Below are 66,244 nucleotides of genomic sequence, written 5' to 3' on the forward strand. Positions count from 1 at the left end.
CGGCCAGGGTCTGCCATTATGAACAGCGACCCTGGAGCAATTAGGAGTAAGTGCCTTGCTCAAGAGCACGTCGGCAGATTGTTCACCTCGTCGGCTAGGGGGATTCGAACCAGCGACCTTTTCTGTTACTGGCCCAATGCTCTTACCGCTAGGCTACCCAACACCGTATTAGCCTGGGTGCCAGTCAGTTTTTTTTCTTCCCAGCAAATACATTTGTCTGGCTTGACAATGGAGCAATGGGGTTGGTGTAACAGGTTTCCCTGTGCTTTATCTAACAATATAGATTCCTTCCTCACACGGCTTCAGGGAGTAAGGTAACGAAGCTAACTCTGTTCCATTGGCAAGATGACACACAGATGTGGGACTCAGGCTAGCGAACCGAACGAAGCCCTGTCCTTTGGACACCCCCAGGTGAAGGAAAGATAGCTTCAGTCCCAAAGCAGAGCGCTTTTGGGATAACGTTTCCCCCCTAGGTACAGATCTAGAATCAGCTTTCCCTCCCCCAAAATCCTAACCTTAACCATTAGTGGGGAAAATGCTAAACTGACCAGAGATCAGCGTTTAGGGGCCAACTTTAGGGGCCAGCGTTTAGGGGCCAGCGTTTAGGGGCCAGCGTTTAGGGGCCAACTTTAGGGGCCAACTTCACCCTACAAAAAAATCAAAGCGGTCAGAGATACAGCTGTATTATGTATTTACGTATAGAATTCTAATTCTATAATTCTAATTATTATAGTAAAAAACCATAGTAACACAAACAAATGTATAAAATACTGTTGATATACTATAATAAAAGGTGTTTGTTGATTTAATATTGCAGACAGAGTAATACAAACAACCTCGTCTGAAGACCCGTTAAAGACAATGGCTCTGTCCCAAATGGCAACCCTATTCCCTATATAGTGCACAACTTTTGACCACAGTAGAGCACTAGAGGGGTGCACTTTATAGGGAATAGGGTGCTATTTCGGACACCGACAATTAGTTGTCCGTCATTGCCACGTATATTTTGATTTTATTATCATTAAAGAACAAATGTTTTTTACACAACGATATTTCTAAAGTGAGATACAAAGAGTATTGAACAGTCACCATTATAGAAAGAGTTGTATTATAAGGTTATAGAATAAGGCCAGCGCAAAGCAACCCTGTTCTTTGCCACGCTCCCTTTGGACAAGTCTCATGTAACAATGTCACAAAAAAAGGTTTCCGGTAACTTTCCCAACATTCCCAGGTTTTCCAGAATTCCTGGTTGGAGATTCCCGTAATCAAGAGCCAAAAAAACAGGAAATCCAGGAATCCTCTAACCGGGATCTCTGGGAAAAACTGGGACATTTGGGAAAGTTACCGGGAAATGTCCAACCCTAGTCAGAATCCTCCTGGCTACATACTGTATGCTGCTGTATGTGATCAGCTATAGCTTATAACCTGTTATAAGAGCTTATAACCTCTCTATACTTACCAGACAGCAGTAAAAAAAAAAACAGTTCTCATTTTCCGGCTTCCAACTGGTAAATAAACAACATCCAACAACCTCCCAACTAGCCTGGTACCAGTCTGTTCGTGCTATCATTCCAACTGTCATTCCAACTTGTCATGCCAAACAAAAGGCAAGGAGTGGAATGATTGCACAAATAGACTGGTGCCCAGGCCACCTCCCAACCACTTCCTTAGGTAGTCACCCTGCACACCACTGTTGGACAGCACACAGTAGGTTGCTCATGTATAGAACATAACATAATATATAATTTACCTTATATTTTATTCATAATATAATAATGTAGTGTAATGTAATGTAATATAATATTTATAATATCATAATATAGCCAAGGCTTGCGGGGTGAATCGACCCAGGATTAAAACTCTCTCAGAGGAAGTGAGGTTCTTTGCTGAGACAAACAGATCCACGGTTTTATCCCAAAATGGCACCCTATTCCCTACGTAGTGCACTACATTGACCAGAGCCTTATGGGTCCTAGTCAAAAGTAGTGCACTATATAGAGAATAGGGTGCCACTTGGGATGAACCCATCTTTTCATATGCAGTTAAGGAACAATAAGCTTCACCCAGCCAGTCCCAGCCCACGGCATGGTCAGACCAGCTGCAGGAGCTAGTCTCTGCCTAGGACTGCCTCTACACCACACCATCTCTCTCTCCCTCTCCCTCTCTCTCCCTCTCCCTCTCTCTCCCTCTCCCTCTCTCTCCCTCTCTCTCCCCTCTCTCTCCCTTCTCCCTCTCCTCTCCCTCCTTCTCGTTGAATGTCTCTTTCTCTGGAGTACTAGTTTAAGTGCCAAGAAGTGATAGGCTTCACCACTGTGCAAACTGCATTAGATCATCGTTTACAAACATAGAAAAAAAAAACTATAAAAACAACCCAGAATATTATGAAAAGTAACTTTCTCTTGGTCTGTTTTCTCTTTAGTTATACAGGTCTCCTTCAGATGTTATAGTGCATCTGTTTCTGGTTGTGGACAGGATTATAGGAGTAGCAGTAAACATACAGTATATCCACACATTTGTGCGTACATTTATACAAATATACAAATGCATGTAGACATACATACATACATTAGTACTTGTACATGTTATATGCATCACTTGAACATACTTGTGTTTGTGTTAATAATATCTTTGTTTTTAAAAATCCAACCCTACATTCAGTAGAGTGCGATCCCCTCCATAAGGGGTGACCCCCCGCAGACACTGCAACACATTGGCACCATCATCATCATCACTCAGTAGAGTGCGATCCCCTCCATAAGGGGTGACCCCCCCCCCCCCAGACACTGCAACACATTGGCACCATCATCATCATCACTCAGTAGAGTGCGATCCCCTCCATAAGGGGTGACCCCCCCCAGACACTGCAACACATTGGCACCATCATCATCATCACTCAGTAGAGTGCGATCCCCTCCATAAGGGGTGACCCCCCCCCCCAGACACTGCAACACATTGGCACCATCATCATCATCACTCAGTAGAGTGCGATCCCCTCCATAAGGGGTGACCCCCCCCAGACACTGCAACACATTGGCACCATCATCATCATCATCACGAGGTTGTTGATGAGGTCGTCGTCCAAGAGGATCCACCATCTGTTTCCTGTCTTTGTATGAAGCTCTGTGTTCTGTTCTGTTCTACAGCGTAGCACGTCTCAGTCTACTTCTAAGACAGGCTGTTCCAAAGGCAAGACTACAAGCTTCCCAAACTACTGAGGAGAGGAGACGGGGCTTCTTCCTCTTCCTTTCTGCCCTCTGAGAGACCAACAGAGCTCTACAAGCCAAGCAGACTTCCATTTGGCCTCTGACCTGTCTCTGCCCACGCACAGTCCGTCCACCATCCCAGCTATCCGCTGTCAAAGCACAGCCAGCCTCTGAAGAGAAGAGATAAAAACATTCACATCCAAGATGGCCGCTCAAGTCCCGCCCCCCCCCCTTCCTCCCCCCCACACGCCTTCATGTAGATTCCAGCGTGTCGAGCTGGAACACGTTGTGATTGGTTGGCGTGGTGAAAAACAGCTGTTCATTGGTGGAGGAGCGGTTGTCACACGGGCTACTGAGCCCCAACGTTCTCTCAAAGTCCAAGAGCTGACCCCATGAAGTTGAAGTTGGGTGAGATGTTGGACTTCTTCTGTTTCACGAAGTCGTACGCGTCGTTGAGCGACAGGTTGAGCTTCTGCATCAGGTAGGCCACGGTTACCGTTACGGAGCGACTGATCCCTGCCAGGCAGTGCACCAGGATACCACACTGTTTGGAGCGAGCTTCGTCTGGAGGGGGGAGAGAGAAGATAAAGATACGGATTAGTTTGATGTGTTTGAGACGCAACACAGTTTAGAGTTTTGAATACTGACTTTTTTTTTTTGGGGGGGCGTGAAATGTGTGTGTTCGGAAAGATTTCAAAGAGAACAGCGATACCAACTCCACCTCTCTGGTTTCTGGTGTTTATAATAATAATAATAATAATAATATGCCATTTAGCAGACGCTTTTATCCAAAGCGACTAACGGTCATGTGCGCATACATTTTTACGTATGGGTGGTCCCGGGGATCGAACCCACTACCCTGGCGTTACAAGCGCCATGCTCTACCAGCTGAGCTACAGAGAACAGCGATACAACTCCACCTCTCTGGTTTCTGGTGTTTAACAGATATATAGTGTATCAACAGTAACAGATATATAGTGTATCTACAGTTAACAGATTTGTAGTGTATCTACAGTTAACAGATATATATAGTGTATCTACAGTTGACAGATTTGTAGTGTCTCTACAATGTGAAGTGCTGCATACCTTCATAACGTGATCTGAACAAACAACCATCTGACTGTTCAGAGTGAATGACCTATTTCCATAACTGACAAAATAATAGTTTTTAATCAGAGCAGAGTTTTCTTCATCAAACAATACATTCCATACATACAGAAACGTGCATCGAGAGATAGACGTGCGTTCCAAATGGTACCCTATTCCCTTTATATTGCACTACTTCACCAGGTCCCATTGGGGGGAGGGGGGGGGGGGAAGAGAGAGAGAGAGAGAGAGAGAGAGAGAGAGAGAGAGAGAGAGAGAGAGAGAGAGAGAGAGAGAGAGAGAGAGAGAGAGAGAGAGAGAGAGAGAGAGAGAGAGAGAGAGAGAGAGAGAGAGAGAGAGAGAGAGAGAGAGAGAGAGAGAGAGAGAGAGAGAGAGAGAGAGAGAGAGAGAGAGAGAGAGAGAGAGAGAGAGAGAGAGAGAGAGAGAGAGAGAGAGAGAGAGAGAGAGAGAGAGAGAGAGAGAGAGAGAGAGAGAGAAGAGAGAGAGAGAGAGAGAGAGAGAGAGAGAGACTGACTGACTGACTGACTGACTGACTGACTGACTGACTGACTATGGTAAAGTAGTGTACTATAAGGGGAATAGGGTGCCATTGGGATGGACACATAGATAGAAATGATCCATTATTAACAACCAAGGTGTTCCTGGATTTTATCTGGTGCAACGCTATCAAGCCATTAGAGCTTCCAAGGCTACCGTAAAGTGCTTCTCTGTCTCTCTCTCTCTCTCTCTGTGTCTCTGTCTCTCTCTTTCTCTCTCTCTCTCTCTCCTCCTCCTCCTCTCTCTCTTGATGGATGGATAGAGTATGTTTCTACTGTAGCTGTGTCTCTGACTGGGAGATTGGGGTCAGATGAACACAGACAATGGCTGTTTTAAGGAAGCCAATGTTTTGGGGGATTGTAACTTCAAGGAAATAAAGGTTGAGATGTCTGTGGCTGAAACTATCCTCCTGCATCTCGCCTGAGGTTGAGTTTAAATCAACTGTGTGAGCAGTTTCACTGGGTTGCAACATTCTGGTAACTTTCCCAGGTTTTCCAGAAATCTCTGTCGGAGGATTCCTGGATTTCCTGCTTATCCCCTCCTGATTCCAGGGATCTTCCAACCAGGATTTCTGGAGAGCTCACAGACCGGGACCGCAGAGTTCCAAACTGCCTCTGGAAGCAACGTCAGTACAAGAACTGTTCGTCGGGAGCTTCATGAAATGGGTTTCCATGGCCGAGCAGCCGCACACAAGCCTAAGATCACCATGCGCAATGCCAAGCGTCAGCTGGAGTGGTGTAAAGGTCGCCGCCATTGTACTCTGGAGCAGTGGAAATGCATTCCTGGAGTGATGAATCACACTTCACCATCTGGCAGTTCGACGGACTAATCTGGGTTTGGTGGATGCCAGGAGAACGCTACCTGCCCCAATGCATAGTGCCAACTGTAATGATCTGGGCCTGTTCTTCATGGTTCGGGCTAGGCCCCTTAGTTCCAGTGAAGGGAAATCTTAATGCTACAGCATACAATGACATTCAAGACGATTCTATGCTTCCAACTTAGTGGCAACAGTTTTGGGAAGGCCCTTTCCTGTTTCAGCATGACAATGCCCCCGTGTACAAAGCGAGGTCCATACAGAAATGGTTTGTCGAGATCGGTGTGGAAGAACTTGACTGGCCTGCACAGAGCCCTGACCTCAACCCCCATCGAACACCTTTGGGATGAATTGGAACGCCGACTGCGAGCCAGGCCTAATCGCCCAACATCAGTGCCCGACCTCACTAATGCTCTTGTGGCTGAATTGGAAGCAAGTCCCCCGCAGCAATGTTCCAACATCTAGTGGAAAGCCTTCCCAGAAGAGTGGAGGCTGTTATAGCAGCAAAGGGGGGGACCAACTCCATATTAACGCCCATGATTTTGGAATGAGATGTTGGACATACCTTTGGTCATGTAGTGTATTTCCCTAAAAGTTGAGCAGCAAACCCTGCTACCACCATTCCGGAGATCGACAAAGACCCTTAAATACTTCCTGAGTCTGACTCGATCCTTTCACGTCGTAGTGTATTTCTTAACTATGGCACTTTCAAAACAAACAAGGCATTGGACATTCCAGAGCCAAACAAAAACTCCACATTCCCATGAAGCTGAAGAGGGAAAGCCCTGGGTATTCCTCCTTGGGGATTGGAGGAGGAACGTCTAGTAGACTGATTACTGAAACACTGAAACTAACATCAAATAGTCTGATGTGAAACACTGAAACTAACGTCAAATAGTCTGATCTGAAATACTGAAACTATCGTCAAATAGTCTGATATACAATACTGAAACTATTGTCAAATTGTCTGGTCTGAAATACAGAAACTATCGTCAAATAGTCTGATCTGAAATACTGACACTGAAAATAAATAGTCTGAGCTATAATACTGAAACTAACCTGAAATAGTCTAATCTCAAATACTGAAATTAAAAACAAATCGTCTGATGTTAAATACTGAAATAGTCTGATGTTAAATACTGAAATGTACTATGAAATTGCACAAACAACTCTAAGCAAAGCTCTGTTATTATCCCTTGTGTATAGTGGTGAATCAACTGTCGTGACTCAACAGTAGTCCTACACTGTGCAGTGTGATTCTCAACTTGTCAAGAACATCTTTCTTGGTTTTCTATTTGATTCTGCGAATCCAAGGTGAAAACGAGTCTATATTGGTAGACATTGTGCTGTGCACTCTGAGTAAGTGAAGGGAAACTCTCTGAAAAGAGTGCTAATACAGGGTGTGCATCCCAAATGGCACCCTGTTCCCTATATAGTGCACTACTTTTGATCAGGGCCCAATAGGGAATAGGGTGCCATTTGGGACTCAACCCAGGCGTGACCTTGAATGGGGAAGGGTATTAATAAATCTGTCTTGTGTTGTGGTGGAAGCTTCCAAAGGCTTTTCTCTCCTGCTTTATATCACTGTGACTTCATTTCTTTCACTTTGAGTTTCACCCGTTATACGAGTTTACAATAGACGTGATTGGTTTGTTTAACCCAGTTGTTCTTCTGTAGCTCAGCTGGTAGAGCACGGCGCTCGTAACGCCAAGGTAGTGGGTTCGATCCCCGGGACCACCCATACACAAAAATGTATGCACGCATGACAGTAAGTCGTTTTGGATAAAAGCGTCTGCTAAGTGGCATATTATTATTATTCTTAATGAAGAGACAACTGTCATCACAAAAAAACGAGAAAAAAAAAACGTGGAATTTGAGAACATATCAACTTTTCAGCTGGATTTGGATTTGTCTTCTGGGACGACAGATTTACATTTAAACATTTTATGTCATTTAGCAGATGCTCTTATCCAGAGCGACTTACAGTTAGTGAGTGTATACATTGTTTTTTTTCTTCTTTTTCATACTGCCCCCCCCACCCCCCCGTGGGAATCGAACCCACAACCCTGGCGTTGCAAACGCCACGCTCTACCAACTGAGCTACATCCCTGCCGGCCATTCCCTCCCCTAACCTGGACGACGCTGGGCCAATTGTGCGCCGCCCCATGGGTCAGATAAAGATTAACTATCCAGCTAAATCTGGTGCAATGACATGTTGTACATGGAGCCTGACAAATAACAAGGAGACCCATAATGGTCCTGCTTTAAATGACGTGCAGCTTAAAAAGCGTTCATAAACACTACATAAATGTGTTACAAATCATCTAGAACCGTATGTCATGCTTTATAAAGGGTTCATAAATGTGGCATAACTGTGTGACATAACCCACTATGTCAAATATGACAAACCTGTGCTTTATAAAGGGTGGCATAAGCACCGCTTGATAAAGACCTTATAAATCATAAATTGAGGCTTCACAAAGCATTTATAACCCTGTCATGCATCTTGGTAGAGAATTGCAACGCCAGGATATTGGGTTCAATTCCCGGGACCAACCATAAGTCGCTTTGGATAAAAGTGTCTGTTTAATGTTATATATTATATTTCACTAAAACATTTCTAGGCTGGCCCAACCTCTCTCCCTCCTGGGTGTATAGTCAATATTGGACCTGACCTCAACTTCCCCCAGAATGCTGTGCTGCAGGATGACACACTCTAAAGTGGAGTCATGCACAGCAGGGCCTTTTAAAACCGTTAGCAGGGCCTTTTAAAACCGTTAGCAGGGCCTTTTAAAACCGTTAGCAGGGCCTTTTAAAACCGTTAGCAGGGCCTTTTAAAACCGTTAGCAGGGCCTTTTAAAACCGTTAGCAGGGCCTTTTAAAACCGTTAGCAGGGCCTTTTAAAACCGTTAGCAGGGCCTTTTAAAACCGTTAGCAGGGCCTTTTAAAACCGTTAGCAGGGCCTTTTAAAACCGTTAGCAGGGCCTTTTAAAACCGTTAGCAGGGCCTTTTAAAACCGTTAGCAGGGCCTTTTAAAACCGTTAGCAGGGCCTTTTAAAACCGTTAGCAGGGCCTTTTAAAACCGTTAGCAGGGCCTTTTAAAACCGTTAGCAGGGCCTTTTAAAACCGTTAGCAGGGCCTTTTAAAACCGTTAGCAGGGCCTTTTAAAACCGTTAGCAGGGCCTTTTAAAACCGTTAGCAGGGCCTTTTAAAACCGTTAGCAGGGCCTTTTAAAACCGTTAGCAGGGCCTTTTAAAACCGTTAGCAGGGCCTTTTAAAACCGTTAGCAGGGCCTTTTAAAACCGTTAGCAGGGCCTTTTAAAACCGTTAGCAGGGCCTTTTAAAACCGTTAGCAGGGCCTTTTAAAACCGTTAGCAGGGCCTTTTAAAACCGTTAGCAGGGCCTTTTAAAACCGTTAGCAGGGCCTTTTAAAACCGTTAGCAGGGCCTTTTAAAACCGTTAGCAGGGCCTTTTAAAACCGTTAGCAGGGCCTTTTAAAACCGTTAGCAGGGCCTTTTAAAACCGTTAGCAGGGCCTTTTAAAACCGTTAGCAGGGCCTTTTAAAACCGTTAGCAGGGCCTTTTAAAACCGTTAGCAGGGCCTTTTAAAACCGTTAGCAGGGCCTTTTAAAACCGTTAGCAGGGCCTTTTAAAACCGTTAGCAGGGCCTTTTAAAACCGTTAGCAGGGCCTTTTAAAACCGTTAGCAGGGCCTTTTAAAACCGTTAGCAGGGCCTTTTAAAACCGTTAGCAGGGCCTTTTAAAACCGTTAGCAGGGCCTTTTAAAACCGTTAGCAGGGCCTTTTAAAACCGTTAGCAGGGCCTTTTAAAACCATTAGCAGAGCCTTTTAAAACCGTTAGCAGGGCCTTTTAAAACCGTTAGCAGGGCCTTTTAAAACCGTTAGCAGGGCCTTTTAAAACCGTTAGCAGGGCCTTTTAAAACCGTTAGTAGGGCCTTTTAAAACCGTTAGCAGGGCCTTTTAAAACCGTTAGCAGGGCCTTTTAAAACCGTTAGCAGGGCCTTTTAAAACCATTAGTAGAGCCTTTTAAAACCGTTAGCAGGGCCTTTTAAAACCGTTAGCAGGGCCTTTTAAAACCGTTAGCAGGGCCTTTTAAAACCGTTAGCAGGGCCTTTTAAAACCGTTAGCAGGGCCTTTTAAAACCGTTAGTAGGGCCTTTTAAAACCGTTAGCAGGGCCTTTTAAAACCGTTAGCAGGGCCTTTTAAAACCGTTAGTAGGGCCTTTTAAAACCGTTAGCAGGGCCTTTTAAAACCGTTAGCAGGGCCTTTTAAAACCGTTAGTAGGGCCTTTTAAAACCGTTAGCAGGGCCTTTTAAAACCGTTAGCAGGGCCTTTTAAAACCGTTAGCAGGGCCTTTTAAAACCGTTAGCAGGGCCTTTTAAAACCGTTAGCAGGGCCTTTTAAAACCGTTAGCAGGGCCTTTTAAAATCGTTAGCAGGGCCTTTTAAAACCGTTAGTAGGGCCTTTTAAAATCAGTTTGTATTTTTTGCCTACTTCTGTATGGATTTTTTCATTTCCGTTTTTCTTTTTCCAGGTTACAGATTTCCCACATTTGTTCTGTTTTCCCCCAGTTTGTAATAGATAAACAGCACAATGTGATTTTCTGTGTTCACCACAATGCTTAAACCACATCAGGGGAAAACTTAGATTTTTGAGTGTAGGTGCCTTTTAATTCAGTGGGCAGGCCCTGCACTGTCGTTTTGGTTAGCGGGTTTACTGTAGTGCAGTAAGCTCACGTGATGTGATTCGGCCAACGAGTGGAGTGAAAGGCCAGCAACACTCCGCATTATTCAGAACCCCGTGAAATGACACCATATATACATTCTACAGACCCTTCTGAGTATTCCCTACAATACTTTTACTGCGGCACCTAGAATAATTATTGCTCTATAACCCAATATGTTACATATACAGTGATTTGTGTTGAGGGCATTTATTTGACCTTAGAACATGTTTTAAAACCCACATTTAATGCAAATGTCACTTAAATATGAACAAATATGAATCAATGTTAATTTTGAGACAACTATTTTTCATATATCATGAATGGTTATTGACACTTTTCTATTATTACATGGGGGACTTTTTAATCTTTTAAATTTCTGAAATTCCGTGACCCGGAAGTACTTTTTTAGCGTTGCTGACGAGGCGCTGATCATGTGTTCGGAAATCAAATGCCCACTTGTGCTGCCACTGGACAGCGAAAAGCAAGTAAGTTAACCTTTATTTATTGTCATTTAAATTAGTTTGTAGTACTTAAGTGATGAGATTATATACTGTAGCTACCTCAATCGTTATTTCAAATAATTTCTCAATTTAGCTAGCTAGCAGGCTCAGCTAAATACAAATCCCCTTAGACATGACTGTAAGTCGCTTTGGATAAAAGCGTCTGCTAAATGGCATATTATATTATATTATTATATAAAGCCATGTCTCATAGTCACGTCATGAGAGTTTCCCCATCTTCCCATTTAGAGTTCCTGGCGCTGCACAGAAATGCCCTTATCCAGATGGTGTGACAAAGGCATTTCCTAACATACCTGCTAACTCTCTTTGTTGTTACTTTTAAAGGTTGGAACCAACATGCTGTAACCTCCAGCAGGCAGAGAGGTGAAGAACCATTCGTCCTCCAGCAGGCAGAGAGGTGAAGAACCATTCGTCCTCCAGTTCAGGGACAAGCTGCACTATTCACAGCCCTGTGTAGTGTTCAATGTAATTGCATTGCTGGACTTTTTTGAAAACTTCATGTATTTTGTATTGTTTTAAAAATGTACAAATAAAAGGAAATGTATGGTTTAAACATGTATTTTAATGTTCATTTGTTTAAGCTCTTAGTGATAATTCCCTAAGTGTTAATATCATTAAGCCTTTATGTATGTATTCATGCAGTAAGTACAGCGTCATATGATACAAGACATTCATGTATATGTTATGAATTACAATTTAAATTGTTTTAGTTTAAATAATTTAGCAGACGCTATTATCCAGAGTGACTTACAGTGAGTGCATACATTTTTCATACTTTTTTTCATAATGGTCCCCCTGTGGGAATCGAACCCACAACCCTGGCGTTGCACGCTCCATGCTCTACCAACTGAGCTACACGGGACACCGTGTGTTATAAATGACCAGAGGGGTCTGACTAAATTAAGTACAGCATGATGCGATATAGAGTCTTTATGGATGTGTTATGAATGACCGAAGGTGTCTCACTTCAAACTAAGTGTTACAGGACACTACATGAAGTGTCACTAATCAGGTTATTAACGTTCTGCTGATTTATGACGGTTCTCTCGTGATCCACAGGTTACTGTAGGGTGAGAGACGTATTTAAATGGACTGATGGGCCTGAAAAGCTTGTGTGTGTGTCAGAACTAAGATGATTTGGAGGAGTCCATCCTGAGACTACCTCACCAGGTATTCCTCTTCTGTTCCCATGGAGACCAGGGCTTGATTACAACCTGTCACAATGGTGCCAACATTTTGTGGTTGATCTTTCAGAGGGGGAGTGGGTGAATGTGTCAAAGACCTGACTGGGCCCCGCACCGCTCGGGTATGGCTTGTTATATTGTTGTGTTAAAGACCTGACTGGGCCCAGCACCGCTCGGGTATGGCTTGTTATATTGTTCTGTTAAAGACCTGACTGGGCCCAGCACCGCTCGGGTATGGCTCGTTATATTGTTGTGTTAAAGACCTGACTGGGCCCCGCACCGCTCGGGTATGGCTTGTTATATTGTTCTGTTAAAGACCTGACTGGGCCCAGCACCGCTCGGGTATGGCTGGTTATATTGTTGTGTTAAAGACCTGACAGGGCCCCGGCACCGCTCGGGTATGGCTCGTTGTTGTTGTGTTAAAGACCGGACTGGGCCCAGCACCGCTCGGGTATGGCTTGTTATATTGTTGTGTTAAAGACCTGACTGGGCCCGGCACCGCTCGGGTATGGCTCGTTATATTGTTCTGTTAAAGACCTGACTGGGCCCAGCACCGCTCGGGTATGGCTTGTTATATTGTTCTGTTAAAGACCTGACTGGGCCCCGGCACCGCTCGGGTATGGCTTGTTATATTGTTCTGTTAAAGACCTGACTGGGCCCAGCACCGCTCGGGTATGGCTGGTTATATTGTTGTGTTAAAGACCTGACTGGGCCCAGCACCGCTCGGGTATGGCTCGTTGTTGTTGTGTTAAAGACCTGACTGGGCCCAGCACCGCTCGGGTATGGCTTGTTATATTGTTGTGTTAAAGACCTGACTGGGCCCCGGCACCGCTCGGGTATGGCTTGTTATATTGTTGTGTTAAAGACCTGACTGGGCCCCGCACCGCTCGGGTATGGCTCGTTATATTGTTGTGTTAAAGACCTGACTGGGCCCAGCACCGCTCGGGTATGGCTTGTTATATTGTTGTGTTAAAGACCTGACTGGGCCCAGCACCGCTCGGTATGGCTCGTTGTTGTTGTTGTGTTAAAGACCTGACTGGGCCCAGCACCGCTCGGGTATGGCTTGTTATATTGTTCTGTTAAAGACCTGACTGGGCCCAGCACCGCTCGGGTATGGCTTGTTATATTGTTGTGTTAAAGACCTGACTGGGCCCAGCACCGCTCGGGTATGGCTTGTTATATTGTTCTGTTAAAGACCTGACTGGGCCCCGCACCGCTCGGGTATGGCTCGTTATATTGTTCTGTTAAAGACCTGACTGGGCCCAGCACCGCTCGGGTATGGCTCGTTATATTGTTGTGTTAAAGACCTGACTGGGCCCAGCACCGCTCGGGTATGGCTCGTTATATTGTTGTGTTAAAGACCTGACTGGGCCCAGCACCGCTCGGTATGGCTCGTTGTTGTTGTTGTGTTAAAGACCTGACTGGGCCCAGCACCGCTCGGGTATGGCTTGTTATATTGTTCTGTTAAAGACCTGACTGGGCCCAGCACCGCTCGGGTATGGCTTGTTATATTGTTGTGTTAAAGACCTGACTGGGCCCAGCACCGCTCGGGTATGGCTTGTTATATTGTTGTGTTAAAGACCTGACTGGGCCCAGCACCGCTCGGGTATGGCTGGTTATATTGTTCTGTTAAAGACCTGACTGGGCCCAGCACCGCTTGGGTATGGCTTGTTATATTGTTCTGTTAAAGACCTGACTGGGCCCAGCACCGCTTGGGTATGGCTGGTTATATTGTTGTGTTAAAGACCTGACTGGGCCCAGCACCGCTCGGGTATGGCTGGTTATATTGTTCTGTTAAAGACCTGACTGGGCCCAGCACCGCTCGGGTATGGCTCGTTGTTGTTGTTGTTGTTGTTGTTGTTGTTGTTGTGTGCATGTAATGTGTTCTGAGGAACATGTAACTTGGTTCCAGAAGAAAGACCATTTCAATTTCTCAAGGTAAGTGTTTCTTGGTGTAACGTCGTCACCAGGCTATTGCAAACACAGCACATATAAGCCTGGGATATCAACCATTCAGAGATCGTCTTAGAGGGAGTGACCCATATAATTCTACAGGAGTGACCTTACTGAGTAAAGTATGTGTCATCGTCACTACTTAACACAGTCAAAAAGTCATCATTATTTCTAAACTCTGCCCATTACCACAATTTATCTTCTTAAAATGTGATTTTAAACCTAACCCTAACTAATGAAGGCCAAGTTTGATGCGTCGGTCCACCAGACCTCCCGCGCATTTGGACGGAAGTGTCTGGGAACGAGATTAGGTGTAACGTGACTAGCATGACTTCACTTCAGAGCGTGTGCCATTCTTCAGCACAAAATGTCACCCTTTTATAAAGCACGTTTATATCCTATTTGACATAGTGGGTTACGTCACACAGTTATGCCACATTTATGAACCCTTTATAAAGCATGACACATGGTTATAGATGCTTTGTAACACATTTATGTAGTGCTTTATGAAGCCTTTATAAGCTGCACGTCGTTTAAAGTGGGACCGAATAATACAAGTCATTCAGATAACTATAAGGCTAATTTGGGGAATAATGTCTGTCAAGTAATGTGTGAGATCAGAGCTTTGATGAAGTGATACTCTGTACCTTCAGCCTTCTGGAGGCGTTTAACTTCTGACTGAAGGCTGGCAACCGTGTAACACAACCACATTACAGTAATGGAATGAGGTGATGTAATAGACAGTAGATGAAGAAGCTGGCATCAACCGACAACCTTTAACCTCTGGGTGCAGCGGAGGGTAACCTGAATCATTTAAAAACTAGGTATATCCTTCATTCATCAGTCTTCACAATGGTTCTCAAGATGACCTGCTTCATTCACAGATTCCCTTCTGTGGTGTAACGAGTGTGCTAGAAACCTTAGGCCAACTTTTGATGAGTTATTTAAAGGCCCACTCTGTGATTTGATAATAATATAATCCCTGCAATGACTCGGATCAAGTCATGACTCTTTCATGGTGTGAAATGAGACGTGTAGCAGGAAATACCACAAACCGCTCAGAAGACATAAATCAACTCAGAGTTCAATATTGTTCCTTGGAGGGTGAAGCAACGTTTTGTTCCTTGGAGGATAAAGCAACGTTTTGTTGCGTCTGAGGTGGGGCTTGTTAGCTTAAGTTGCTGACTTATAAATCTATATTTGAGTAATAAGACCTGTTAATGTACTTATAAATCTATATGTTTTAAGCAATAAGACCTGTTAATGTACTTATAAATCTATATGTTTTAAGCAATAAGACCTGTTAATGTACTTATAAATCTATATGTTTTAAGCAATAAGACCTGTTAATGTACTTATAAATCTATATGTTTTAAGCAATGAGATCTGTTAATGTATTATAAATCTATATGTTTTAAGCAATAAGATTTGGCATTGTAGTAATAAACCTATACGATATGTTTTAGGCAATAACACCTGTTATTGTACTTGTTATTGTACGGGCGGCAGGTAGCCTAGCGAAAGGTTTCTGGTTCGAATCCCCGAGCTGACTAGGTGAAAAATCTGTCGATGTGCCTTTGAGCAAGGCACTTAACCCTAGTCGCTCTGAATAAGAGCGTCTGATAAACGACTAAGATTTACATTTTTATTTTGTAATTTATAAATCTACATGTTTTAAGCATAAATATGAGTTATTGTACTTATAAATCTAATCAAATCAAATAAGCAATAAGACCGCTTGTTTGACTCATCCTTCAATAGATATGAGGCACAATCAAATTGGATTAATCTATTTATGCCTAATTTAGTGTTATATTAATAGTTATATAACCTGAATGTTGGTGAAATGTCTAGACTTGACAGTTCATGCAGTTTTAGTATTCTGATCACAGAGTTCGGATCATAGAGTTCGGATCACAGAGTTCTGATCACAGAGTTCTGATCACAGAGTTCTGATCACGGAATTCTGAACGCGTCATGCGTCTACACCTACATGTAAATGTGTCTACCGTGTCCACAGTGTGTCCGGATTCCCTTTTCCCGCGCTATATTCAGATGCCAGTATGCATTCTACAAACGGTGGAATAGGCTAAATCTGATAACAACACCACAACTAATGGCAGTAGCTAACTACTGTTGCTAACTAGCCAGGTAAACTCTGTAGCTAGCCAGCAAGCAACGTTAAAGGGATTGCAAACAGGTTAGCATAACTCTAGCCAAACAGAAAATAGTTTTTCTAAATATGAGCTAGCTGGCTAGCATTTATGAGGCCAGCAAACACGTTCCTCACACGCTAGTAACGTATTTCCTCCAACGGTATAATGAGAAGGTGCCTCTCGCTCCCAAAACACACGTTTTCTGGAGACTTGCGGGAGGATTGCTGATGAACGACGCCCGCTGTATGCCCTTTTGGTAGCCTGATTTGCATCCAGACTGAGGAGAAATCTGCACACAATCCCTGACCACCTCCTGAAGTGGTCAGACAGATCCGAACACAATCAGACCACAAAGTGACTTTTGTGCGTCTAGACCCGTCTTTTCAATGCGATCTTTATATTCTGATAGCAGAAGTCGCATGTAAGTGTCAAGTGTAGACCACAGTTCTCTGATGAATCAGCTATGAGATAGGTTCATAAGATGTTGCGAAAACGAACATCACAAAACAAGACTTCAAAAGACTGTAAACTCACATCTGATCTGTAAAAGACTGTACACTCCAACTGATCTGTAAAAGACTGCAAACTCCAAATGATCTGTAAAAGACTGTACACTCCAACTGATCTGTAAAAGACTGTACACTCCAACTGATCTGTAAAAGACTGTACACTCCAAATGATCTGTAAAAGACTGTACACTCCAACTGATCTGTAAAAGACTGCAAACTCCAAATGATCTGTAAAAGACTGTACACTCCAACTGATCTGTAAAAGACTGTACACTCCAACTGATCTGTAAAAGACTGTACACTCCAAATGATCTGTAAAAGACTAAACTCCAACTGATCTGTTAAAGCATCCAAATGAGGCCACTTATACTCACCAATGAAAGAAATGGCCTCTGGGAAAAACTGTGAGAGATTTTGGCTCCAGTGATCGGAGATGGGGATCTGTTTGTACTTGAAGTCTCCGTCATGTTCAAACATGTTGGGCAGGTTGGGTGTGACGTTGAGGATGTACTTGATGTTGTACTTCCCCAGGACGTCCAGGTTGGCTGAGTCTTTGGCACATCCCAGGTAAAGGTAGGGTAAGATCTGGACCGGGAAGGCAGGCTGGTTGTTGGGGAGAGGGCTGCCCTCGGAGTCGGTGGCGCTGCCCGGTTCCCTGTCCGATGACTCCCCATCAGAACAGTCCGAGCTGATCCTCAGCCCACCCAGACCCAGGACGGAGGCAGGCGGGGAGCTGCTGGGGCAGGAACAGTCCAGGTTGGTCTCACAGTGCTCAGGGTACTCCGTCTGGAACTTGTTGAAGCCACCTGGAAACAACAACAGAGACTAATTAGAATATAATAGAATATATTAGGGTAAAATATAATACAACTATTGTCCTGGAAATTACAACAATACAGAGATGGATCAGAATCCCAATATAAGAATAGAATAGAATAGAATAGAGTAGAATAGAGTAGAGTAGAATAGAGTAGAATATAGTAGAGTAGAATAGACTAGACTAGAATATAGTAGAGTACAATATAGTAGAATAGATTAGAGTAGAATAGAGTAGAATAGAGTAGCATAGAAAATAGTAGAATAGAGCAGAATAGAGTAGAGTTGAATATAGTAGGATAGAATAGAGTAGAATAAAGTAGAATAGTGTAGAATACAATAGAGTAGAACAGAGTAGAGTAGAATAAAGTAGAATAGAATGGGGTAGAATATAATATAGTAGAATTGAGTAGTAGAATAGAATATAGTAAAATAGAGTAGAGTAGAGTAGAATATAGTAGAGTAAAAAAAGAATATAATAGAATAGAGTAGAATTGAAAATAGTAGAATAGAATAGAGTAGAGTAGAATAGAGCAGAGTAGAGTATAATACAATATAGTAGAATAGAGTAGAATATAATATAATAAAATACAATAAAATAGAGTAGAATATAGTAGAATACAATAAAATAGAGTAGAATAGAGTAGAATACAATAAAATAGAGTAGAATAGAGTAGAGTATAATACAATAGAGTAGAATAGAGTAGAATAGAAAACAGTAGAAACAAATAGAACCCCTGGAAACACAGCAATACAGAGATGGGTCAGAATTACAATATGAGAATGATTGTGCGGCATGTTGTCATTTCACCTATTCAAAAAAAGTACAATACAGAGAAATGAAATTGTGAGCATTAGAATATAACTTTATTGTCCAATGTGAATTGGAAAGTCATCTCTGTGTGATGAAAGGTTGTGTAAACTTTTCATTTAATCTACTCAATTAGTACTGAGATTTATGAAAATACTGTACACAAAAAGGTTGTGTGTGTGTGTGTACACAGCATGTACATATTCAAAGTGGTGAAATAAAAAAGTACATTGTGCCAACGCAAACAACCAGATACTATGTATATGTGTCAGACAGGAAAAGGATATGGACCTACTTCCTACACGATGGTAAAATAAATGTATACTGATATATTATCACATTACATCCTATAACACAATAATAAACCCATTTCATACACTGATGTTTTTGGTAATGTGATTACTGTATATCCCATGTTTCCAGTCCTTCAATAAAATGCTGGAGAAAAAATGTTTTGCCCGTGCTACAGACAGCTGCAAGGTCTGCTAATATAGGATTAGCAAAGGCCCAGTGCACTACCTTTGGTGATTTTATTTATTTATATACAAATAAAAAATACAAACAATTTATTCTTATTTTTCAGGGGGTGCGGCAGAACCCTCAGAACCCTCAGAACCCTCAGAACCCTCATCAGAACCCTCAGAACCCTCATCAGAACCCTCATCAGAACCCTCAGAACCCCTACTTCCTGCGGCTATGTGTACAGTATCCTACCACTGATCTGATCTAAGGGGACATCTAAGTGACAGGGCCATAGAGTGTCATGTGTGGACTTTTTGTGAATGACAGGTGACAGTGAGCCTCAGACATGTAGGCCTATGGAATACTTCCCTCAACTATTACCATTTTCATAATGACAAGATAAGACAACAGTGGTCTATGGTCAGGATTGTAATGATTCTGTAATGTTGTGAACAGGTTGTAGGTCATATCTCTATAGCCTAGTGTAACAAGGTTGGTTATGTTTCCACTTGCCACTGCAGAAATATGTATTCGATGTTTATGTATTCCTATTGGTTGGTTGAATTTACATATCAATAAGGTGTTACGCCATTGGTTATGTTTGCAGATAGGGGGGAGATCGTGAACGTCAGTTCTTCTCAGTCTGATATTTCTATGCAAGTGGTAGGTCACGTTCTATTGTCATGTTTACAACGTGTACGAGTTCACTGTGTACATGTCCTGATGTGTATATATGTGTACAGTACCTGTTAGATATTGGCAGAATCCTGGGACGTGCTTTTGTATGCTATTGCTGTAAGAGTGAGTTAGCTAGCATGCTCTAATTGTAATGGTCACATTAGCTCCCTGCTAATTCAGTTATTTCTATACTAACAGACGAAAACATGAATCTACAGCCATCAACATACTGTTGTCCTGCACATCTAATGTGCTTCCTTCCTCGTGTCTATCGTCAGGTACATAGATTTGTTGTATTTTGTACTATCTTTGTCATTATGATGTTTGATTACAAAATACTTAGTCTGATATTGACATGCAAGCGACAAATCTCTGGCTGGACAGTCCTTTCTTTAAAAACACAACGCAAGAGAGTTACGAAGTACGAGCACATCTGTTACACTAGCAGCTAGTCTCAGAAGCACGGTGTAGAAGTGGTTCCTGAATATCAGACAGTGAACCTGAAACATGTTTGGAATATTTTCCTCAACTACTATTATTTCCCTACACACATGAGATAAGACATGAATGGGCCTATAGTCAGGATGGAAATAGATCTATAGTCAGGATGGTAATAGATCTATAGTCAGGATGGTAATAGATCTATAGTCAGGATGGTAATAGATCTGTGGTCAGGATGGTACTAGATCTATAGTCAGGATGGTAATAGATCTATAGTCAGGATGGTAATAGATCTATAGTCAGGATGGTAATAGATCTATAGTCAGGATGGTAATAGATCTGTGGTCAGGATGGTACTAGATCTATAGTCAGGATGGTAATAGATCTATAGTCAGGATGGTAATAGATCTATAGTCAGGATGGTAATAGATCTGTGGTCAGGATGGTACTAGATCTATAGTCAGGATGGTAATAGATCTATAGTCAGGATGGTAATAGATCTATAGTCAGGATGGTAATAGATCTATAGTCAGGATGGTACTAGATCTATAGTCAGGATGGTAATAGATCTATAGTCAGGATGGTAATAGATCTGTGGTCAGGATGGTAATAGATCTATAGTCAGGATGGTAATAGATCTATAGTCAGGATGGTAATAGATCTATAGTCAGGATGGTAATAGATCTATAGTCAGGATGGTAATAGATCTATGGTCAGGATGGTACTAGATCTATAGTCAGGATGGTAATAGATCTGTGGTCAGGATGGTACTAGATCTATAGTCAGGATGGTAATAGATCTGTGGTCAGGATGGTAATCGATCTGTGGTCAGGATGGTAATAGATCTATAGTCAGGATGGTAATAGATCTATGGTCAGGATGGTACTAGATCTATAGTCAGGATGGTAATAGATCTATAGTCAGGATGGTAATAGATCTGTGGTCAGGATGGTAATAGATCTATAGTCAGGATGGTAATAGATCTATAGTCAGGATGGTAATAGATCTGTGGTCAGGATGGTACTAGATCTATAGTCAGGATGGTAATAGATCTATAGTCAGGATGGTAATAGATCTATAGTCAGGATGGTAATAGATCTGTGGTCAGGATGGTACTAGATCTGTGGTCAGGATGGTAATAGATCTGTGGTCAGGATGGTAATAGATCTATAGTCAGGATGGTAATAGATCTATAGTCAGGATGGTAATAGATCTATAGTCAGGATGGTAATAGATCTGTGGTCAGGATGGTACTAGATCTGTGGTCAGGATGGTACTAGATCTGTGGTCAGGATGGTAATAGATCTGTGGTCAGGATGGTAATAGATCTATAGTCAGGATGGTAATAGATCTGTGGTCAGGATGGTAATAGATCTGTGGTCAGGATGGTAATAGATCTATAGTCAGGATGGTACTAGATCTATAGTCAGGATGGTACTAGATCTATAGTCAGGATGGTAATAGATCTGTGGTCAGGATGGACAGCCTCTATAGTATACTCTCAGCAGTTCAATGTACAGTAGGCTACAAGTGTTTTATTGTTCATTCATGAAAGTACACATTAATAATATAATTATAATTATAATTATACATTACATGAGACAGTAATGAATAGTGGAAGGTCTTTAGCACGGGTCTGATTCTGCTGTCATAAATAGGTTGTATTATCTCACTCTACAGTCTAGTCTCAGCAACACACAGCATAGAAGTAGTTCCTGAATGACGGTGAGCCCGAAACATGTTTAGGAATAGTTCACTCAACTATTATTATTTTCCTACACACATAAAATAAGACACGAATGGGCCTATGGCGAGAATGGTGTTGATTGTGTGGTATAAAGGAAAGGTTTGTATATAGCCTAGACTAGTGTCAGACAGCACACAGTGAAGAAATAGTTCCTGTTCTGTTCATTCATGAAATGCACGTCTTTTCCTGAAGAAGCACTTGACAACATGGCGGAGCCATGTTAGAGCATTAATTGAAAACATCTTTGCCTCGTTCAACATTCTTTCAAAGTTAAAACTCAAATAATTAATATAACATATTTTACTCTAATAGATTAACAATCGAAAACGGGGTTGAAACTTGGTGATTCTTACTACTGTCACGGTGTGGGAAATAAGCGACTATTTGACAATAGAATAAGTTATTTTCAACACTGCTTATTTTATAAAGGCAGTCGTGAAGCGGAAGGGGAATAAAAATCGAGAGAAATATTATTGGTTTTATTAATTTGAATCACTTGAGGAAAATATAGACCTTTATTTCTTTATTTTACACATTATTATATAGGAACCGTGGCTGCCTTCCGTTGACTTTTCATTTAGACAAAAATTATTTTACAACTTTAATATGATACAGAACACAATCAAATAGGCACTCCATAGTCGATAATACCATTGTGGTGAGAGGGAAACGAATGGATCCATACCGCTGCCTTGACTTAGCTACAATGTAACTTTGCGCTATGGTCCATTTGTAACTGTTTCATTAGACAAGTGGTCTACCTAGTCTCTGAACTCGGACATGTAGGAATAAAATAGAAATTGTGCTATAGTCCAAATGTTTTTGCTGTTGTATTAGACAAGTAGCCTAGTCTCTAGACGTAAAAAAAAAAAAAAAAAAGGTACCAGGAACATAAAATAATAGAATCGAAGAAGTTCATTCTCACCTTCCAGGTAGAAAGCCTTACAACCTTCATCTCGGAGCTTTTGCAGAAGCAAGCCGAGAACAGAGCTCGCCACCCCGGTCTCCTGCCAGTCCGTAGTGGCCTCGTCGTAGAGAAGAACCATGTCCGTCTTGCACCGCTTCACGAATTTCTCCTTATCCTCGTTGTTGGGGATGATGGACCGGATCGGTAGATTCCCCTTCTTAAGTCTCCGCAGCATCAAACCGGGTATCGCCAGGTTGATGGCCGACTCGATGTGCGACGATTCGTAGAGCTCGTGCGATCGGCAGTCCAACAGTAGTAGCGAGCTCACCCCGAGCCCGGACTCCAGTTCTTCTTGAAGCCATTCCACACTTTTACTCGACATAATCTCTGTCACGTCCCGGGAACCGTTCCAAAGATGAATTTTCATTAGGGAAATGTGGAGGTGGCTCTTTGCAGTAACATGAGGGGGGAGATAAAAAATCACGGCGCTAAACTTCTACTGCTGTGGATAGGGACAGAACCGAATCCGCTCTGATCACTTTCGTCCACCGATATAGCAGCACCTCTGCTCGCCAAGGCTGGTTGACCGAGTGAACACACCACCAGGCTTGAACACATTAAGGATATTTTTCTTTCAGTCCGTAGGCTAGAAATTATGCTGGGTTCATTCAGATGCGGTCGACGTCCATTTGATACTGCGGTCTTATAGCTGCCCTTTACTGAAAATGACCTATATCGCGTTATTATATAAATCTGATGAAAATGTGGATTCCGGTTGGATCGTAGCTATAGCACATTATTTTAACGTTTGCCATTCGACCGCCTCCCGTGTGTCATTTCCAGTAACCGCTGTGACAAGCAGGCAGAACTAAAAGGGGTTTGCAGACAGTAGGCATGTCACTGTAGGAGGAGCTGGGGCAACAGTTAAAGACGCAGCATACAGCATTGGAGAGGAGAGGCTGTTGCTTTCAGACATCATGTCCCTCTCTCTCACCAACTTGGACAGCAACAAATGTCCTAAAATATTACACTGATGATTCATTCAACCCTGTCGGATTCTTAGGGGTCATTCAACCCTGTCTGATTAATAAGGGGGGGGGGGGGGACCGGGACCGGGACCGGGACCGGGACCGGAGAAGAAGCACCGTCTATTGGGACCTCCAAATGCATAGATTGCGTAATCGCGTTTAGACACCTTTTTGGGCAACCTCTGGCACACAGGCCATATCCCATTTATCATCCACAATGGAATAGGAGGATAGCCATTGGACCATAACAATACAAATAGTCCGAACCATACCCATTCTCAACGTCCACATAGATGCTTTTCAATATAGAGATATTAGAAACTAAGGACAGTGCGTAATGCTCTATCGGTGGATACAGAAGAGTCAGATGCAGCCGGTTCCTCTTTAACATATCTGCCCCCCTCTCTGTCTCACCCTCCCTCCCTCCCTCCATCCTCTCTCTCTCACCCTCCCAACCTGAGAAGAACATTCATTATGAATGGACCGCCCCACGATTGAAAAAAAATATCTCATGGTTGATAAAACCCGATGATAAAATCTGACTGAAATTAACCTGTAGTTGACCACAAGCAAACGAATTGTCATCTGCGCCACATTAAGGGACTCTATTATATTCCCACTCTATTCTATTCCATTATATTCTATTCCGTTATATTCTATTTCATTTCATGGTATTCTATTCTAAATAGAATACCATAGAAGTTATATAATTGACAAGTACAGTCAGTGGTTTTACTGGCCTACTCCTTTGGACAGCTAAGTAGTATATTTGTACAGTTGGAACCTACATCCACTAATGGAGAGAGAAATTTAGCTTTACACACATACACACACACACACACACACACACACACACAGCTGCAGGACAGAAGGTGTAGAGAGCCACTGACAGCAGACAATGGCGCTTTATCCCTCAGCCCCAATGACTTACAGTTACTCCAGACTCTCTGACAGTGAGCTCTTGTGTTTCCATCCCTCTCATCACAAACCCCCCATGAACAATAAGTTACAGACCTACCCACTGAGCGCTAACGCTACTAGCTACTGTTAGCCTCTCAACAATAAGTTACAGACTAGCCCCCTGAGCGCTAACGCTACAAGCTACTGTTAGCCTCTCAACAATAAGTTACAGACCTACCCACTGAGTGCTAACGCTACAAGCTACTGTTAGCCTCTCAACAATAAATGACAGACCTGCCCACTGAGTGCTAACGCTACAAGCTACTGTTAGCCTCTCAACAATAAGTTACAGACTAGCCCACTGAGTGCTAACGCTACAAGCTACTGTTAGCCTCTCAACCATAAGTTACAGACTAGCCCACTGAGTGCTAACGCTACAAGCTACTGTTAGCCTCTCAACCATAAGTTACAGACTAGCCCACTGAGTGCTAACGCTACAAGCTACTGTTAGCCTCTCAACCATAAGTTACAGACTAGCCCCCTGAGTGCTAACGCTACAAGCTACTGTTAGCCTCTCAACAATAACTTACAGACTAGCCCACTGAGTGCTAATGCTTCTAATCTAGCTACTGTTAGCCTCTCAACAATAAGTTACAGACCTACCCACTGAGCGCTAACGCTACTAGCTACTGTTAGCCTCTCAACAATAAATGACAGACCTGCCCACTGAGTGCTAACGCTACAAGCTACTGTTAGCCTCTCAACAATAAGTTACAGACTAGCCCACTGAGTGCTAACGCTACAAGCTACTGTTAGCCTCTCAACCATAAGTTACAGACTAGCCCACTGAGTGCTAACGCTACAAGCTACTGTTAGCCTCTCAACAATAACTTACAGACTAGCCCACTGAGTGCTAATGCTTCTAATCTAGCTACTGTTAGCCTCTCAACAATAAATTACAGACTAGCCCACTGAGCGCTAATGTTGAACCTGGTTGTTCTGTCACTGTAACCTCATACAACCATCCATTCACAGATATATACAACCATGAACGTACAGTATTAACTATTCCAAATAAAAACTACATTTAGCAGACATAGATACTGTACAACCATGAATATATGAACTACTAATTCCAATTTAAAACTTTCTTTCACAGACACAACCATGTGTATGTAACCGGTGTGAAATGGCTAGTAGGGGCGAGGAGAGGGACGGAAGCAACACTGTTACATTGATGCTGTTGACCCCGATCACTGGTTGCTGCGGAAAAGGAGGAGGTCAAAAGGGGGGTGAGTGTAACCGGTGTGAAATGGCTAGCTAGTTAGCGGTGCGCGCTAGTAGCGTTTCAATCGGTGACGTCACTCGCTCTGAGACCTTGAAGTAGTTGTTTCCCTTGCTCTGCAAGGGCCGCGGCTTTTGTGGAGCGACGGGTAACGGTGCTTCGAGGGTGACTGTTGTCGATGTGTGCAGAGGGTCCCTTGGTTCGAGCCCAGGTAGGGGCGAGGAGAGGGACGGAAGCAACACTGTTACCCCGAGTGGCGCAGTGGTCTAAGGCACTGCATCGCAGTGCTAGCTGTGCCACTAGAGATCCTGGTTCGAATCCAGGCTCTGTCGTAGCCGGCCGAGACCGGGAGACCCATGGGGCGGCGCGCAATTGGCCCAGCGTCGTCCAGGGTAGGGGAGGGAATGGCCGGCAGGGATGTAGCTCAGTTGATAGAGCATGGCGTTTGCAACGCCAGGGTTGTGGGTTCGATTCCCACAGGGGGTATGAAAAAAAAATAATGTATGCACTAACTAACTAACTGTAAGTCGCTCTGGATAAGAGCGTGTGCTAAATGACGTAAATGTAAAGTATACTACAACTGAAAACTATCTTTCACAGACACATCCATGAATATGACCTACTGTACTAGTTTAAGAGACACAGATACAACAAGCCCCTATAGTCCATTAGGCAGGCTGTCTCTCATGGTAATGTAATCTGTGGAGGTGAGAGATTGAGAGCTAAATGCACACCGCTGGGATGAAGTGCTGTTTCGTAATTCAGCCAATGACATCAAGTGCTGATGGTAGTTTTAACAGAGCAGCACACTCCAGTCCTGATCCTTCCCCCTCTTTAGTGTTCCAAATGGCACCCTAATTCCCTATATAGTGCACTAGGTAATAGCATGCCATTTGGGACGCATTTCCTCTGCTGGGAGTTAGACTGGCTAGCCCATAGAACACCAACATTCCCAACTCTTAAAGTACTGAACGGCTGTTGCATGGAAAACCTATTAATTTGAGTTCTCTCTCGCTCAGTCTGTCTGCCTGCCTGTCTGTCAGCCTGTCGGTCTGTCTGCCTGTCTGTCAGCCTGTCGGTCTGTCTGCCTGCCTCTCTGTCTGTCTGCCTGTCTGTCTGCCTGCCTGTCTGTCAGCCTGTCTGCCTGTCGGTCTGTATGACTGTCTCTCTCTCCACTTTCGTTCCCGATGTCTTTTAAAAAGAGAACAATCTTTTCATTCTTCATGATGATTGGCCATACATTCACACCATAGACTGTATATAAAAACGATTAAAATCAAATCAAACTTTATATGTGCCGAATACAACAGGTAGACATTTTACATTTTACATTTTATCCATTTAGCAGACGCTCTTATCCAGTGCGACTTACATTATATTTTTTTAACTGGTCCCCCGTGGGAATCGAACCCACAACCCTGGCGTTGCAAACGCCATGCTCTACCAACTGAGCTACATCCCTGCTGGCCATTCCCTCCCCTTAGACCACTGCGCCACTCGGGAGTACAGACCTCACGGTGAAATGCTTACTTACAAGCCCTTAACCAACAATGCAGTTCCAGAAAGAGTTAAGAAAATATTTACTAAATAAACAAAAGTAAAACCTGGGGGGGGGGGGGTGTAAATGTAAATAGTCTGGGTGGCCATTTTATTAATTGTTCAGCAGTCTTATGGCTTGGAGGTAGAAGCTGTTAAGGAGCCTTTTGGTCCAAGACTTGGCACTCCGGTACCGCTTGCCGTGCAGTAGCAGAGAGAACAGTCTATAACTACGGTGGCTGGAGTCTTTGACAATTTTTAGGGCCTTCCTCTGACACCGCCTGGTATAGAGGTCCTGGATGGCAGGAAGCTTGGCCCCAGTGATGTACTGGGCCGTACGCACTACCCTCTGTAGCACCTTACAGTCAGATGCCGAGCAGTTGCCATACCAGGCGGTATAGTAGGATTCAATCTTAATCCTGTATTGACGCTTTGCCTGTTTGATGGTTCGTCTGAGGGCGTAGCGGGATTTCTTATAAGCGTCGGATTAGCAACCCCATTGTGAAGAATCAGATTCAGATCTCAGTACCTCTGGAAGTGAATATGATGACACACCTTGATAAGGTTAAATAGTACACAGATAACTGTAGTATTGTCATAACCAGCAGAACCTTCATGTTCTCTTGTGTTGTAATGTTTACACTATTATGTTTATTGACAGGAATTGGGTTACCATAGAGACCTGGATGACTCATAATCATGATAAACACACTTATTCTACATTAAGTAATACATTAAGTCTGTGTGTGCATTTATGTGTGTGCATGCATGTGTATGTGCGCACAGTTGAGGTCGGAAGTTTACATACCCTTAGGTTGGAGTCATTAAAACTCGTTTTTCAACCACTCCACAAATGTCTTGTTAACAAACTATAGTTTCTGGCAAGTCGGTTAGGACATCTACTTTGTGCATGACACAAGTAATTTTTCCAACAATTGTTTACAGACAGATTATTTCACTTATAATTCACTGTATCACAATTCCAGTGGGTCAGAAGTTTACATACACTAAGTTGACTGTGCCTTTAAACAGCTTGGAAAATTCCAGAAAATGATGTCATGGCTTTAGAAGCTTCTGATAGGCTAATTGACATCATTTGAGTCAATTGGAGGTGTACCTGTGGATGTATTTAAAGGCCTACCTTCAAACTCAGTGCCTCTTTACTTGACATCATGGGAAAATCAAAAGAAATCAGCCAAGACCTCAGAAAAAAATTGTAGACCTCCACAAGTCTGGTTCATCCTTGGGAGCAATTTCCAAACACCTGAAGGTACCATGTTCATCTGCACAAACAATAGTACGCAAGTATAAACACCATGGGACCACGCAGCCGTCATACCGCTCAGGAAGGAGATGCGTTCTGTCTCCTAGAGATGAACGTACTTTGGTGCGAAAAGTGCAAATCAAACCCAAAACAACAGCAAAGGACCTTGTGAAGATGCTGGAGGAAACAGGTACAAAAGTATCTATATCCACAGTAAAACAAGTCTTATATCGACATAACCTGAAAGGCCGATCAGCAAGGAAGAAGCCACTGCTCCAAAACCGCCATAAAAAAGCCAGACTACGGTTTGCAACTGCACATGGGGACAAAGATCGTACTTTTTGGAGAAATGTCCTCTGGTCTGATGAAACAAAAATAGAACTGTTTGGCCATAATGACCATCGTTATGTTTGGAGGAAAAAGGGGGACGGCTTGCAAGCCGAAGAACACCATCCCAACCGTGAAGCACGGGAGTGGCAGCATCATGCTGTTGGGGGTGCTTTGCTGCAGGAGGGACTGGTGCACTTCACAAAATAGATGGCATCATGAGGAAGGAAAACTATGTGGATATATTGAAGCTACGGTCAAAAGAAGTGCACTCTATAGGGAATAAGGTGCTATTTTGGACACATTCATCAGTGCCTTTGGAGGGTTGGTGATTAGTCCAGGGTTTCTGAGGGTAACTGGAGGGTTGATGATTAGTCCAGGGTTTCTGAGGGTAACTGGAGAGTTGATGATTAGTCCAGGGTTTCTGAGGGTAACTGGAGGGTTGATGATTAGTTTGGTTTCTGAGGGTAACTGGAGGGTTGGTGATTAGTCCAGGGTTTCCGAGGGTAACTGGAGGGTTGGTGATTAGTCCAGGGTTTCTGAGGGTAGATGATTAGTTTGGTTTCTGAGGGTAACTGGAGGGTTGGTGATTAGTCCAGGGTTTCTGAGGGTAACTGGAGAGTTGATGATTAGTCCAGGGTTTCTGAGGGTAACTGGAGGGTTGATGATTAGTCCAGGGTTTCTGAGGGTAACTGGAAGGTTGATGATTAGTCCAGGGTTTCTGAGGGTAACTGGAGGGTTGATGATTAGTCCAGGGTTTCTGAGGGTAATTGGAGAGTTGATGATTAGTTTGGTTCTGAGGGTATCTGGAAGGTTGATGATTAGTCCAGGGTTTCTGAGGGTAACTGGAGGGTTGATGATTAGTTTGGTTTGATTCGCCCAGTGTTTCTAAAGGGTAACTGGAGGTTGATCATTAGTCCAGGGTTTCTGAGGGTAATTGGAGAGTTGATGATTAGTTTGGTTCTGAGGGTAACTGGAGGGTTGATGATTAGTTTGGTTTCTGAGGGAACTGGAGGCTTGATAATGAGTTCCGTCACACCCTATATTCACCCCTTGTGACCTGTACTGTAACACTGAGAACAGGGTCATTCCCGTGTGTGTCACCGTGTGTGTCACCGTGTGTGTCACCGTGTGTGTCACCGTGTGTGTGTGTGTTAATCCTATGTCCATAAAACACTGGGCTGTGTCACGTTGTGTCAACCCACTATATCTCTGTGATAAACTCAGTTATATGGATAATAAAACCAAGTCAAAGGTAGTGAGTAACGATATCAACTAACATAGTTCTGCTTTCCTCATCTGATCTGTCTAGTCCAGTAGTGTGTAAAGGGGGGGTGATCTGTCTAGTCCAGTATTGTGTAAAGGGGGGTGAACTGTCTAGTCCAGTATTGTGTAAAGGGGGGTGATCTGTCTAGTCCAGTATTGTGTAAAGGGGGGTGATCTGTCTAGTCCAGTATTGTGTAAAGGGGGTGATCTGTCTAGTCCAGTAGTGTGTAAAGGGGGGTGATCTGTCTAGTCCAGTAGTGTGTAAAGGGGGGTGATCTGTCTAGTCCAGTAGTGTGTAAAGGGGGGTGATCTGTCTAGTCCAGTAGTGTGTAAAGGGGGGTGATCTGTCTAGTCCAGTAGTGTGTAAAGGGGGGGTGATCTGTCTAGTCCAGTAGTGTGTAAAGGGGGTGATCTGTCTAGTCCAGTAGTGTGTAAAGGGGGGTGATCTGTCTAGTCCAGTAGTGTGTAAAGGGGGGTGATCTGTCTAGTCCAGTATTGTGTAAAGGGGGGTGAACTGTCTAGTCCAGTAGTGTGTAAAGGGGGGTGATCTGTCTAGTCCAGTAGTGTGTAAAGGGGGGTGATCTGTCTAGTCCAGTATTGTGTAAAGGGGGGTGATCTGTCTAGTCCAGTATTGTGTAAAGGGGGGTGATCTGTCTAGTCCAGTAGTGTGTAAAGGGGGGTGATCTGTCTAGTCCAGTAGTGTGTAAAGGGGGGTGATCTGTCTAGTCCAGTAGTGTGTAAAGGGGGGTGATCTGTCTAGTCCAGTATTGTGTAAAGGGGGGTGATCTGTCTAGTCCAGTATTGTGTAAAGGGGGGTGATCTGTCTAGTCCAGTATTGTGTAAAGGGGGGTGATCTGTCTAGTCCAGTAGTGTGTAAAGGGGGGTGATCTGTCTAGTCCAGTAGTGTGTAAAGGGGGTGATCTGTCTAGTCCAGTAGTGTGTAAAGGGGGGTGATCTGTCTAGTATTGTGTAAAGGGGCCAATATTGTACTTTTTACTCCATACATTTTCCTTGACACCCAAAAGTACTCGTTACATTTAGAATACTTATCAACAGAACATCCCTGGTCATCCCTACTGCCTCTAATCTGGTGGACTCACTAAACACAAATGCTTTGTTTGTAAATTATGTCTGAATGTTGGAGTGTGCCTCTGGCTATCCATAATTTAAAAAAACAAGAAAATGGTGCCGTCTGGTTTGCTTAATAAAATAAATTTGAAATGATTTATACTTTTACTTTTGATACTTAAGTATGTTTTAAACCAATACTTTTAGACTTTTACTCAAGTAGAATTTTACTGGGTGACTTTTACTTTTACTTGAGTCATTAATTTATTTTTTATACACTACCGGTCAAAAGTTTTAGAACACCTACTCATTCAAGGGGTTTTCTTTATTTTTACTATTTTCTACATGGTTGAATAATAGTGAAGACATCAAAACTATGAAATAACACATATGGAGTCATGTAGTAACCAAAAAAGTGTTAAACAAATCAAAATATATTATTAATTTGAGATTCTTCAAATAGCCACCCTTTGCCTTGATGACAGCTTTGCACACTCTTGAAATTCTCTCAACCAGCTTCATGAGGTAATCACCTGGAATGCATTTCAATTAACAGGTGTGCCTTCTTAAAAGTTAATTTGTGGAATTTCTTTCCTTCTTAATGCGTTTGAGCCAATCAGTTGTGTTGTGACAAGGTACAGTGGCTTGCGAAAGTATTCACCCCCTTTGGCATCTTTCCTACTTTGTTGCCTTACAACCTAGAATTAAAATTGATTTTTTGGGGGGTTTGTATCATTTGATTTACACACACTTTGAAGATGAAAAGTATTTTAATATAGTTAAACAAACAAGAAATAAGACAAAAAAAAACAGAAAACTTGAGCGTGCATAACTATTCCCCCCCCCCCCCCCCCCCAAAGTAAATACTTTGTAGAGCCACCTTTTGCAGCAATTACAGCTGAAAGTCTCTTTGGGTATGTCTCTATAAGCTTGGCACATCTAGCCACTGGGATTTTTGCCCATTCTTCAAGGCAAAACTACTGGTGTAAAGCAATCTTTAAGTCATACCACAGATTCTCAATTGGATTGAGGTCTGGGCTTTGACTAGGCCATTCCAAGACATTTAAATGTTTCCCCTTAAACCACTCGAGTGTTGCTTTAGCAGTATCCTTAGGGTCATTGCCCTGCTGGAAGGTGAACCTCCGTCCCAGTTCAAATCTCTGGAAGACTGAAACAGGTTTCCCTCAAGAATGTCCCTGTATTTAGCGCCATTCATCATTCCTTCAATTCTGACCAGTTTCCCAGTCCCTGCCGATGAAAAACATCCCCACAGCATGGATGGTGTTCTCGGGGTGATGAGAGGTGTTGGGTTTGCGCCAGACATAGAGTTTTCCTTGATGGCCAAAAAGCTAAATTTTAGTCTCATCTGACAAGATTACCTTATTCCATATGTTTGGGGAGTCTCCCACATGCCTTTTGGTGAACACCAAACGTGTTTGCTTATTTTCTTCTATAAGCAATGGCTATTTTCTGGCCACTCTTCCATAAAGCCCAGCTCTGTGGAGTGTACGGCTTAAAGTGGTCCTATGGACAGATACTCCAATCTCCGCTGTGGAGCTTTGCAGCTCCTTCAGGGTTATCTTTGGTCTCTTTGTTGCCTCTCTGATTAATGCCCTCCTTGCCTGGTCCGTGAGTTTTGGTGGGCGGCCTCTCTTGGCAGGTTTGTTGTGGTGCCATATTCTTTCCATTTTTTAATAATGGATTTAATGGTGCTCCGTGGGATGTTCAAAGTTTCTGATATTTTTTTATAACCCAACCCTGATCTGTACTTCTCCACAACTTTGTCGCTGACCTGTTTGGAGAGCTCCTTGGTCTTTATGGTGCTGCTTGCTTGGTGGTGCCCCTTGCTTAGTGGTGTTGCAGACTCTGGGGCCTTTCAGAACAGGTGTATATATACTGAGATCATGTGACAGATCATGTGACACTTAGATTGCACACAGGTGGACTTTATTTAACTAATTATGTGACTTCTGAAGGTAATTGGTTGCACCAGATCTTTATTTAGGGGCTTCATAGCAAAGGGGGTGAATACATATGCACGCACCACTTTTCCGTTATTTATTTTTTACAATTTTTTGAAACAAGTTATTTTTTTTCATTTCACTTCACCAATTTGGACTATTTTGTGTATGTCCATATACATGAAATCCAAATAAAAATCCATTGAAATTACAGGTTGTAATGCAACAAAATAGGAAAAACGCCAAAGGGGATGAATACTTTTGCAAGGCACTGTAGAGGGGGTATTTGGTAAAAGACCAAGACCATATTATGGCAAGAACAGCTCAAATAAGCAAAGAGAAACGACAGTCCATCATTACTTTAAGACATGAAGGTCAGTCATTACAGAACAGAGAAAATAGTAAAAATAAAGAAATACCCTTGAATGAGTAGGTGTTCTAAAACCTTTGACTGGTTAGTGTTTATATATATATGTTTTACTTGAGTAATTTTCTATTAAGGTATCTTTACTTTTACTCAAGTATGACAATTTTCAACCACTGACAATCAGACGGAATACCGTGTTCTCAAAGCACGCGCTGCCAAGTGTCAGACGGAATACCGTGTTCTCAAAGCACGCGCTGCCAAGTGTCAGACGGAATACCGTGTTCTCAAAGCACGCGCTGCCAAGTGTCAGACGGAATACCGTGTTCTCAAAGCACGCGCTGCCAAGTGTCAGACGGAATACCGTGTTCTCAAAGCACGCGCTGCCAAGTGTCAGACGGAATACCGTGTTCTCAAAGCACGCGCTGCCAAGTGTCAGACGGAATACCGTGTTCTCAAAGCACGCGCTGCCAAGTGTCAGACGGAATACCGTGTTCTCAAAGCACGCGCTGCCAAGTGTCAGACGGAATACCGTGTTCTCAAAGCACGCGCTGCCAAGTGTCAGACGGAATACCGTGTTCTCAAAGCACGCGCTGCCAAGTGTCAGACGGAATACCGTGTTCTCAAAGCACGCGCAGGCCAAGTGTCAGACGGAATACCGTGTTCTCAAAGCACGCGCTGCCAAGTGTCAGACGGAATACCGTGTTCTCAAAGCACGCGCTGCCAAGTGTCAGACGGAATACCGTGTTCTCAAAGCACGCGCTGCCAAGTGTCAGACGGAATACCGTGTTCTCAAAGCACGCGCTGCCAAGTGTCAGACGGAATACCGTGTTCTCAAAGCACGCGCTGCCAAGTGTCAGACGGAATACCGTGTTCTCAAAGCACGCGCTGCCAAGTGTCAGACGGAATACCGTGTTCTCAAAGCACGCGCTGCCAAGTGTCAGACGGAATACCGTGTTCTCAAAGCACGCGCTGCCAAGTGTCAGACGGAATACCGTGTTCTCAAAGCACGCGCTGCCAAGTGTCAGACGGAATACCGTGTTCTCTGAGCACGCGCTGCCAAGTGTCAGACGGAATACCGTGTTCTCAAAGCACGCGCTGCCAAGTGTCAGACGGAATACCGTGTTCCCAAAGCACGCGCTGCCAAGTGTCAGACGGAATACCGTGTTCTCTGAGCACGCGCTGCCAAGTGTCAGACGGAATACCGTGTTCTCTGAGCACGCGCTGCCAAGTGTCAGACGGAATACCGTGTTCTCAAAGCACGCGCTGCCAAGTGTCAGACGGAATACCGTGTTCTCAAAGCACGCGCTGCCAAGTGTCAGACGGAATACTGTGTTCTCAAAGCACGCGCTGCCAAGTGTCAGACGGAATACCGTGTTCTCTGAGCACGCGCTGCCAAGTGTCAGACGGAATACCGTGTTCTCAAAGCACGCGCTGCCAAGTGTCAGACGGAATACCGTGTTCTCAAAGCACGCGCTGCCAAGTGTCTTCAGAGACATTTCCAATCTTTCCTTGTCCCAGTCTGTTATCCCAACATGTTTCAAGCTGACCACCATTGTCCCAGTTCCCAAGAGCACCAAGGTATCCTACCTAAATGACTATCGCCCCGTAGCACTCACATCTGTAATTATGAAGTGCTTTGAAAGCCTGGTCATGACACACATCAACACCACCATCCCAGACAGCCTAGACCAAACTCCAATTAGCATACCGCCGCAACAGATCCACAGATGACGCAATCTCAATTGCACTTCACACTGCCCTCTCCCACCTGGACAAGAGGGGGAAATAACTATGTGAGAACGCTTTTCATAGACTACAGCTCAGCGTTCAACACCATAGTCCCCTCTAAACTCATCACCAAGCTAAGGACCCTGGGACTGAACCCCTCCCTCTGCTAACTGGATCCTGGACTTCCTGACGGGCTGACCCCATCTGGTGAGGGTAGGCAACAACACCTCCGCCACCCTGACCCTCAACACGGGGGGCCACTCAGGGGTGCGTGCTTAGTCCCTTCCTGTACTCCTTGTTCACCCACGACTGCGTGCCCACCCACGACTGCAACACCATCATCAAATTTGCTAACGACGCGAGGGTGGTAGGCCTGATCACCGACGGCGATGAGTCAGCCTACAGGGAGGAGGGTCAGAGACTTAGCAGTGTGGTTGCCAGGACAACAACCTCTCCCTCAACGTCAGTAAGACCAAGTAGCTGATCGTGGACTACAGTAGAAAGAGGGGAGAGCAGGTGTGTGGAGCTGGTCGGGATCTTCAAAGTTCTTGGCGTCCACATCGCTAAGGTCATTAACATGGTCCACACACACCCGCACAGCCGTGAAGAGGGCACTTCCACCTCGGGAGGCTGAAAGGATTTGACGTGGGCCCTCGGCTCCTCAAAAAGATATACCTGCTGCACCACCGGGAGCATCTTGACTGGCTGCATCACTGCCCCTGACCGCAAAGTGTTACATATATATATATATCAGAGCTCCCTGCCATCCAGGACCTCTATATCAGAGCTCCCTGCCATCCAGGACCTCTATATCAGAGCTCCCTGCCATCCAGGACCTCTATATCAGAGCTCCCTGCCATCCAGGACCTCTATATCAGAGCTCCCTGCCATCCAGGACCTCTATATCAGAGCTCCCTGCCATCCAGGACCTCTATATCAGAGCTCCCTGCCATCCAGGACCTCTATATCAGAGCTCCCTGCCATCCAGGACCTCTATATCAGAGCTCCCTGCCATCCAGGACCACTATATCAGAGCTCCCTGCCATCCAGGACCTCTATATCAGAGCTCCCTGCCATCCAGGACCTCTATATCAGAGCTCCCTGCCATCCAGGACCTCTATATCAGAGCTCCCTGCCATCCAGGACCTCTATATCAGAGCTCCCTGCCATCCAGGACCTCTATATCAGAGCTCCCTGCCATCCAGGACCACTATATCAGAGCTCCCTGCCATCCAGGACCTCTATATCAGAGCTCCCTGCCATCCAGGACCTCTATATCAGAGCTCCCTGCCATCCAGGACCTCTATACCAGAGCTCCCTGCCATCCAGGACCTCTATATCAGAGCTCCCTGCCATCCAGGACCTCTATATCAGAGCACCCTGCCATCCAGGACCTCTATATCAGAGCTCCCTGCCATCCAGGACCTCTATATCAGAGCTCCCTGCCATCCAGGACCTCTATATCAGAGCTCACTGCCATCCAGGACCTCTATATCAGTGCTCCCTGCCATCCAGGACCTCTATATCAGAGCTCACTACCATCCAGGACCACTATATCAGAGCTCCCTGCCATCCAGGACCTCTATATCAGAGCTCCCTGCCATCCAGGACCTCTATATCAGAGCTCACTGCCATCCAGGACCACTATATCAGGCGGTGTAAGAGGAAGGTCCGGTAATATTGCTGAAGGCTCCAGCCACCCAAGACTGTTCACTCTGCTACCGTCCGGCAAACTGACCAACCAACAGGCTCCGGGACAGCTTCTACCCCCGAGCCATAAGCCTGCTAAATAGTTAATTAATGGTTACCAGGGACTATCTGCTCTGACCCTATCTAGCACTGACTATCTCACAATACTGTATACAGTATACACTACATACACACACACACACACTACACTGACACTCTCACACATTCACATACACACACACACACAACACACACATGGATACCGACAACACAAACACATACACGCATACCGACCCAATGCGGACCAATTTAAGTCCTTGTGGACGGAACTTAAAGCTGTTGAGAAAGAGAAAGACTCGATCTCTTTGCTTATGGTACCTTCATGAAAACTAGTCAGACTGACAGGAAATAATTCAGAAATGCAGCTTTCTAACAGAACCTATACATTTTAGCCTTAGTATTTAAACCTCAAGAAGACTGCCAATAAGATGTCTTCCTCTTTCTAAAGCTAGTGAACTGTGAAACACAGCTCCTCTCACAACAAAGGCCTCTAAATGTTATCAGCTTCAGAAAGAGGCCAAAAATGTGCCGAGTTCTCCCCCCCCTACACACTCAAACACACACACACACACACACACGCCCCAGCATTGTGGGCCGCACATGTGCTGCATAACGCAGAGGGTTTTCCTCTCTAGCAAACACAGACAGTGCGAGCAGGACGGCAGCAGGCCTCCTCCATCCCCCTCTCCTCTCAGCTTCCTCCTCCATCCCCCTCTCCTCTCAGCTTTCTGGCCTTTGCAGAGCAGACCTACAGTGCATTCAGAAAGTATTCATACCGCTTGAGTTTTTTCCACATTTTGTTGTGTTACAGAGTGGGATTCAAATATATTTAATTGTAATCTTTTATTTTTTTTGTTCACCGATCTACACAAAATACTCTGTAATGTCAAAGTGGAAGAAATGTTTTACCATTTATAAAAAATAAAACACTAATATATATATTGATTAGATAAGTATTCAACCCCGTGAGTCAATACATGTTAGAATCACCTTTGGCAGTGATTGCAGCTGTGAGTCTTTCTGGGTAAGTCTCTGAGAGCTTTCCACACCTGGATTGTAAAATATTTGCTCATTATTCTTTTTTTTTTAATGTCAAGCTCTGTCAAGTTGGTTGTTGATAATTGCTAGACAGCCATTTTCAAGTCTTGCCATAGATCTTCAAGCTGATTTAAGTCAAAACTGTAACTAGGCCACTCAGGAACATTCAATGTCGTCTTGGGAAGCAACTACAGTGTAGATTTGGCCTTGTGATTTAGGTTACTGTCCTGCTGAAAGGTGAATTCGTCTCCTAGTGTCTGGTGGAGAGCAGACTGAGCCAGGTTTTCTTGTGGGATTTTGCCTGTGCAAAAACAAACTCCCTTGCTGATGACAAGCATGGTCATAACATGATGCAGCCACCACCAAGCTTGTTCTTCAACCATTCTGATGTATACTTGTTTGTGTGTTTTGGATCATTGTCTTTCTGCATGACCCAGCTGCGCTTCAGCTTCAGCTCACAGACGGATGGTCTGACGTTCTCCTGTAGAATTCTCTGATACAGAGCAGAATTCATGGTTCCTTCAATGATGGCAAGGCGTCCAGGTCATGATGCAGAAAAGCATCCCCAAACCATTACACTACCACCACAATGCTTGATCGTTGGTATGATGTTCTTACTGTGGAATGCAGTGTTTGGTTTTCTCCCGACATAACGGGGCCCATGTCGGCCAAAAAGTTCCACTTTTTATTCATCTGTCCGTAGAACATTGTTCCAGAACTCCTGAGGATCATCCAGGTGCTTTTTGGCAAACTTGAGACGAGCATTCACGTTCTTCTTAGTGAGCAATGGTTTCCGCCTTGATACTCTGCCATGAATCCCATTATTTCCCCGGTGTCTCTCTGATGGTGGAATCATGAACACTGACCTTAGCCGAGGCGAGAGGGGCCTGGAAATCCCTGGATATTGTTCTAGGGTTGTTTGTGACTTCCTGGACGATTTTACACCTAGCTCTTGGGAGAGATTTTGGCAGGACGGCCACTCCTGGGAAGATTCACTCCTGTCCCAAACGTTTCTCAATTTGGACAATATGGCTCTGAGCGTGGTTCGGTGGAGCCCCAGAGCCTTAGAAATGGCTTTCCAGACTGATGGACATCAACAACTCTTTTCCGGAGGTCTTCAGGAATTTATTTTGATAGTGGCATGATGTGCTTCTAGAACCAGTGTGGTGTCCAAAGGGCCAACGTTAGTCAGATTTATATTGGGCAGGGCTGACCCAAATCAGGGCTGGCCCAAATCAGGGCCGGCCCAAATCAGGGCTGGATGTTAACCAAAGTACTAAAAAAGCTGACTCTAATTATCCCTTTAATTGAGTTGAGTTAACTAGGGGGGTTAATAACTTTTTCACACCTGAAGATAGCATGTTTGGTTACCTTGCACACCAAACAAATGAAAGAAGCACCAAACTTACCCATACCTAAAAATGTATGCGCACATGACTGTAAGTCGCTTTGGATAAAAGTGTCTGCTAAATGGCATATTATATAAAGATCTGACCAAATTCAATGTGAAAAATGTGCAATAATGCAGAAAATCTGACAGAGGGCAAATACTTTTTCACGGCACTGTAGGTGCCCTTCTTTGCAAGGCATTGGAAAACCTCCCTGGTCTTTGTGGTTGAATCTGTGCTTGAAATGCACTGCTCGACTGAGGGACCTTACAGATAATTGTATGTGTGGGGTACAGAGACGTGGAGTCATTCAAAAATCATGTTAACCATTATTATTGAACAAAGAATGAGTCCATGCAACTTATTATGTGATTTGTTAAGCACATTTTAAGCCATAACAAAGGGGTTGAATACTTATTGACTCAAGACATTTCAGCTTTTCATTACAATTCTCTCTCCTCTCTCACTCACCTCCAGCCCAGAGCAGGTGCCATCACGATGCCCCCGCACCCAGCCTGGGCCCAATCCAGCCTGCTACAATTCCAAACCCCAAGTCCAGGCCAGCCCAGGACTAATGCCCATCCCAGGACCAATACCCAGCCCCGCTCCAACCTCAAGGCTCAATACCCCAGTACAGGCCCAATTCCTGCTCCACTCAGTCCAACCCCTAGCCCCCTAGACAGGAAGGAAACAGAGACTGATCTACAGCAGACTGATCTACAGCAGACTGATCTACAGCAGACTGATTTACAGCAGACTGACCTGCAGCAGACTGATTTACAGCAGACTGATCTACAGCAGACTGATCTACAGCAGACTGATCTACAGCAGACTGATCTACAGCAGACTGATTTACAGCAGACTGACCTGCAGCAGACTGATTTACAGCAGACTGACCTGCAGCAGACTGATTTACAGCAGACTGATTTACAGCAGACTGATTTACAGCAGACTGACCTGCAGCAGACTGATTTACAGCAGACTGACCTGCAGCAGACTGATTTACAGCAGACTGATTTACAGCAGACTGATCTACAGCAGACTGATTTACAGCAGACTGATCTACAGCAGACTGATCTACAGCAGACTGATCTACAGCAGACTGACCTGCAGCAGACTGATCTACAGCAGACTGATTTACAGCAGACTGACCTACAGCAGACTGATCTACAGCAGACTGATATACAGCAGACTGATCTACAGCAGACTGATCTACAGCAGACTGACCTGCAGCAGACTGATTTACAGCAGACTGATCTACAGCAGACTGATCTACAGCAGACTGATTTACAGCAGACTGACCTGCAGCAGACTGATTTACAGCAGACTGACCTGCAGCAGACTGATTTACAGCAGACTGACCTGCAGCAGACTGATTTACAGCAGACTGAATTACACAGACTGAATTACAGCAGACTGAATTACTCTTTAACCAACTTCTACCACAACAAACCAGGGCCAGCGTTATGGGCGGGCCTTAGGGGGCGTGGCCCGCCCTGCCGTACCTCCCTGCCCGTCCAAATAAAATACAGAAATATTGATCATTTATTTGACCGAGACACGCGCCAACAGAAAGACGCATCAATCTCCGTTAAAGCATCCGAGCGAAACAGCGCCCCCTCTGTCTCAGTATGTGTAGACCATGTATCTGATTCTGTCTGGACCAAAATAATATGACATGTCATAGTATCTCTGGCCAGACAACATCAGATACATGGTCTATATATGTTCGCTGCTCTGGCACCCCAATGGTGGAACAAGCTCCCTCACGACGCCAGGACAGCGGAGTCACTCACCACCTTCCGGAGACACTTGAAACCCCACCTCTTTACGGAATACCTGGGATAGGATAAAGTCATCCTTCTATCCCCCCCTTACACCACCCCCAAAAAATAAAAACATTATTGTAAAGTTTTTGTCCCACTGGCTATCATAAGGTGAATGCATCAATTTGTAAGTCGCTCTGGATAATAGCGTCTGCTAAATGACGAAAATGTAAAATGTAAATGTAAATATATAGAGGGCCGCTGTTTTGCTCGCTCGGATGCTTTCTCCGGTGATATATACTACATGACCAAAAGTATGTGGACACCTGCTCGTCGAACATCTCATTCCAAAATCATGGGCATTAATATGGAGTTGGACCCCCTCCCCTTTGCTGCTATAACAGCCTCCACTCTTCTGGGAAGGCTTTCCACTAGATGTTGGAACATTGCTGCGGGGACTTGCTTCCATTCAACCACAAGAGCATTAGTGAGATCGGGAACTGATTAGGCCTGGCTCGCAGTCGGTGTTCCAATTCATCCCAAAGGTGTTCGATAGGGTTGAGGTCAGGGCTCTGTGCAGGCCAGTCTAGTGCTTCCACACTGATCTCGACAAACCATTTCTGTATGGACCTCGCTTTGTGCACGGGGGCATTGTCATGCTGAAACAGGACAGGGCCTTCCCCAAACTGTTGCCACAAAGTTGGAAGCACAGAATTGTATAGAATGTCATTTTATGCTGTAGCATTAAGATTTCCCTTCACTGGAACTAAGGGGCCCGAACCATGAACAACAGCCCCAGACCATTATTCCTCCTCCACCAAACTTTACATTTAGCACTATGCATTCGGGCAGGTAGCGTTCTCCTGGAATCCGCCAAACCCAGATTCGTCCGTCAAACTGCCAGACGGTGAAACGTGATTCATCACTCCAGAGAACGCGTTTCCACTGCTCCAGAGTCCAATGGCGGCGAGCTTTACACCACTCCAGCCGACGTTTGGCATTGCGCATGGTGATCTTAGGCTTGTGTGCGGCTGCTCGGCCACGGAAACCCATTTCATGAAGCTCCCGACGAACAGTTATTGTGCTGATGTTGCTTCCAGAGACAGTTTGGAACTCGGTAGTGAGTGTTGCAACGTGCTTCAGCACTCGGTGGTCCCGTTCTGTGAGCTTGTGTGGCCTACCACTTCGCGGCTGAGCTGTTGTTGCTCCTAGACGTTTCCACTTCACAATAACAGCACTTACAGTTGACCTGGGCAGCTCTAGCAGGGCAGAAATTTGACGAACTGACTTGTTGGAAAGGTGGCATCCTATGACGGTGCCACGTTGAAAGTCACTGAGCTCTTCAGTAAGGCCATTCTACTGCCAGTGTTTGTCTATGGAGATTGCATGTCTGTGTGCTCAATTTTACACACCTGTCAGCAACGGGTGTGGCTGAAATAGCCGAATCCACTAATTTGAAGGGGTGTTGACATGCTTTTGTATATATAGTATAGTTTCAGCAGAGAGAAAGAGGCGAAGCGAGAGGGCTCACTCTCGCCAAAATCTGTCCAGTGTAAACCAGTCCGTTTCTATGGGAACAATATGCAGACTTAAGCTTGTCGCCTGCCTTCCCAACTTTGGGACAAAGACTCCCATTGTTAGGGCGGAGACATTGGCATCTCTTCATTATATACAGATCTCTGGTTTCAGTCTCTTGCAAATTAGAAAGGAAAGTTAGTGGGTGAACAGTGCCCTGTTAGGATGCTGGACTGCCCTAAAGTAAATTTGATGTTTCACCAAAATTATATAATTACTCCTGTCTAAGCATAGCTTCTTAATTTTTTTTTTTTTGCTGTGGATTGTTCCAAATCACCAGTGTGTTTGGGAAGCCCTCAGTGTGGGTAGTGCGCGTTGCAATAGGTCTAGCTGGTTGAGTTGCGGCTATCAGTGAAACGCATCTAAAATATGTGTGAAGATGTGTCTTGAGCATAATTTAAAATGTTGCATCAAGAAGGGGGGTGGGGGGGGGGGGGTTGAAAATATGGTGTGTCTCGCTCTAGAATGCATGCATATGTAGGAAAGTGCCCATTTGTCATTGTTGTATTTCTGGTTGTCCTAACTCACCACGTACACCATTCATTTTGACTTCGCCTCACACAAGTCAACAAAGTCTGTTTTATTAACATCCATTGCGAAAGAAAGTACCTCAGTATTTGAAAAATATTTCCGAAAACTCCCGGGCTCGATAATCACCAAGGCTCCGTGTGAAAAAGCAAAATACCTAGATCTGATGATCCCATCTCTCTCTCTCTCTCTCTCTCTCTCTCTCTCTCTCTCTCTCTCTCTCTCTCTCTCTCTCTCTCTCTCTCTCTCTCTCTCTCTCTCTCTCTCTCTCTCTCTCTCTCTCTCTCTCTCTCTCTCTCTCTCTCTCTCTCTCTCTCTCTCTCTCTCTCTCTCTCTCTCTCTCTCTCTCTCTCTCTCTCTCTCTCTCTCACTCACTCACTCACTCACTGTGGGAAGCATTGGAGTCAACATGGGCCAGCATTCATGTGGAACGCTTTCGACACAGTTGGCGGACGGACGGTGTCCTTAATGTTTCGTACACCCAGTGTATTACTATGCTAATCAATTCCATCAAAATCCACCATTACAACAAAACAAAAAATGAATTATAAAATAAGCCCTAAATGAAACCCAGCCCATCCCACACGAGTGACCTGTTTGACTTAACTCCTTGTAGCAAGAGACCTTAAAATGTACCACGTTGTTATAGTTAATTAGAGTCATGTGAGTGAGCAGTGGACAAGAGGACTGATTACACACCGTTGGAACTGGACTTTTTTTTTTTTAAAGAAAACTACTAACACAACAAACCACACATGTATCAGGCTTCTCTCAGACTGTTGAGGAGAACCGATGTTAACTGTTGGAAGTGGACCTTTGTTCCAAAATAGGCTTTAAAAAAATCGCTCTTTTATAAGTGTGTTTTATGACATCATATGGTATTCGTAAAGAATCTGGTCGAAATCATAATGCCAATGGGGATTCATAAAGAATCTGGTCGTAATCATAATGCGAATGGGATTCATAAAGAAACTGGTCGTAATCATAATGCGAATGGGATTCATAAAGAATCTGGTCGTAATCATAATGCGAATAGGATGGTGGGGTTGAAAAGTAATAAAGGGGAATATATATATATAAAAAATATAAAAAAATATGGGGGATTGGAAGTGATGCAGACAATTACATTGATAGAAGATACAATCTATCTGCAATATTAAGCTGATCCTTCCCCCCGAGAAAAAAAAAAAAAAAAAAAAAAAAAAAAAAGAATCTGGTCGTAATCATAATGCGAATGGGATTCATAAAGAAACACAAAACAACAATTCATAAGGAACAAAGCGTGAAAACTTTTATTTTAAAATATTTTCCCAACTTTAAATAAAGTGGTGCTAAAACCATATTATAAAACACATGGTTGTAGCACAAATGTATTTAAAATAGGGCCAAAATCACACAGCATATGAGTTAAAGCAGGACCACAGAGACACACTAGCCTATACATCATACACACTAGCCTGTACATCATACACACTAGCCTATACATCATACACACTAGCCTATACATCATACACACTAGCCTATACATCATACACACTAGCCTATACATCATACACACTGTAGACCAGCAGCTCTCATAACCCATCTCCGTGCAATCAGGATTGCCCAGCCATGACATGGAATATGGATGCCCTCCCTCAAACAATACCAGCCAGCCATATTCTGTTGCTCGATACATTTACAACTTCATGTGAAACCAGCACTAGGGTTTCAGATAGGCACCTGGAGGGTTGGATGGTTTAACAGCAGCCTTTTGTGTTTGAAAGGAGAGAAGTCACTCCAGCACAGGGTAATATCACGTCACTTCATTGGGATGATGTACAGCGCATTGGGAAAGTATTCAGAACCCCTTGACTTTTTCCACATTTTGTTACGTTACAGCCTTAGTCTAAAATGGATTAAATTAATTTTTGCCCTCATCAATCTACACACAATAACCCATAACGAAAAAGCGAAAACAGATATAAAAAGTAACATGTATGCATTCACTAACTGTAACTGCTAAAATGTCTAAATGTCAAAATGTCAGATGTTTTGAGATTTTAGCAAATGTATCCAATTCTTTTTACAGAAATACTTTATTTACAAAAGTATTCAGACCCTTTGCTATGAGACACACAATTGAGCTCAGGTGCATCCTGTTTCCATTGATCATCCTTGAGAAGTTTCTACAACTTGATTGGAGTCCACCTGTGGTAAATTCAATTGATTGGACATGATTTGGAAAGGCGCACACCTGTCTATATAAGGTACCACAGTTGACAGTGCATGTCAGAGCAAAAACCAAGCTATGAGGTCGAAGGAATTGTCCGTAGAGCTCCGAGACAGAATTGTGTCGTTTGGAACCACCAATACTCTTCCTAGAGCTGGCCACCCAGCCAAACTGAGTAATCGGGGGAGAAGGGTCTTGGTCAGGGAAGTGACCAACAACCCGATGGTCACTCTGACAGAGCTCCAGAGTTCCTCTGTGGAGATGGGGGAACCTTCCAGAAGGACAACCATCTCTGCAGCACTCCACCAATCAGGCCTTTATGGTAGAGTGGCCAGATGGAAGCCACTCCTCAGTAAAAGGCACATGACAGCCCTCTTGGAGTTTACCAAAAGGCACCTAAAGGACTCTCAGACCATGAGAAACAAGATTCTCTGGACTGATGAACCAAGATTGAACTCTTTTGCCTGAATGCCAAGCGTCACATCTGGAGGAAACCTGGCCCCATCCCTATGGTGAAGCATGGTGGTGGCAGCATCATGCTGTGGGGATGTTTTTCAGCGGCAGGGACTGGGAGACTAGTCAGGACCGAGGGAAAGATGAACGGAGCAAAGTACAGAGAGATCCTTGATGAAAACCTGCTCCAGAGCGCTCAGGACCTCAGACTGGGGTGAAGGTTCACCTTCCAACAGGACAACAACCCTAAGCACACAGCCAAGATAATGCAGGAGTGGCTTCGGGACAAGTCTCTGAATGTCCTTGAGTGGCCCAGCCAGAGCCCGGACTTGAACCCGATTGAACATCTCTGGGGAAACTGGAAAATAGCTGTGCAGCGACGCTCCCCATCCAACCTGACAGAGCTTGAGAGGATCTGCAGAGAAGAATGGGAGAAACTCCCCAAATACAGGTGTGCCAAGCTTGTAGCGTCATACCCAAGAAGACCCAAGGCTGTAATCGCTGCGAAAGGTTCTTCAACAAAGTACTGAGTAAAGGGTCTGAATACTTCTAAATGTAATATTTCAGTTTTTTTTTATTTTTAATACATTTGCAAAAATGTATCTAAAGCTGTTTTTGCTTTGTCATTATGAGGTAGTGTGTAGATTGATGAGGGGAAAAAACGATTTAATAAATTTTAGAATACGGCTGTAACGTAACAAAATGTGAAAAAGTCAAGTTGTCTGGATACTTTCCAAATGCACTGTATGTCTATGGAGGAGTCAGTGGTCTGGGTGCCACCAGGGCTTTCCCCTGCCTAGGGGAGTCCGGGCTGGGCTTAGTCTCTGGTGGCAGTCCCTGGCCTGGAGGTCTTGTCTGGACTGGTGGAGGGTCTGGTGATGTGGAGGTCTGGTAGAATGGAGGTCTGAAGGTTTGGTTGGGTGTTAGTCCCTGGGTTGGAGGTCTGGTTCCCTGCGGTGGAGCTGCAGGTTGATCTGATGCTGGTTGTCAATACACTCCTTCAGCTTGTCCTCTGTCAGAGTCAGCCTCTGTTCTAGGATGGCCACAGTCTGCAGGGAGAGGAGAGGAGAGGAGAGGAGAGGAGAGGAGAGGAGAGGAGAGGAGAGGAGAGGAGAGGAGAGGAGAGGAGAGGAGAGGGGGATGAGGAGGAGAGGAGAGGGGGATGAGGAGAGGAGAGGAGAGGAGAGGAGGATGAGGAGGAGAGCAGAGCAGAGCAGAGCAGAGGAGAGCAGAGGAGAGGAGAGGAGATGAGGAGAGGAAAGGAAAGGAAAGGAAAGGGGGAGAGGAGAGGAGAGGAGAGGAGAGGGGGAGGGGGGAGAGGAGAGGAGAGGAGAGGAGAGGAGAGGAGAGGAAAGGGGGAGGGTTATAACAACACAGCGTCAGATAAATGTTGAAATGCGTATCCTAATTGAGCTCTCAGACAGATGTCGGTATATCCTCCTCGCTGAAAATCTACTGCTATGACAGAGAGAGGAACACATACACAAGACCCTGTCTTAGAGGGTCCACAGCCCAGATTAAAAGACCCTGTCTTAGAGGGTCCACAGCCCAGATTACAAGACCCTGTTTTAGAGGGTCCACAGCCCAGATTAAAAGACCCTGTCTTAGAGGGTCCACAGCCCAGATTAAAAGACCCTGTCTTAGAGGGTCCACAGCCCAGATTAAAAGACCCTGTCTTAGAGGGTCCACAGCCCAGATTAAAAGACCCTGTCTTAGAGGGTCCACAGCCCAGATTAAAAGACCTTGTACTTAATCATAAGGAGGAGAGGAGAGAGGCTGGTGCCAAGTTAACGTCCCCCCTCCCCTCAGGGCATCCCCAGCTGTGCAAGGCTGAGCGGTCACAGTCAGGGGTTGACCATTGCCCAGTTCTCCATAGACACACGACTGACCTGTGAATGCTCCCTGCACCATTGTTTCAAAGACACAGAGGTCAATTTAAGTTCATGGGTTGACCAGGACCCACAGACATACTGACCCCTGGATGCTCCCTCCACCATTCATACTGGACATGGCTGGCTAGTGGTTTGGTTGTGTTTCAACGATGCGGAGATCAGCCAGGAAATCTTCTCACCTGGTTGTCGAGGTCTTAATTGATTAGTTAGGACATCTTCTCACCTGGTTGTCGAGGTCTTAATTGGACACAAATTGAAAAGGAAATAACAAAGAGCAGACTCCCGGCCGTCCAGGAACTGAGTTTGACACCCTGATGTCTTTCCTAACCTGCTCTTCCATGTAGCCTCCTGTACAATGAAATACTATTTTTTATATTTATTGAATATTTAAAACATACAATCTACTTGCAGTGAAGCCGCTCAACATCTACATCACATTAGTCATCTAACAGACTCCCGTTCAGAGCGACACACAGAAGCTACCAGGGTCAACGCCCAGCTCAAGGGCACGTCGACAGATCTCCCACAAGGTCAAAAAACGGGGACCCGAAACCACGATCCATGATCCCTCCCCCAAGTTCCCCAAGAGCTGCCCTTCAACCATCCGAGACCCCCCACAGTCCCCCCCCCCCCCCCGAGAAAAATAAAATAATTCCACCCCCCCCTTTTATCTTTGACCGTCATTCTATCATCGGCCCAGTAACTCCACTCCCACTTGTCTCCAGTTCCACATCCCAACCCTCAGCCCATCCCACCCCTCGGCCTCCCTCAGCCCATCCCAACCCTCAGCCTCCCTCAGCCCATCCCACCCCTCAGCCCATCCCAACCCTCAGCCTCCCTCAGCCCATCCCACCCCTCAGCCCATCCCACCCCTCAGCCCATCCCTCAGCCCATCCCAACCCTCAGCCTCCCTCAGCCCATCCCAACCCTCAGCCTCCCTCAGCCCATCCCACCTATCTCTGCTGGCCACCCTCTTCGGATCTCTACACCCCTCTTTCAACTATGCTGTGATGTTTAACATACAATTTCAATCTATCTAATCGAATAGAATCCACAGATTGCGAGTTGAAGATAAATACTTTTTACTAAGAGTGTTAGTATGTTAGTAATTGACTGACCCGGTCTCTCCAGATCTCCCAACAGTGCTATTTCTAGGGTTAATTGTAGATCAATGTTATGCACTTTCAGCCATTCCTGAACCTGAGACCAGAACCAGGCTACCTGAGGGCTATACCAGAACAAATGGTCTATTGATTCTGTATCCTCACAACACAATCTGCAGAGCTGCGATGATTGTATGCCCCAAATATTCAACATTTTGTTGGTGGCATGAATTCTATATAATAATTTTAGCTGAAAAGCACGAAGTCTTGAATCTTGCGTCGTTTTATATATCAACTCATACACCCTGCTTGGCTCAGTATTGGTTTGGTATTTCAGTGGACAGGAGAGACATACTTCATACGTCGAGACACGTACAGTTGAAGTCGGAAGTTTACATACACCTTTAGCCAAATACATTTAAACTCAGTGTTTCACAATTATTGACATTCAATCCTAGTAAAACTTCCCTGTCTTAGGTTAGTTAGGATCACCACTTTATTTTAAGTGAAATGTCAGAATAATAGTAGACAGAATGATTTATTTCAGCTTTTCTTTCTTTCATCACATTCCCAGTGGGTCAGAAGTTTACATACACACAATTAGTATTTGGTAGCATTGCCGTTAAATTGTTTAACTTGGGTCAAACGTCTCGGGTAGCCTTCCACAAGCTTCCCACAATAAGTTGGGTGAATTTTGGCCCATTCCTCCTGACAGAGCTGGTGTAACTGAGTCAGGTTTGTAGGCCTCCTTGCTCGCACACACCTTTTCAGTTCTGCCCACACATTTTCTATAGGATTGAGGTCAGGGCTTTGTGATGGCCACTCCAATACCTTGACTCTGTTGTCCTTAAGCCATTTTGCCACAACTTTGGAAGTATGCTTGGGGTCATTGTCCATTTGGAAGACCCATTTGCGACCAAGCTTTAACTTCCTGACTGATGTCTTGAGATGTTGCTTCAATCAATATATCCACATAATTTTCCTTCCTCATAATGCCATCTATTTTGTGAAGTGCACCAGTCCCTCCTGCAGCAAAGCACCCCAACAGCATGATGCTGCCAACCCCAAGCTTCATGGTTGGGATGGTGTTCTTCGTCTTGCAAGCAACCCCCTTTTCCCTCCAAACATAACGATGGTCATTATGGCCAAACAGTTCTATTTTTGTTTTATCAGACCAGAGGACATTTCTCCAAAAAGTACGATCTTTGAATTATAAGTGAAATAATCTGTCTGTAAACAATTGTTGGAAAAATTACTTGTGTCATGCACAAAGTAGATGTCCTAACCGACTTGCCAAAACTATAGTTTGTTAACAAGAAATTTGTGGAGAGGTTGAAAAACAAGTTTTAATGACTCCAACCTAAGTGTATGTAAACTTCCGACTTCATTTTACATTACATTACATTTTAGTCATTTAGCAGACGCTCTTATCCAGAGCGACTTACAGTTAGTGAATACATATTTTTTTTATTTTTTTTATACTGGCCCCCCGTGGGAATCGAACCCACAACCCTGGCGTTGCAAACGCCATTCTCTATCAACTGAGCTACATCCCTGCCGGCCATTCCCTCCCCTACCCTGGACGACGCTGGGCCAATTGTGCGCCGCCCATGAGTCTCCCGGTCGCGGCCGGCTGCGACAGAGCCTGGATTCGAACCAGGATCTCTAGTGGCACAGTTAGCACTGCGATGCAGTGCCTTAGACCACTGCGCCACTCAGGAGTCTATTAGTATTTGAGGGGCTTCAACTGTACCTCAGGTGAGTTAACTAGATTACACAGATTATAACTCTGATTAAACATGTGTAGGACTATATTTTCCCTGAGAAGAGGACTTCTATAGATGATGTCAATAGCTGGTTGATTCAACCAGAGGCTATTTAGTGCACTACTTTTGACCAGGGCCCTTAGGGCTCTTGTAAAAGCAGTGCACTATATAGGGAATAGGGTACCATTTGGGATGCGAGCCCCGGTGAAGTGGCTGAAGCATCTCTGCTACAACAAGTCATTCATCCCCAACACACTAATGGAGAGGCTGAGGCAAAGGACAAGGAAATAAAGAAAGAAAGAAAGAAAGATAGGAGAATAAAAGAGAGCGAGAGAGAGCTTACAGAGAGGACAGACAATAGAACAGAGGAGATTTAAGGAGAGAGAGAGAGAGAGAGCTTACAGAGAGGACAGACAATAGAACAGAGGAGATTTAAGGAGAGAGAGAGAGCTTACAGAGAGGACAGACAATAGAACAGAGGAGATTTAAGGAGAGAGAGAGAGCTTACAGAGAGGACAGACAATAGAACAGAGGAGATTTAAGGAGAGAGAGAGAGCTTACAGAGGACAGAAAATAGAACAGAGGAGATTTAAGGAGAGAGAGAGAGAGAGAGCTTACAGAGAGGACAGAAAACAGAACAGATGAGATTTAAGGAGAGAGAGAGAGAGAGAGAGAGCTTACAGAGAGGACAGAAAATAGAACAGAGGAGATTTAAGGAGAGAGAGAGAGAGAGAGCTTACAGAGAGGACAGAAAATAGAACAGAGGAGATTTAAGGAGAGAGAGAGAGAGAGAGAGCTTACAGGGAGGACAGAAAATAGAACAGAGGAGATTTAAGGAGAGAGAGAGAGCTTACAGAGAGGACAGAAAATAGAACAGAGGAGATTTAAGGAGAGAGAGAGCTTACAGAGAGGACAGAAAATAGAACAGAGGAGATTTAAGGGGAGAGAGAGAGAGAGAGAGAGAGAGAGAGAGAGAGCTTACAGAGAGGACAGAAAATAGAACAGAGGAGATTTAAGGAGAGAGAGAGAGAGTTTACAGAGAGGACAGAAAATAGAACAGAGGAGATTTAAGGAGAGAGAGAGAGAGAGAGCGCTTACAGAGAGGACAGAAAATAGAACAGAGGAGATTTAAGGAGAGAGAGAGAGAGCTTACAGAGAGGACAGAAAATAGAACAGAGGAGATTTAAGGAGAGAGAGAGAGAGAGAGCTTACAGAGAGGACAGAAAATAGAACAGATGAGATTTAAGGAGAGAGAGAGAGAGAGAGAGCTTACAGGGAGGACAGAAAATAGAACAGAGGAGATTTAAGGAGAGAGAGAGAGAGAGAGAGAGCTTACAGAGAGGACAGAAAATAGAACAGAGGAGATTTAAGGAGAGAGAGAGCTTACAGAGAGGACAGAAAATAGAACAGAGGAGATTTAAGGAGAGAGAGAGAGAGAGCTTACAGAGAGGACAGAAAATAGAACAGAGGAGATTTAAGGAGAGAGAGAGAGAGAGAGCTTACAGAGAGGACAGACAATAGAACAGAGGAGATTTAAGGAGAGAGAGAGAGCTTACAGAGAGGACAGACAATAGAACAGAGGAGATTTAAGGAGAGAGAGAGAGCTTACAGAGAGGACAGACAATAGAACAGAGGAGATTTAAGGAGAGAGAGAGAGCTTACAGAGGACAGAAAATAGAACAGAGGAGATTTAAGGAGAGAGAGAGAGAGAGAGCTTACAGAGAGGACAGAAAACAGAACAGATGAGATTTAAGGAGAGAGAGAGAGAGAGAGAGAGCTTACAGAGAGGACAGAAAATAGAACAGAGGAGATTTAAGGAGAGAGAGAGAGAGAGAGCTTACAGAGAGGACAGAAAATAGAACAGAGGAGATTTAAGGAGAGAGAGAGAGAGAGAGAGCTTACAGGGAGGACAGAAAATAGAACAGAGGAGATTTAAGGAGAGAGAGAGAGCTTACAGAGAGGACAGAAAATAGAACAGAGGAGATTTAAGGAGAGAGAGAGCTTACAGAGAGGACAGAAAATAGAACAGAGGAGATTTAAGGGGAGAGAGAGAGAGAGAGAGAGAGAGAGAGAGAGAGCTTACAGAGAGGACAGAAAATAGAACAGAGGAGATTTAAGGAGAGAGAGAGAGAGTTTACAGAGAGGACAGAAAATAGAACAGAGGAGATTTAAGGAGAGAGAGAGAGAGAGAGCGCTTACAGAGAGGACAGAAAATAGAACAGAGGAGATTTAAGGAGAGAGAGAGAGAGCTTACAGAGAGGACAGAAAATAGAACAGAGGAGATTTAAGGAGAGAGAGAGAGAGAGAGCTTACAGAGAGGACAGAAAATAGAACAGATGAGATTTAAGGAGAGAGAGAGAGAGAGAGAGCTTACAGGGAGGACAGAAAATAGAACAGAGGAGATTTAAGGAGAGAGAGAGAGAGAGAGAGAGCTTACAGAGAGGACAGAAAATAGAACAGAGGAGATTTAAGGAGAGAGAGAGCTTACAGAGAGGACAGAAAATAGAACAGAGGAGATTTAAGGAGAGAGAGAGAGAGAGCTTACAGAGAGGACAGAAAATAGAACAGAGGAGATTTAAGGAGAGAGAGAGAGAGAGCTTACAGAGAGGACAGAAAACAGAACAGAGGAGATTTAAGGAGAGAGAGAGAAAAACAAAAAGAGGTATTAGCTTGTTCCAAACAACAACAGGAAGTTCTGTCTGTATTTCTGTCCAGTGAGCGTAACAATCAAAACCCTTCAAAGGAAACAGAATTAGCAGGCATTGATAAAAGAACCAACGCAATACGAGCTGCTCAGAGTCCGAGTCCCAACTGGCGCCCTATTCCCTATATAGTGCACTACTTTTGACCATGGCCCATAGGGAACAGGGTACCATTTGGGACACACTATCTGTCTGAGTAGTACACTGTCCTGAACGTGTTTTTCTCAAATAAAAGCACAAAGAGAAATGTGCTAAACGTGTCTAAATAGAGACGTTAGTCCGTCCATCTGATGGAAAGCGCTGTAGTGTAAAATGTACTGCTGGGGTAGAGGTTCCGGCTGAGAGAAAGAAGCCAACATGAGGAGGAGATGTTTAGAGGTTAAACAAGGACAGGGGTCTTGACAGGGATCAGAACCGGAAATTATGAGTAATTGGGTATTGGTTTGTCAACGGCTTAATTTGTGTGAAAAGACATACATTTTTGTGCGACTCAATTCCTAGGAAAATACATTCTGGGGGGGGGGGGGGGGGGCAAACTTTGAAACAATATTTTGAAAGTTTTTAGAGCAATGCATGATGGGCACTGGTGATCTACACTGCTTTTTTTTTTGTGTCCCACATTTATTTATATAAAAAAAACAAATATGTTAATAACCCAATATTGTTAATCAAGCAGGTCATCACCAAAATAATTATAATATAATAGTAGCCTTACGTTGTAAAAAATAAATAAAAATAAAGAATGCTAATACTGTTTTCTATGCTTGTTTTCGCTTAATACTTTGGGATACTGGTGCTCTTGCAGTCAGGAAGTCCCTTTTTTCGTGTAGGCAACAGTACACGATTTTCTTCATAATGCATTTAATACAAGGCTCCACTTTTTCGTGTACATTACACCATTTGTTTCATAATGCATTTTATACAAGGCTATGTCAAATTTTATGAGGGTTGCCAGATTGGAGAAAAAAATACAGATTTTGGGGGGGGGGGGGGATTGTTTTTTGGGTATCGATGAAGGTATTTGATTGGGGAATGGGGATCCATTATTATGATGGGATGTTATTGTACACACCATAATACACACACACACACACGCACACAAACGCACACACGCACACACACACACACGCACACAAACACACACACGCACACAAACACACACGTTGTTTGTACTCATGTTCCAGCCAACTCTTGCCTTTTGTATGACTCATGTTTTATAAAATATTTGTATCTAGTTGTCATGTATTTCATTATCTTTAACTGGTCAAATGTTTGCAGTTTGCATATTTCAGTAATGATTAAACATGGTTAAATTGTCGTACATTTCTGCTTGATTTAGCTTTTTGGTATACTGGGCATTTTTATACATATTCTGTATTTCCGCTGAAGAAAGCAATAACACACTACTGTAAATAAATGGACACTACCTGTTAAAAACAGACATTTCTCTCCGTAAATAAATGGTGAGAAATGCTCAGTCTGAAGCCATTCGGCTATGGGTTTCACAGCCCTATAATAATGATACAAGTTATATCACTTTAAAAAATGTTTATTTACAACACGTTGGGCAAAGTGATACAGGAGAGTCTGACATATGACCCCTAACTTGAGTTCAGTCTTCGCCAATGAGAACCAAGAGGGGCCTAACTTCGACTGGGAAAGGCCTCGATTCTCGGCCGTAGGAAAATCCGACATCAAATCGCATTAGATCAGAACAGGATGGGTCAACAGTGATTCATATTACCTAAAAAAAAAAAAGGATAGTTGTGTTTTGCTGCATAACACACTTACATTATTAGTCTACCCATATGATGTGGATCATTGTCAGGTTATTTGATATAAGCTTCAGTAACAAAAGAACACTATGGTTGTAATAACACTTTAAACCGGTTTGTAGATGTGTAGAATGTGTTTGTTTTGGGTCCACACTGATAAATTAACTTAATGTAAATTAGACAGTCGCAGAGGATTTTCTCCTGAATAACTGGTCAGGGCACAGCACTTTCCATTCAGCTTCAGGCAACTTTGATGTAAGGCTTGATCACACCTGTAGCGACTACTTCTATCTGTCACGCCCATTGTTGCTTATCCATCGTTCACTAGATATATCAATGTAATTACACAGAACGCTTCCCATCACTAGATCACATAACTAGACGTGAGCTGGATTTGATTCCCAACGCTGCCACCAATGTAGCGGAAGAAAGCGAAAGCTGCAACAGGAACTCTGACCAGGGTAAAGTGAGCTCTTACGGCCGTTACCATGAAAGCCTAGTAGGCCTCTGGGCAGAGGCAGTAGGACTACAATGCTGGCATATGCCTTGTTACAATAGCCTCAGTATATAACATGATTGACATGACCGTAATAATCATCATGAAACGGCCTTGGAAGTACCATAAGTGTAAGCCAACATATATTTTAGTCATTTAGCAGACGCTCTTATCCAGAGCGGCTTACAGTCAGTGCATTCATCTTAAGATAGCTTGGTGAGACAACCACATCAGTCATAGTAAGTTAAAAAAATTCTCAATAAAGTAGCTATCAGCAAAGTCTCTATTTGGGATTATTTAAGATACTCTTTACATAATTCATTATTTTACATTAACCTGTTTAACTGCATTGATATGGCTTAATTGATCATAGTCCAGACTCGTTATAGTTGCAAATACTATGCAGTTGCACCAGGGGAATTTAAAACAAACAGATTTTTTTGGCAGGTCTTCTGTTTCCCCACATTTATTGAGGAATTACAATCCCATCATGAAAATGTATCCCCATTCCCCAAACAAATACCAATCAAAAAATGGCAGTGTGGAACACCATTGCCCAAAATGCATTGCTCCAATAACTTTCAAAAGATTGTTCCTAAGTTTGCCCCCCAAAAATGTATTTTTTTCCCCCACACCAATTAAGCCACACAAAAATGCACGAAATCTGCTGAAATACTTTTTGTACATACACTACCGGTCAAAAGTTTTAGAACACCTACTCATTCAAGGGTTTTTCTTTATTTCTACTATTTTCTACGTTGTAGAATAATAGTGAAGACATCAAAACTATTAAATAACACATATGGAATCATGTAGTTACCAAAAAAAGTGTTAAACAAATATTTTATATTTGATTCTTCAAATAGCCACCCTTTGCCTTGATGACAACTTTGCACACTCTTGGCATTCTCTCAACCAGCTTCACCTGGAATGCTTTTCCAAATAGTCTTGAAGGAGCTCCCACATATGCTGAGCACTTGTTGGCTGCTTTTCCTTCACTCAAATGATAGTCCCACTAAGGTTTCTTTTTGTTGTGCCCTGCAAATGCATATGTACAAATGGAACACTAGAGTCAAAGCAAATTAACGTTGTCTTCAAGACAAAATTTAACTTGCCCGTTTGGTCAACCACAAAGCACATTCTACAAAATAGTTTCACAGTATTCTTTTTTTGTTGTTGTTAGGAACAGGGACAGACACAGAGACAGAGTTGGGGACAGAGACAGAGTTAGAGACAGAGACAGAGTTAGGGACAGGGACAGAGTTAGGAACAGAGACAGAGACATAGTTAGGGACAGAGACAGAGACAGAGTTAGGAACAGGGATAGAGACAGAGTTAGGGACAGAGACAGAGACAGAGTTAGGAACAGGGACAGAGACAGAGTTAGGGACAGAGACAGAGACAGAGTTAGGGACAGAGACAGAGTTAGGAACAGGGACAGAGACAGAGTTAGGGACAGAGACAGAGTTAGGGACAGGGACAGAGTTAGGCACAGGGACAGAGACAGAGTTAGGGACAGGGACAGAGACAGAGTTAGGGACAGAGTTAGGGACAGAGACAGAGACAGAGTTAGGAACAGGGACAGAGACAGAGTTAGGGACAGAGACAGAGTTAGGGACAGGGACAGAGTTAGGGACAGGGACAGAGTTAGGGACGGAGACAGAGTTAGGAACAGAGACAGAGACAGAGTTAGGGACAGAGTTAGGGACAGGGACAGAGACAGAGTTAGAGACAGAGTTAGGGACAGAGACAGAGTTTGGGACAGACAGAGTTAGGGACAGAGACAGAGACAGAGTTAGGAACAGGGACAGAGACAGAGTTAGGAACAGGGACAGAGACAGAGTTAGGGACAGAGACAGAGTTAGGGACAGAGACAGAGACAGTTAGGGACAGAGACAGAGTTAGGGACAGGGACAGAGTTAGGGACAGAGAAAGAGTTAGGAACAGGGACAGAGACAGAGTTAGGGACAGAGACAGAGACAGAGTTAGGGACAGGGACAGAGTTAGGGACAGAGACATAGTTAGGAACAGAGACAGAGACAGAGTTAGGGACAGGGACAGAGACAGAGTTAGGGACAGAGACAGAGTTAGGGACAGAGACAGAGTTAAGGACAGAGTTAGGGACAGGGACAGAGTTAGGGACAGGGACAGAGACAGAGTTAGGGACAGAGACAGAGTTAGGGACAGAGTCAGAGACAGGGACAGAGTTAGGGACAGGGACAGAGACGTAGTTAGGGACAGGGACAGAGTTAGGGACAGAGACAGAGACGTAGTTAGCAGTAAACAGTCTTTCCTTTCCTGATCCTCCCCCCAGGGCACTGAGAGAGATGGGTCTCCATAACATCTGCTACTATTTCATGCTAGACGGAGAGTAGAGGAGGGTGTTGTATTTCTGTCCTCTGAGTGTGCTTTTCCAATCAATATCCCCTGCTCTTCTCTAGCCCATCTCAGTGGGCTGGAGAACTCTCCTCTCAGCCCAAACGGGGCTGCGTACCAAATTGTACCCTTTTCTCTACATAGAGGCCCATGCATGGGCTTTGGTCAAAAATAGTGCACTATATAGGGAATAGGGTGCCAGTTGGGATGCAAGACGTGTTTCTATAACGTAGCTACTTGGTCATACAGGCGATGGCCTATCCTTTACACATCTAGTAGACGTACTATCTTTTAAAAAAGACCCCAAAATTAGAATGGTGGTTTGTTTTTCCTCTCCCCAACACATTCTACTGTATGTGTTGTCTCCCAGAGCAGGACGTATGTATGTTAGGCATGGGCTGGGCCTCACATGACGCCAGATACTGTCAATGTTATGTTATATAAATGCATATACACTACATGACCAAAAGTATGTGGACACCTGCTCGTCGGAACATCTCATTCCAAAATCATGGTCATTAATATGGAGTTGGTCCCGTCCCACCCCTTTGCTGCTATAACAGCCTCCACTGTTCTGGGAAGGCTTTTCCACTAGATGTTGGAACATTGCTGCGGTGGACTTGCTTCCATTCAGTCACAAGAGCATTAGTGAGGTCGGGCACTGATGTTGGGGCGATTAGGCCTGGCTCGCAGTCGGCGTTCCATCACCGCCTGGTATGGCAACTGCTCGGCCTCCGACCGCAAGGCGCTACAGAGGGTAGTGCGTACGGCCCAGTACATCACTGGGGCCAAGCTTCCTGCCATCCAGGACCTCTATACCAGACGGTGTCAGAGGAAGGCCCTCAAAATTGTCAAAGACTCCAGCCACCCTAGTCATAGACTGTTCTCTCTGCTACCACACGGCAAGCGGTACCGGAGTGCCAAGTCTAGGTCCAAAAGGCTTCTCAACAGCTTCTACCCCCAAGCCATAAGGCTCCTGAACAGCTTCTACCCCCAAGCCATAAGGCTCCTGAACAGCTTCTACCCCCAAGCCATAAGACTCCTGAACAGCTTCTACCCCCAAGCCATAAGACTCCTGAACAGCTTCTACCCCCAAGCCATAAGACTTCTCAACAGCTTCTACCCCCAAGCCATAAGACTCCTGAACAGCTAATCATGGCTACCCGGACTATTTGCACTGCCCCCCCACCCCCACCTTTTACGCTGCTGCTACTCTGTTAAGTATTTATGCATAGTCACTTTAACTCTACCCACATGTACATATTACCTCAACTACCTCTACTAGCCGGTGCCCCCGCACATTGACTCTGCACCGGTACCCCCCCCTGTATATAGCCTCCCTACTGTTATTTTATTTTACTTCTGCTCTTTTTTTCCTCAACACTTTTTTGTTGTTGTTGTTTTATTTTACTTTTTTATAAAAAAATTAATACATTGTTGGTTAAGGGCTGTAGGTAAATACCTGTTGTATTCGGCGCATGTGGCAAATAAAATTTGATTTGATTTGATTCATCCCAAAGTTGTTTGATGGGGTTGAGGTCAGGGCTCTGTGCAGGCCAGTCAAGTTATTCCACACCAATCTTGACAAACCAGTTGGCACTATGCATTGGGGCAGGTAGCGTTCTCCTGGCATCCGCCAAACCCAGATTCGTCCGTCGGACTGCCAGATGGGGTGAAGCGTGATTCATCACTCCAGAGAACGTGTTTCCACTGCTCCAGAGTCCAATGGCGGCGAGCTTTACACCACTCCAACCGACGCTTGGCATTGCGCATGGTTATCTTAGACTTGTGTGCGGCTGCTCAGCCATGGAAACTCATTTCACGAAGCTCCCGACGAACAGTTCTTGTGCTGACGTTGCTTCCAGAGGCAGTTTGGAACTCGGTAGTGAGTGTTGCAACCGAGGACAGATGATTTTTTACACGCTACGTGCTTCAGCACTCGGCGGTCCCTGTCTGTGAGCTTGTGTGGCCTACCACTTCGCGGCTGGGCCGTTGTTGCTCCTAGACGTTTCCACTTCACAATAACAGCACTTACAGTTGACCCGGGGCAGCTCTAGCAGGTCAGAAATGTGACGAACTGACTTGGTGGAAAGGTGGCATCCTATGTCACGTTGAAAGTCACTGAGGCCTTCAGTAAAGGTCATTCTACTGACAATGTTTGTTTAAGGAGATTGCATGGCTGTGTGCTCGATTTTACACACCTGTCAACAACGGGTGTGGCTGAACTAGCCTCTACTACTTTTGTATACAGTGTATATGATATATGTATAAAGATCTCCTTTTACAGGGTGTAATAGGACCACTGCTTTTGGTCCTTTGAGCTGGCCAAGGCATTCCAGTCACCTTACACTTCATACATCATATCTTACGTTGCAAATTCTAAATCCATATTTGAAAGTTCCCAAAGTGGAAAATCTGAACGTTATGCTCCACAAGTGGAAATGAAGCCAGACCAAAAAGGTTAGCTAACCGAATCTCATTTCCACCCTGATGTTTGGTATATCAATAACTGCTGATATCCTCATATCTCCTAACTGGAGTTGGTGATCTGAATGAGATCGGACTGCTATATTTAACCTGGTGGGTTGGCATAGACAGAGCTGCTAAAGATCATGTTTACCCTGAGATGTGTGTGTACCGAGCAGCAGAAGAGAAATGACTTGTAGATGATGTTAAACCGATAGGATTCAATCTCCATGCAACGACTCCTGTGCTTCTAGCTCTTGGGCTCTTAACCAGGTTTACTGTAAAGCACTTGACAACTACTGAAGTAAAAAGGCCATTATAAATAAAGTTCATTGAACTACTGAAGTAAAAAGGCCATTATAAATAAAGTTCATTGAACTACTGAAGTAAAAAGGCCATTATAAATAAAGTTCATTGAAGTAAAAAGGCCATTATAAATACAGTTCATTGATTGTTGACTCCTCCCTCCCTGCCTGTGGCCGTGTTCGAGAGCATCAAAACCGTGATGTATCATGGGTAAATTGTGACTGAATGACTGACCTACAAATAATATTGAGTAGTTATTTATGATGCGAGGTGATTTGTAGATTAGTCAGTCTTGCCTAGCCTTTAAAGACGTCCTCCAGTGATTTTTTAAAAACTTTTACAGTAAAGTACACAGACTAAAGGGTAAAATAATGTTTTGCGCAAAATTGTGTTTTTAAGACACAACTGCAAACTTCAAAAGAGTAGGGCATTCAAGGAGTTGCTCTGATGGTAATTGGTGATGTCATCGGCCTGCCTCCTTGCTTGAGGAACAACAGAGGAAAGGCCTACCCACCTGCGCCATGTCATGAGATACCTGGACCAGCGATTGAGATGTGCCTTTTTGGTTAAAAGGTAGGTATCGTAAACGTAAACCACATGTAACGTATGGATTCACACAAGGCTTGGGCAGATTACCGTAGAAACCGTACACCGGGGTATTTGGAAATAGCCACAGGATGTTTTTTTTCAACACCGTCAACACTTAACTATTTCTTGGAGGCTGTTTCTTGGAGTTTTTTTTAAATACATTTAAATATTTATAGCACAGTTGAGCCAGTAACATGTTTGTTTGTAAATAACACAAAGGGAGAAAGCGGGTGCAGGGAAGTCCAGCTGAGTTTTGACAGGGGTCACGTTCTATATTGAAAGTCAACAGTGTTTTTTTGCTTCAACAGAGTGATCAGGGGCGTGCAACTGTAGTTTTCCTTCACAGAAAATACATTCGTGCAACACATTCGGCAGAAAATAGCTTCATTTTCATCAGATGACAACAGAAGTGCAACGCTATTTGGCCGGCAGCCACACAAGTAAATGAGCTTACAATGAAAAAGCAAGGTATTTTTTTCAAAAACGATGCATGGCCATCATATTTCTAATGTTTATCATAGCAAGAAAGTAGCCAGCTACATTTCCAAATGTTTTGGTTAAAGTTAATCTGGCATTTTACCGGAGACAAGTAGGCTGTCAGATCAGATAGCTGTCTGCTGATGGAAGGCCCTTTGGTGAATTCTCATCTGAGTTTAGAAGAGCAACTGAAGCATGAAATTAGTCTGATGCAGAAATTACAATAAGAAGCATATTACATCTGCGTTTACAAAACGCAGCAAGATATTTCTTATGCGTTTTTTATATTTATTTTTATTTCCTACATGAAAAACGCAGAATACTAGATTAACGCGACCCCTATGTTTAACTTGCTAGTTAATCTAAGTGGCTGAATTAATAAATGACGGGGCATCACATTGTGTTTGCTTTCTGCCGTGTTTGAGAAGTCAAGGCCCTTTGGATTAGGTATTTGTCCAGCTGCCACTATCTTGATTTCCTTGCGTTTTTTCTCTCCTCTCATTTTACATTTTAGTCATTTAGCAGACGCTCTTATCCAGAGCGACTTACAGTTATTTTATTTTTCATACTGGCCCCCCCGTGGGAATCGAACCCACAACCCTGGTGTTGCAAACACCATGCTCTACCAACTGAGCTACATCCCTGCCGGCCATTCCCTCCCCTACCCTGGACGACGCTGGGCCAATTGTGCGCCGCCCCATGGGGTCTCCCGGTCGCGGCCGGCTACGACAGAGCCTGGATTCGAACCAGGATCTCTAGTGGCACAGCCAGCACTGCGATGCAGTGCCTTAGACCACTGCGCCACTCGGGAGTCTCTCCCCTGTTCTCCGTTGCCCTAGCGACTCCAGACTCCCAACAGACACAGTGTATACACATGCTGCTCCAGAGCCAGTACTGGTCTTCATTCAGACAAGCATGCGTCAAAACTTTGTTCATTTGCACAATGTCTCTCGTTCACATTCGCTTGTAAATGTCCAAACTCACCAAAAATGACATTCAGTAGCTCCTACCTATATATATATGTATAACTTTATGAGCTTGTTTGCCTGTTTTTGCAATTCATTTATTTTAGTTTGCGCTTGTTAGCATATTTAGCTAGCAGCCTCCATGGAGATTCGATATTACTTGTTAGCATTCTGGTAACAGACGGCCAATAGTCTTTTGGCTCCCCCTTGTGTACTAATCCGGTAAAACTGTATATCCCGGTATGGAGAAGAACAGTATGACGATATGAATATCTAGATACCGCCCAAACCTAATTTGCATTAGTATACGAATCAAAAATCCCAATGCAAAGTTACACCTCACTTTTCAATTGTAATGTAATATGGAGGACACGGCAAGCTACCTTATCCCCTATAATGTAAACTCCAACAGAAATACCTTCAAATGTATAACTTCAAATTCGTTTGCACTCATGACTGCTGGTTTCAATAAAATGTTCAGCCAACTTACAAGTAAATACTTTATGAATTCACTGTTACAAATCAACTTGCTAGCCAACTAGCCTGCTAACGTTAGCCCTACTAGCCTGCTAATGTTAGCCCTACTAGCCTGCTAACGTTAGCCCTACTAGCCTGCTAACGTTAGCCCTACTAGCCTGCTAACGTTAGCCCTACTAGTCTGCTAACGTTAGCCCTATTAGCCTGCTAACGTTAGCCCTACTAGTCTGCTAACGTTAGCCCTACTAGTCTGCTAACGTTAGCCCTACTAGCCTGCTAACGTTAGCCCTACTAGCCTGCTAACGTTAGCCCTACTAGTCTGCTAACGTTAGCCCTACTAGTCTGCTAACGTTAGCCCTACTAGCCTGCTAACGTTAGCCCAACTAGCCTGCTAACGTTAGCCCAACTAGCCTGCTAACGTTAGCCCTACTAGTCTGCTAACATTAGCCCTACCAGCCTTCTAACGTTATGTTAGCACTACATGAGTCAGCCAGTTGCTCTCAACAACTAGTTTACAGCTACATTAAAGTAAACCAAAGTTTTGGAAATACATAGCGCCATCTTACCAGTAATTAAAGAATGTTAGCTATATGCAGTTATCTTAGCCAGCAAGCAAGCCAGCCAGCTAACGTTAGCTATTTAGCCAAAATAGCTACTAACCTGGCCAGCCTAGCCTAGCCAACCACCACGGTTATGATCGGCAAGCTAGAGCCCAACTACTGGAGACCAGCTAGAACACAACACAACTAAAACATAACCACAGATCAAAGGAAAGAAGATTGATGGCTAGGGCCCATCCGATAGTAAAACTTTTAAAAGCATGCAGACCGAGTTAGCTACCAAAGCCAGGGAGAGGCGGGCGCTTCACCGCCGATGGAGAGTCAGGGAAATCCAAAAATAGATAGATTCCAGATGTCCGTCAGCTAGCGCGCTAGCACTAAGCAAAGGCGGAAAAAGTTACAAAACTCACATAGCTTACTTCACAGAGAACGTGCGGAAAAGTTGACAAATTAAAAATGAGAACTGACGAGGTTCTACACAATTAGAGCAAGCAGATTAGATTTTCTCTTTCGTTTTGAGCCCACGGCAAGAAGGCACCAGAGCCTGCCGTACTATTGGGTTCCCACTAGATAACACAGCCACAAAGCCTGTGAAGAGCATGCTGCATGGCTGCATGTGCCCCATCACACTTCCTGTGATTGGTGGATTGTAGCTCACCACCACCACATGGTCTGGAATGTAATTACATGCTAGCATGGCTAGTGGCTAACGTTAGCCAGCTTGAGCTAGCTATCAAGCTAGCAAACGAACTTGGTCGCACAGAGTAGATCCTCCATATGACGTTGAGAAATAGTGCATTGTAGATAGTTTAGAAGTTATCTGGAAATAAGTTAATATGTAACAACCCAAAAAACATAACAATTTTTGTACTTATAGGTGACCAGATCTGACTCCATCTAAGTTACTAAGTCTTTGACCACACTGTGTTGTTACATTGGTGAGTAGAAACTCATGCTTCCTACCCTGTAAGTAAATCAGGTGTTAAATGAGGTGGAAAGGAGACTGGAGTGCCACTTTAAAGTCGGCTGCAATGTCAAACGTGCCCTGTATGTCCAGTGTAGAGAGACAGACAGGACAGCTATCACCCTGATCACAATCGTTTCCTAGTAACAGTAGCTATCAGGTATCCAACCCTATCCTTTTCCCCACCCCTACTTATTCCCCCAGGGTGTTGCTGTAAAAGACAATATATTGAATGAATGAACTGATTTGATTGTTACGCAATGGGATTAAAAACAAGTTCTCAGCTAATTTAGCTGGTAAAATCAGGGTTTAAATCAGAGTAGAGGAACATTTAATGGCAGAAAGTTAATCCTCTAACCACAGTCAGTCAAGCTACAACAAAGACAAACACTTTCACTTGATGTCTCAATTAAGTACTGAAGACTATCCCAAAAATTTAAAAAAAATAATAATACTGAGCGAGAACGTTCTGAGAAGTAGCTGTGGACGTGCTGCCTTGATACCACAAAGACGAACACTTTCAGTTAATGTCTCGATTAACAACCAAACAATTATCCTCCAAGAATGATCCTTCTACGATAAAAACCCCTTTGTACCACATAATGACAGCAGGCATAGAGGAGGTGCCTTCATCCTACAACTCACTCCTAACCTCAGTCAAACTACAACAAAGACTAGGCCTACACTTTCAGTTGACGGCTAAATTAAGAACCAGATAATTATCCTCCTCCAGTAAAACCGTTTCTACTTAGTGGAGGACCACATAGTGACAGCAGGCATGGAGGAGGTGCTTTCTAACCTCAGTTAAACTATAATAACAGCAGGCATGGAGGAGGTGCTTTCTAACCTCAGTTAAACTATAATAACAGCAGGCATGGAGGAGGTGCTTTCTAACCTCAGTTAAACTATAATAACAGCAGGCATGGAGGAGGTGCTTTCTAACCTCAGTTAAACTATAGTGACAGCAGGCATGGAGGAGGTGCTTTCTAACCTCAGTTAAACTATAATAACAGCGGGCATGGAGGAGGTGCTTTCTAACCTCAGTTAAACTATAGTGACAGCAGGCATGGAGGAGGTGCTTTCTAACCTCAGTTAAACTATAATAACAGCGGGCATGGAGGAGGTGCTTTCTAACCTCAGTTAAACTATAGTGACAGCAGGCATGGAGGAGGTGCTTTCTAACCTCAGTTAAACTATAATAACAGCAGGCATGGAGGAGGTGCTTTCTAACCTCAGTTAAACTATAATAACAGCAGGCATGGAGGAGGTGCTTTCTAACCTCAGTTAAACTATAATAACAGC

At 44.0% G+C, this 66,244-nt stretch overlaps 1 pseudogene across 1 annotated transcript; it reads right to left on the bottom strand.

Annotated features, from left to right (window-relative positions):
• Positions 1-3,453: 3,453 nt before the first annotated feature.
• LOC311124181 (dual specificity protein phosphatase 7-like) lies at positions 3,454-23,117 on the bottom strand (annotated as a pseudogene). The gene is made up of 3 exons: positions 22,609-23,117; positions 17,103-17,534; positions 3,454-3,767 (listed from the first exon to the last, which is right to left on the bottom strand). The product of its transcript is annotated as a dual specificity protein phosphatase 7-like (transcript).
• Between the last annotated feature and the right edge of the window lie 43,127 nt (positions 23,118-66,244).

The sequence above is a fragment of the Coregonus lavaretus genome (assembly GCF_964263955.1).
Source record: "Coregonus lavaretus genome assembly, contig: HAP1_SCAFFOLD_3236, whole genome shotgun sequence".
In the NCBI taxonomy this organism is placed as follows: domain Eukaryota; kingdom Metazoa; phylum Chordata; class Actinopteri; order Salmoniformes; family Salmonidae; genus Coregonus; species Coregonus lavaretus.